This window comes from Thunnus maccoyii, chromosome 22 (assembly GCF_910596095.1).
Source record: "Thunnus maccoyii chromosome 22, fThuMac1.1, whole genome shotgun sequence".
NCBI lineage: Eukaryota > Metazoa > Chordata > Actinopteri > Scombriformes > Scombridae > Thunnus > Thunnus maccoyii.
In genome coordinates this window covers 590,218-653,213 of record NC_056554.1, presented here as the reverse complement: position 1 = coordinate 653,213, position 62,996 = coordinate 590,218, and the positions used below count along the sequence as shown (strand labels likewise).

Below are 62,996 nucleotides of genomic sequence, written 5' to 3'. Positions count from 1 at the left end.
CTGAAGGAGGAAAGTTTCTCTGTGCTCATCTTAAAACACATTTTTAAATGGAGGGTGTACTTAAACTTGATTTATGCCACACAAATCAAGTTATTGTTACTAATATTATTTAATTACAGCTGTTTCATGAATAAACTGTTTGAGACATCAGTGCCATCTGTGGCTCTGGGGGAGTAGCAGATCCAGTATGAAAAAAAGAATATCTGATATCTGCTGTACAGTTTTAATCTGTATCTCTCAAGTCTTTATGTAAGGGCAGGACTAAAACAGTAGATAAACCTTGTAGGGTATCCAAGAAAAACTGTCAAATCCTGTCACTGACACCTGAATCACTGTCAAATCAATTAGACCAAATGTTTGTGCAGTATTAGAGAGACACACCACACGTGTTCAGTATAATGATCATCAGTTATACATAGAAAAAACACTAGGTGGCAGCATGAAACCTTTATAAGTCTGTGACTGAACACTTCTCACACTTCTTTCCTCTGGAAACACGAGACTGTCTCACCTTCCTCTCTGTGTTTGTCCTGCACAGTCTCCAAAACTTTATTATGTCTGATTTAAAGCAATATAGTTCTTTTTCCCATGTGTATATGTGCTGAAGCTTTATTCTGTGTGTGTGTGATCCTTTGGGGATTTCAGCCACAGGATGCTTTGGAGGAACCCTGTCATTAGAAGAATTGGACCAGTTCATCCAGGTTTAACCTGCCTCTCAGCTCCAGCCCTGATTCACTCACCACAGCAAAGCTGAGGTTTTAGTAAACTAGACAGCTGCTGCCACAGGGAGGCCCAAAAATGAATTTCAAATGCAAAATCTCTGTGGTCATATTTAAGATAGGCTCCTTGATTTTGTTAAATTACTTTGGTTTTTAATGTACAAAACTCTTACAGAAAAGAGTCAAACTGTTAAATTCTTAGGTGTAAACACAAAACACTGTCCTTACATACAAAATGCAAAACAGTAAATTACAAGTTTTCAAATACAGCCAATTCATATAAGCACAAGTTCATGCTCAAGTGAGTTTTGCTTTCCAGTTTTATTATGCTTTACTGTATTTTCAGTGATTAAGTTAAATTTTACCTTATTTCATGTCTTTGCCCTTTATGAAAGTAGGAATTACTATAACATAAAGCCATAATCTACAGGAACACAGTATTGAAAATAAATTTTAAAAATAAATTTTCCAAAAGGGATTCATCATTTCACATATTATTTTGTGAAAGTTGCATTCTTCTCATTGCCATTTGTATAGCGTTGATGAAATGACCACTGCAGTCTGTTTTGAGGAACTTGTTACAGCATTATATGATTATGACTATTTTATTTTACAGTACAATAATGATTATAATTCAGTGATGAATATATACAATGTGGTGATGCTCTAATAAACTTGATTAATGATTATTTGATAGATATATTTTCATATTGCATGCTATGTAAGATGTGAAAATTGAGCGTAAGCAATCGTAAATTACAGCAAGAGTGTAGTCTATGTGCTGTCCTGTTATGTCTCTTTGTACATTGAGACAGATTCCTATCAGGCTTGATTCATATGATAAAAAATCTTGGAGGTGCTGATGGTGCATGCTGAGACTCAATAAAAGCTTGAGGTGGACAGAAGCAGCAGGGTGTCTTTATTTCTGTTGCTATAGCTTAACCAAGTCAGCATTCATGATACACAGAGACATACTGGGAAGCTACAGAAGCCTTCAACATTTACAGTACTAGTGACCGGAACAAACAACGATGAGGCAGAGGACTGGAAACAAAGTCAAACAAACAGAACAATACAAGAAAAAAGATTTATGGCACTCATTTTTAGTTAATACTCAGAATAATATTGCTTTTAAAATACAACCTCTATCCATCATCATTGCTGTTTTATCACGTTATATTTTCACTGCATTTAAATATCAAATATATTCCTTTACTGATGTATTTATGTTATTGCTAACATCAAACGTACCTAACATTAGAGATATATTACTTACTTTGATAATAGTTTTGTTCAAAAGTACAAATTTTACAGAAAATAACAGTCCGAGTTTGGTAAGGGGGACTGGGGACGGGTGGAGTTCAGGACATGCACAAGGATTTGATAGGAGGGCAAGGGAAGGAGTGGGGCTTAAGCGGGGTCTCCCATTGCATGAGAGGAGCTGGAGGAGCTGTCACTCACACAGCCATTCACACATGCATTCCTCACTGGTATTTTTTAAACATCAGGTATAATTATTTATTCATATTTAGTTCTTTTTAAAGCTAGACTACCACTACTCTAGTCCATAAACAGGAGCTTCACATGCCAACACAGATGCTTCCCCTGGGACAGCCATCAACCAATCAGAGTGCTGATGCAGTTCTCTCCCAGTGTTCAAATAAAAATAAATGGCAGAGGTTGACAGATGAGTACAGTCAGTGAATACACACACACATGCACGCGCACATACACACACACACACACACACACACACACACACACACACGCACACACACACACACACACACACACACGAAGTGAGAAGGCAGCCAAAGTCAAAAGTCCCATTTAGCAAGTGACAATGTAACAAGTCAGAAATGTTTCCTTGAGAGGCCTTTGAAGATTTGTTATCTTGTACACACCAGATAATGACTCAACGTATGGGTATTGTGTTCACTAAGTTATCTTGTTGGAACAAGATCAGTTACTTGTTAGCTTGTACGTACAAGATCCAAATGCTTTGTGCACTACATAATAACTAAAAACATATGGATCTTCTGAATCTTGTTCCCATTAGATAGTAACTTGTGCACACAGTATATACAACTGTATATAATTGTAGATACAACAAAGTTATTATATCTAGTGCACACAAAATATAAAATGTCATTCTCTGAGACTTTTCTATGAAATAGTTAAAATATTAAGTACATTTTTTGTGCAAATTTTGACTCAAGTATTTAATTTGTCTAGTTTTATATTTTGTAATTCACCATATGGATTTCCATTATTTAAATTTCAACTGGTTAATTTTTTCAGTTTGAGTTGATTTTCACTCTTTCTGTAATTTAAAGGTAAGTGATTGTTTTCAAATAAATGCTTTCAGTACATATAACTAAATATAAATGGATTAATGGAAAGCATGTCTATATACAATAAATACTATTTACTCTTCAGTTGATGTATTAATGAGTCAAGTTTAGGAGTAAACCTGATCTAACAGTCAGCCACTTGTGTTCCAGGGTGAAAAAAACTAACTAAGCAGTTTGTGTAACAGCTAGCTTAAAGGTCTTATGGTTTTGTTGTGTTACTTTTCAGTACACCACACTCCTAAAGTCACTAGTGTCAGTGTCACTTCTGATAACATTAAACAACACTGCACCAGCTACTGTATATTTTGGCGAGGGCTGGTGGCCAATAAAATTGTTGGGTGCAGCCCTGCATGTAAGGAAACCAAATCTGAGGTGGATATCAGAATTAATTATTAAGTGAACTCATAATGTGTGTCAATTTAAGTTTAGAATGTTTATTACATTTTAAAGATTTATGATGTCAACAGTGCGATGTGTGTGATATGTGTGAGCTGCAGTTAAACATGATGACATCCAGCATGAACACACACATACAGTTTTTCTATGGACAAGAGTTATGTAATGATGTATTTCTTTACTGTCTTGTCATTTTTCCATCAGATCTCGCCTCTCCTTCTGCCTCCTCCATCCCTCTCTCCCAGCCTCATCTCTCTACCTCCACCTCCTTTTTCTTTCCATCCATCCATCCATCCATAAATCCATCGTGTCCTGTTAGCTGGCAGGCCAGAGGCTGAGCCAGCGCTCTGTCACATTATCCTGCTGCTGAGTGAATTACTCTGCCTCCATTAGACTAACGAAAATGCAGGAGGACAGAGAGAGATGGGAGAGGGGGCAGGGACAGAGAGCAGGATGGTGGGGGGTGGGGGGGTGGAGGAAAGGGAAGAGCGATGCAACTGAGAGATGGATGAAGAAGGAGAGATGAGGAAGATGATGAAGGGGAGAAAAGTTAGATGAGGTGGAAGGAGAAAGAGATGGGGGAGGGGCAAATAAAGGAGTGGTCTGACACAAAAGTGAGAGGAGGAAGGGAGAGGAGGGAGCGAAGGATGAAAGGAAGAGAGTAGGAAAGACAGGAGGGTGGGTGGAGGTTGATTAGAGATGAAGATGACAGCCGGAGTAGAGAGGAAGATTAAAGAGGAGGAAGACGGAGAGGCGGAAAGCAGGGCAACAGAGAGGAGATGGAGGGAGAGGAACAGATGCAGGAGGAGAAGGACAGAGGAGATGGAGGATGGGTTAGAGACAGGGGGAAGGAGAGGATAGTGGTGGGCAGTGGTGGGCAATGAAGGAAAGGAAAGAAACAGGGAGATGTGAGGACATGGAAGGATAAGAAGAGAAAGATAAATGACAGGACAGACAGATAAAGCAGTGAAGTGAACAGAGAGGAAGGGGTGTCACACACACACACACACACACACACAGACATGTTAATGAAATACATTACAGCTGTACACGACACTGAGTGGAAGCACACACATCATTTAGTGCAGTTATTCAGTAGACTAATGGCTCCCATACAGAGCCAGGACCAAAATTTCAGAAGGACTGAGGTCATGAGTCCATGATTCTTACATCTCACCAAAGGTTTCGGATTGAAAGACACACACACAGACCTGTACAGACAACATGTAGACGTTATATATTTAAAGGGTTACCTTAATTATGTCGACATGAAGAACAAAGGAGTCTGAAGAGAAAGTTGACAGAATTCAAGGTATCCCTTCGATCAGAAGTTTGCGTTTATCGTTTGCAGAGATATTTTATGACATTTTGACAGTTTTTACATTATCAGCAGCCACATTCCTTTCACATTTACACTTCTTCCTCTGCTCACCGTCTGCATGCTATTCTGTCTATCTGTGCTGATATGGAAAAAAGCAAGGGACAAATATAAACTGCAGACAGCGGCATACCTGAGGAGGACCATAAACATAAACAGGAATTGTTTCTGTTTCTATTCAACCATCAAGCTGATTTAACATGAACTTTTGAAATGTTATAAAAATCAGTGCATCTGAACATCAAACACCATCTATATTAGAAATGGAAGGATCTAACTTTTGTCAGCAATCATGCCAAACCTACATGTAACATCAAGCTAGCATAAAGTGGTTTTCCCAGTACAGAAGAAAAGCTTAGGGAGTCTTTTTTCACACAAAAACACTTGGATCTAACCCGGTTTATGGCTTTACCACATGAGAAATACACAAGACAAAGTCAGGCAAATTACGAGAAGTAATGGGAATAGTGGTCATAACAGTAATTAATTAACAAGAACAAGACTAAAAGGCTTCAACAGAAACATAAGACACAAATGAACAGTACTGTTGAGTCAAAAAAACAAAAACAAAACCCTGATATGTTGAAAAGAAGGAATCCTCAGAAAACAAAAGTTGACGGTATGAGATTAACACAAAGACAAGTGAGTCAGCAGTAAACCAGCAGTGTCATGGGCCTGTCGAGATCTGAGTTCAACTGGGGGCTTCCAAGCCACACACACACACACACACACACACACACACACACACACACACACACACACACATACACACACACACACACATACACACACGCACGCACACACACACGCACACACCCGAGGTAATGACACGTCTTTGACATTTCAAATATTCCTCCATATTGATGACGAGTTCCCTCCATAGCCCTTAATTTCCACAGACACACACAATGTCAGAAGAAACAAAAACACATAAATAAATAGTATAAATAATATAAATAAGAATCATCAGTGCCTGTGTTTGTGTGTGTATTGAAATAGAAAACAAAACAAAAAAAGTTTGAAATGAAGTTAGAATTCACTGAGGGGCTATGGAGGGAAATGGCCATAGCTTGTTCTCTCTGCCTCCCCCCTCCCCATCATTCTCTCATCTCTCAGCTGAGGTTCTCAGAGGTCAGTGCAGCGCTCCTGCTTGCTGTAGTGGTCAAACTGGCTCTTCCAGTGCATCATGTAGGAGGACCAGCGGTGGAACTCCACCTTCCACTGACGCTCTGCCTCATCTATGTTATCTGACGGGAGAAAAACAGGGACATAAAGATAATGTTGGTTTAAGCACTAATTCAGTCCTGTTACCAGTAAAGTTAATAAGAACATTTAGTGTAAATTCTCTATCTTGGCTCGTTACTATATTAACCTCAACTGTAGAGAATCTGCGGCTTCATTTATCAGTTTTGTACTTAAACCATATATACACAAATTTCTATGCATAGAATCCAATTTGTCAATTTCTTCTTGTGTTTGAGAATGTGCGCACATTCAGAACTTCCTTACTAAGTGTACTGACAACAGTGGTAGAAGAAGGACTCAGATCCAAGTACTTAAGTAGAACCAATACAGTAATGTAAAAATACTCCATTACAAGTAAAAGTCCTGTTTGCAAAATCCGTGGTTTGGTCCCTCTGACTGATATACTATTATATATGACATCATTAGATTATTAATAGTGAAGCATCAGTGTTAGAGCAGCATGTTACTGTTGTAGCTGCTGGAGGTGGAGCTAGTTTCAACTACTTTATATACAGTTAGCTAGTTTAGTCCAGTGGTTCCCAACCTAGGGGTCGAGCCAAAGTTCTGATACACTAATCTGTTTTCAGTTTTTGACTTTTTCTCTAATCTTGGATTTTTGGTGAAATATTGGATCATTTGAACATTTATTGAAATGAAAGCATGTGAGAAGTTTAGAGGGAAAAATCACTATTTGGTGGAGCTGTTAACAACTCATAGACATGTGAAATGTGACCCCGACTACACACTGCTGTTTGTAAGACGTCAAAAGCCAAAAAGGTTGGAAACCACTGGTTTCATCTTTAACAATGTGTTGTATTTTAAGAGCTTGTTATATTATCCATTGTGTCAAATCTTCATCTGAAAAGTAACTAAAGCTGTCAAATAAATGTAGTGGAGTAGAAAGTACAATTTTCCCTCTGAAATGTAGTGGAGTGGAAGTATAAAGTAGCATCAAATTGAAATACTCACAGGGTTGTAAAACATGTTACAGGTTACATTACTTGACACCTGCTACACAAAACAGTATATAAAATTATGAGATTTCAGCACCATTCCACACATAACCATGGTCTCTAATGCTGCCATCAAGTTTAAATACTCTAGACCAATAGTCCTTTAAGGGAAGAAGACGCTTTTGAACTGTTGAGCTTTTCTAGTGCCAGTTTTCTTTTTTGTCATTTCAATGCCATTTTCAATCTATAAAATGAAACTGATATTTTTTCTTTTTCTGCAAACTCTTTCAAATAATCAACCATCTACATAACCTTTCAGTACATATGTTTTTATCTTTCTTATTAATTAATTATTACTATACACATAAGATTAAGGGAAGACAACACATCTGAAATTGCTATATTTGTTCTGACTTATTTCATGAGTTTGCGTAATTTGCATAATTTCATGATAAAGAATAAAGGTTATAATACAGAAATATATTGTATGTGGGTCTATATTAATGAGTTTCAGTCTGATAGAAGAACAAAATTATTTTGCTCCTATTCAACTGTGGTGCCTGGCTTTAAAACACATCAACCCCCACCCATGTTTAGGTTATTAAGAAATTTCACATAGCTTAGTTATGTTCCTTCACACTTAAGCCTACTAGTACAGAGAAAAAAGATGATATAAAGTACGGAGGTCAATGATCAGTTGATTATCGGTTATTTTCTGTTAATAATTCAACTGATTAAAAATATATTAACCAATAATGAATAAGGCGAGGGATGTGCAGTGTAACTGTCTGAAAATGTTCTGTAGATTTGCCACAACTGGGTCATGCTAATCCTAAACTAGTATCTTGAACAGAGGAAGCTACTCGGTTAATGCAGGCTGAGAGCTGAGTGTCAGACAGCAGGACTCTAATTACACATACTTCCAACAAAATCAACGCAAAAGTGATGAACTGTAAGAGCGACACTCCCCTGCTCTGAAAATAAATGCATTTTAGCGGTGGCAGTAAATGGACAGATAAAGTTGGAGTGACAGTATTTTTTGCATCTGTTTAGCCGGGCAGCTGTTTCCAGCAGCTGGACTACAGTTAAACATTAGGGGTGTCGCGATTCTCCAAATCGATGATTCAATTTAAGTTTTGATTTTAAGGTCACGATTCGACTTGATTTTTGATCGAAGCATTTCTTTTCCAGCACTGATGGCTATACCATTGTTAGACTATCAAGTCTTGATTTGTAAAGATCAACAGATCATTGGTTTTATGCCCTGACAACTGTCATTTACATTTTCAAATTCTTCTTTAAAAAGAGGCTACATGGTATTAAGTGTGATATAACGGTGTGAATGGGTACCTTCGGTATACCATAGGTGTACCGTAGGCAGAGCCTGCACACCACTGAACAGTTATTGTAGTGGGCAGATATGCTGGTTCCGCTGCCAAATTTCAGCGGCGATAGCAGCGTTTACGTCACCATGACTACATGACCCATACAAACACAAACAAGTCAAGGAAGACTGATAAGACAGAGAACTGATAAATGTCATTCAGGCTTACATGAAATCATATTGTGAACATTACTGTCCATACTGGCAAGTATTTGTCAGCTAGGAAAGCTAACACGGCTTTTGCCCTGTAGGCTGACACTGTTGTTTGTTTTGTCAGCTGACAATTACATGGTTGCTGCTGCTGGCTGACAGATTACACTCCATTTAAACAGTGTTCCCAGCCTTTGCTGTTATGTGTTAAGCAGTGCACTGGCGCACTGAAATTGAGCGGTCACAATCAAGCGAGAAAAAAACAGAAAACAAGCCGGGAGTAACCATGGCTAGTGAGGATTAACCATGCCTTTTTCAATAGGGGTGCGCAAAAAAATCAATTCACATAGAATTATGATTCTATCTCTGCCGATTCAGAATCATTCAGAAATTCCAAGAATTGACGCTGTTTTCCATTTTTTTCCTGACATGAGTTAGCTTGCTAAATCCCATAGATGGCACAGTGACACCACACCGGTTTTCGCCCGGACCCAACTCCGGGGGCAAGAAGGAAGTGAAGTGTGTGTCATGGAGAGGCCGCGAGCAATGGAGTACTTGACAGAAAAACAAATGCAACCTGCCCCATCGGCAATGACGGCAATCATTTGGACATATTTTGGATTTTCTTATCTCGAAGGAAAGAAGTAGCTTGACAAGACTGTTATCAGGCGTTGCAGCTCACCTCCGCAGGTTTGTGTGGATGTGGGCTTATTTATTTGTAACCGCTGTGAAACAGTCAGAAAATAACATTTTATTCCTCTCATTCAAAGGATTTCTCACTACCACAGCTGCAGGGTTGAGCGGAGGTGTATGGGGATGTTTGTGCTTTAGAACGTAGCCGCTGTGAAACAGTCAGATAAAAATGGTTATTAATCTGATTCACCAGCTTCCTCACTAACGTTACCAGCCCTTCCTCTCCTCATCCATCTCCTCTTTAGCTCGACCACTACTCTCTCTCTCTCGTCTTTTTGAAATGAGTCGGGAAACTGTCAGCAAAGCCTAACTTTACTTTTCACGTTATCAAACAAAGAGAAATGTCCTCCCCTCTTCCTAGTAATGTTTTTGTCATATGGCAGGTTGTACAGCGTTACAGGTTGTGTTTCTCCAAAAGTTGATTCTGGTTCAACTTTCTTGCTGCGGCCCCTGCAGCCCCTACCCCCGCAGCCTAAACGCACAACACACAACCCGTCAGCCTGCCAGCTGGTTACCTGAGGACGAGAATGAGAGTCATTTTATCTCAATGAAAAACGTAGTCTCCTTGAAGCTTATGACAAACTGCCAAAAGCAGCTGTTCTGTATTTTGACACAGTCAATAAAATTCAGTAAATAGCGAAGCTGCCCGTTTCATTACATTATATTCATGTAATAAGTATACAAATGTCAATTAGATGGTAATCTGTATGAGAAATTAAGAAAAAGAAACAAAATCGGTTATAATAATCATCTGCTTATAGTGATCAATTTGACCAATTTGATCAATTTTCTTGTTTGCACTTTGCAGCTAAATGTAGCAGGCAGCTATTGTTTGTTTGATTTTGTTATTTGAAGTATGAATTTAAGTTATTATTGAATTTTTGCACTTAGCAGTTCATCTTTGCAGTCAATTTTATTTTTGTATTAAGTATTCATTTGACTCTGTCTCAGGGCTGCCTTGGTTTCCTATTGACTGAGTGAACTAAAGGAACATAAATCTTACTCAGGGTTGACATTGAGTAGCAAATGTTTACATTTGATTCAGCGTGATCTTTTTTATTTGAGACCTATAAAAGTGTCTACCTCAGTCAAATGGAAAGAATAACTCAAAACATCAATCTACAATCAAATCTATGAATGTATTGAATTGAGTATTGATTTTGAATCAAAATCAAATCGATTTTAAATTGTGAATCGTTTTGAATTGCGAATCGATTGTGAATCGAATCATGACCCCAAGAATCGGAATCGGAATCGAAACAAATCGTGAGATTTCCTGAATTGTGCTCCCCTATTTTTCAAGATTAACTTTTAATGAAAAATTGGAGTTAATCAGCAAAGGAAAACCTACACCAGAGCTTTTTTCAACCCCAGGATTTTGTTTTCAAGTAACTTTCGTTAATGTGATCATCAAAGGGTAAGTTTTTAAAATCTAATAACTGATATTATTCTGGCCACTGCTGCCACTGTTGTGTGTGTTACGGTTTATTTGGGAAAACGGTCATTACTATGCACGTCACATATCACTAATGTTGGCTGTGTGTGTGCTGTGGTGTGTGTGTGTGTGTGTGTGATGTGTAGGCTTATTAAATGTTGGTTTTGTGTGGTAGGAGGGGTGGCTGTCATGCACACATATTCTGCTGAAGTACACATACAGGTTTGTTTTGGTGATAAGTCTCACTCCCTCCATGCTGTTTGCTCATTAAACTGGTTGGACTAAGTTAGTGTCTTATTTTTGTTTCAGAGCTGGGCTTGTCATAGGTAACTTTTACAGTAACTTGCTATAGGAGAGGACACAGTAAAATGGGCTGGTAGTTTGCTTTTTTCCCCGATGAGGGAAGGGGGGTCAGAGGACCAAGCTTTAAGAGTCACGGTTTGTTATTAAACATAATGGTTGGAAATGGTCAGCCTTTGCTTTTTATTTCCTCCAATACTACCTACCTTTGGTATGAATATAATAAAATGTGGTTATTTAGGTGGAGGGAGGGTCAAGATAAAAAAACAGAAGACAAAAAAAACAGAGTCATACCCCAGCCACCCTCCTCTCTCTGATAAATAACGAACAGTCCCTAACAATAACTTATTTCACCAGTCAGTTGGGAACAAACTGTTAAACACAGTAACAAAAAGGAGAACCACTAGATGGCAGAAGGGTACTTTACAACAACAGCTTGAGTTTCCCAACCTGCAAAAAGTAACCAGGAAACTAAGTTTATGTGTGTTGCACTTTGTAAACGGTCCCTGTGCACCTGTCTCACAGCTGTACAAAAAGACCAACGGTGTTAGTTCAGCTCGGCTCGTTGTGGACGGCTCGTTGTGGTGAAAATGAGGTTTTAGCTTGTTGTCTACCTTACTATGGTAGGAAAGAGGCGTTGTTTGTGTTTTAACAGTGTTTCGCTTACGAGTTATTGATCCAGGAATTTCTGAATCTGTCATTATATTTTCAACTTTACTGTGTGTAGCATATCTTACAAATTGCATTTTTTCTGTCAACTACACATTCGTTTTTTACACAACTCATGGGGAAGGCAAAATGTTGCCACACCCTTCACTTCAGGGAAGCAGGAGGATTCTCCCGTCCTGCTGTGTCTCCATCATCTCCGACTCTGGCAGTAGCAATGGTGAAATGCAGCTGCAGACTACTGGTATCCTACGCTGTGTCATCTTTGAAATGTTTTTTTCTCATTGGATGTGTGGAAGTAGGCGGGGTGGAGAGGAAAAAAACTACAGGGAGAATCGCTGATCCTACTTTTGATTTGAAGGTTGAAATCAAATGCTCATTTAATTCGATTTAGAATCGAAATTGTGAAACCCCTAGTAAACTCACACATTACTCCCTCATGTAGATCAGATCTGCAGATTATTTTATATAAAACCAGTCAGTCAGCTCTGGTGAGACTGGGGTGGTGCATGGGCTAACAGTTAGGCCTACAGCCTATGGGACACAATTAAATGTCTATCTGCATGTTATTTTCTTTAATAATAACGTGTTATTTACTTTCAATTGGTAAGTTAAATGTAAACTTGCCAAGCACAAGGCTAATGTTAGCTGGCCAGCTACCACCAGTAGCAAACCGTTATCTATCTGTCCATCGTTTATGTTAACTCGTTTTCACTCATTGAACATTCAACAACAATAATACATATCTTACTGTTGTTATTCCGTCATGTGGATTTCTGATGTTTGATCTGTCACTAGGAGCTAAAGTTGAGTGATGCTCTGTGTTTAGATATTCTGCGCTGGTCTGCAAAAAACAACATCTGGTTGGATGATGCAGCTCTCACTGTTTTTTACAACATCGAAGCCCACAAACAAGATGAAAGGGAACTTAACTCTCTCTCTCTCTCTCTCGATCATTGCAGCTCACAGGAATAAGGTATATCAGTCTTTGGATACACACAAAATACTTGCTAGTATTGTAAGAGTTCATTGTTGGTTTGGCTTGGCACATGAGATTTGTTGACAATAAGAGAAATATAGAAAATTGCCAGCCTTATCCTTTAAACTTTCATTTGTATCAATATTTTAAGTTGATCAGCTTATTAATTATGAATCAGGACCTTCAGTATTTAGAGCATGTAGCTTGTAAAAAATAAAGTGTGCTAAGTCAGCAGATTACAGCTGTAATTTCAATGTGTCAGATACATATTTAATCAATATTTCATATCTTCTGCTGCTCAGCTCATTTTCATGTTTTATGAATAATGATCTAATGATCTAAGAGAAGTTATAATTGTCGTCAAATACTGTTACAGTACCGTTATTTTCTACTTCTGTTACAAATGTCTAAAGTTGAAGACAAATTAATTCAATAACAGATTCAGATGTAATAAAATTGCATATCAAACCCCAACAAGAGTGCCAAGAACTGTTATAAATGTTTTAAATACAAATTTCAAAAAGCATTTATTATTTATGTGAATTCAATGTACAGCTGTGATACTTTTCGGACTACTAAGTCTAGGACTTGGACTTGATTTGAGACATGTTGGTCTTGACTTGTGATGAATGTGGAGTTTCAATGACAATAGCGACAATAACACCAAATGAAAGAAATGCAAAGTGTTGTGGAAATTTAAATGAAGCTGCATTTACCATGAAATAAAATGTCCCTTCAAATACATAACTTCACAGTTCTTCAACCAAATAAGAGATAATCATCAAAAGGTTTTGTTTTTGTGTTAGCTGTCAGATATTTAAACTCTCAAATACTGATATCGATTGGGCTATACATTATAATTTTAGTTCTGATATTTTCATCTCTCCACAGTGTTTTTTACCTGGCCTTTTTTAGAGACTGGTCTTTATTGGATTGAGCCACTCATGCCAGCTGTAATTAGAGACTCAGCTATTGTTTGAATATCAGCTTTTATGTGAGAATTTACGATAAGACCTTTTAGGGACACCTTCAGACCTATAATGTTGCAGACCTATAATGCATTGTTTCCTGATGTGACCATGCCATGAGTTTAACAGGGAGGAAAATGACTAGTGAAGAATAGTTTCCTGTACAGATGTCATGTGCTGAGTAGTGATGAATGTGGAGTTTCAATGACAATAGCATGTGACCATGCCATGAGTTTAACTGGGAGGAAAATGACTAGTGAAGAATAGTTTCCTGTACAGATGTCATGTGCTGAGTAGTGATGAATGTGGAGTTTCAATGACAATAGCAAAAATAACACCAAATGAAAGAAATGCAAAGTGTTGTGGAAATTTAAATGAAGCTGCATTTACCATGAAATAAAATGTCCCTTCAAATACATAACTTCACAGTTCTTCAACCAAATAAGAGATAATCATCAAAAGGTTTTGTTTTTGTGTTAGCTGTCAGATATTTAAACTCTCAAATACTGATATCGATTGGGCTATACATTATAATTTTAGTTCTGATATTTTCATCTCTCCACAGTGTTTTTTACCTGGCCTTTTTTAGAGACTGGTCTTTATTGGATTGAGCCACTCATGCCAGCTGTAATTAGAGACTCAGCTATTGTTTGAATATCAGCTTTTATGTGAGAATTTACAATAAGACCTTTTAGGGACACCTTCAGACCTATAATGTTGCAGACTTATAATGCATTGTTTCCTGATGTGACCATGCCATGAGTTTAACTGGGAGGAAAATGACTAGTGAAGAATAGTTTCCTGTACAGATGTCATGTGCTGAGTAGTTTACCAGTGATGTTGAGGAGTCGTGGCAAGAAGCGGTTCCAGAAAGCACACATCTGATTCCTGAGACCCTTGTGGACCTTCAGTGGTTCAGTGTTGAGTCCAGCGTGTTTCTGCTCGCTGACAGTGAACAGAGGCCAGCGCCTCTTGTTTTCCACAGAGCTGTCATGGTTCACATTGGGATTTCTGACAGGGAGGAGGAGAGGGGTAAGAAGAAGGAAGGATACAGGAAGAAGGAAGGTTATTATAATTTCCTATTTTTTTCTGAATGTTTGTGCCTATATTTTCTTCTATGATAAAACTTAATTTTAGATGTTATTGTTTTTTTTCCCTTTTTGGTGAGGTGTCTCAATAAGCCATTTAACTCATTATTTTTTGTGTCTTACTATTTGTGCAAATAAATAAAACATCACATAATAAAAAGTTAACTAAAACTAAAAAGAAGACAATACCATATACAAACTTTGAACATGATCTCTACAATAATTTGCCTGTTTCAAGGTTCCAGGTTCAAGGTTATCTTTATTTTCCCACTAGGGGAAATTTGTTTTGCAGCCAGGGTTCACATTAAGACAGAATACAAAAAGACAACATCAACAACACATTAACACAATGAAACACAGAGCTAGAGCAGGGAAATGGAAATTCATACCAAGTACAAATGTGCAAGAGTGCAGATGTGCAAGTGTGCAAGGGAAGTTCAAAGAATGCAGCCAGATTGCTATTTGCCATTAAACATATCAATAACACTTGGGATGAGGGAGACTCTTCTAGTCCTCAAAATGGGTGCCCTGAAATGATGTCCTGAGAGCAATAGCTTAAAGTTGCAATAAACGACATTTAGTGCCACTGGGGTCTGCAAACAACTATTTTCTATGTAAAGATATCATGGAATAATGACGTCCTAGGCAGAGAATTAAGTCATACTCCCTCTGTGTGTGTCAATCATCACTTTTCCACCTTCAACTATCATGCTTGTTCAATAAATATCATTTACTTCATAAGAAGTTGAGTCTCTCCTTATTGAAATGGATTTGCATGAAACCAAGTTACAATGACGTAAGTATGACGTAAATTTTCATGGGGGCTGTAGTTTTTTTTTTTGTGTTAAAAAACTGAATATAAATTGTGAACATTTTAACTTCTAATAGCAGCTGCTGTAGTGGAGCCAGTTTGTCTTAGAATATGGAAAGTAAACTCCTGGAACATTCTTTCTTAAAGATGAATGAAAGAAGTGCTGGATGAGAAACTTGTATTGAGTTACAGAACCTAGTGGAACAGAGGCTAAATGGGAAGTGAAATGTCTGGCAGTGGCAGTGTAATTCAGCCACCTGTCTTTTTCCAAAGTTTAACTAAATTAAAATTTTACTACAAACCTCTCCATAACCTCCAAAGTCCAGAGAGATCTTTTTCTATGTTGCGTGAACAAGTTCAGAGCTCCTATCAGCGCTTTCACTACAAAGACTTTGTGGTAATTTTATGTAGCATCCAGTTAAACTCACAGTACAATCTGGACTTTATTGGCAAAACCCCCCACTTATTTGTATATTCCACACATTATGATGCAAACCAATTCTGGATAGCAGCCTGTAATTAAATAATCATATTACACCTGAAAGTGTTACAGAGCTGATTTCTAGTCGATAAATCTGCTGAGCTGATAAGTAATAAGAAATGTCAGCGATATCAACATATATTTGAGCAACTTTCAGTCACAGTGTATCAGTTTAGAAGTTGAATGATCATTTATTGCTTTTAGGTCAGACAATGGGGTGGAGTACGATGATTTGACAGAGGAAAAATCATCTGGACAACTTGATTTGTGTTGCTCAGATGAGCTGTGGAAAGTTTTGGATGGATGGAGATCAGATCAGAAGACTCTGTATCTTCTGATCTGGTCTGATCTGTAACTGACAGCAACTCAGTAATGAAGCAAACTAATCAAGATGTGTCTGTCCCCTCTGGTGTAATCTATACTATCTGCTGATTATTATAGTTAAAAAGTACATAGCAGATTCACTCTTTGCAGTCTGTGATGTCTCACCCAGTCCGTGCAAAGTTGGCCCAGTATCTCATCATGCGTCGGCTCAGTTTCTCCTCTTCTAGGGTGTAGTTGAGTCTCTTCTCCAGTGGCAGGCCAAAGACAAACTCGATCTCGTAGCCGTGGATCACACCCATCCACTCTGGCCACACCAGATTAGATGCTCGGTGGTCAAACAGGTAAAGGTAGACCCCTCCTTGAGGAGCAGGTAGATGAAAGGGTGAGAGGTTATTTTTTGTCTACAGTAATGCTGTGAAATCACCAGCCTTCGCAGATGATGGTAGAATGTTTTTTGATGGATAATTCACTGTCATGATGGATAATTCACTGTCAATGCGGGGAGATACATCCTGATCTTTTTCTTAAGTGATTGAATAAGTTTTAAACTAGAATGTTTAATACGATATCTGATTGTCCACACAATATATTGATTCTAAATGGTTATGATAGGTCTAGCAATTTCTTTCATTCATCGAATTATCAGGATATAAAACCAAGGATTTGGTGACCTTTACAAATCAAGACTCCATAGTCTTATCAATGGCATAGCAAGCAGTTTAAATCAAAAATCAAATCAAATTGTTACCTTACCTAAAAATCGAAAGTTGAAAATCGAACCATGGATTTGGAAAATTGTGACACCCCTAGTAAATATAACCTGCATCACAGTTTTTATGTTCCTGTCCAACACTAACTACATTAGTGTAGTTCAATCATTCAGTTCATGTCATCAGTAGAAACATATACCCATATAACCACTGGTTAACTGTGACCATTTAAGGTCATCTATCTATCTTCTGAGCAAAAATCACAAACAAACTGCACTGTACTGTACTGTACACACTGCATTTTTATTACATTTGGAAACATAATCAAGCCATCTGATGCTAGAATACCAAGACATACAGTGTTTTTTGGTGCACCAAGAGAATGGAGAATGGAGAAATCAAACATGACATGTACACTATCATCCAGTCTTTAATATTCAATATTTTAGCTGTATAGGCAAGACTATTTACAAGATTATACAAGAACCACCAATCAGAAAGCTCCCTCACATGTTTTTTTACCTAATAACTAGCCAAAGTAAGGTCCTGATAAGGCAGGACCAGGACATGGGTATTTATTTCCATTTCTGTACTTGATTTAAATTGTGGTGGTGTTGTGAAGGTTAATCGAGGCAATGTAGATATTATGGTTAATTATTTTGAGAGTATAAAAAATATAAAATGAGAAATAATACTTTTCACAAAAGTATTCACAAAGTATGGCAGTAAGTGAGCTCAGAAGTAGCTCTGCAAAATGCACTGGACATTTACAACATACTGTTTAAGTAGTTAACTTTATCATTCATCTTTGTTTCAACCTCTAAATAATAATAATAATAATAACAATAATAATGATAAGAAAAATAATAGTATGGTTAAACTGTGGACTTGATAAAGTTGTGTCTAATGAAGATGTTGTGTCCCCAGATCACAGACATGAAGCAGGGGAGTAAAATGTTGTAGGTAGCAGATTGCAACACACACACACACACACACACCTTACCTTGTGAGTTTCCTCCGCTGTTCATCACCCCAGAGCCAGCTCCCCCCATGTTGGCTTTGAGGGCGTTGTGCTGGGCGTAGGAGCGAGCAAAGTGGGCCAGAGGGCAGATGACATTGTGGTCGCCCACAATATCGTCCATGGCATCCCGGTTCTTCACCCCGTTATTCTCATCCATCCAGTCAGTGTACTGCAACACCACTGCCTCCAGGCCGATATCATTTGCATGTGGTACACTCAGCTTTACACCTGCCAGGGTGAGGTTTAAAGTTTTAGGTGCCTTTTTAATTGACTTAGGGGTATAACTGTGGCTGTGATGAACAATATGTGGTAAAGTTCAATGGCTGCAAAGGTTTTGACTGAATTTGATAATGGTGATTCCCACATTATTCTCACTAGTTAGATTATCAGAATGGTTATGCAGAAGTGTCAGTGTATGTAAATATAGAAAAAGTTTAGACTATTGCTTCACTTTCTGTTTTGTGGTGACATTAATGTTTCATCACAACACTAGCCACATCTATTTATACCTTATTCATTATATACAGCAGGTAACTGCACAGATAATAATTGTACAGATCATTCAACCATGTGTCATTACTCATGGAAAGTAATGGGATTGAGCTTTCAGCAGAAACTGTGCTGGTTGTTGTAACTGCAGTCCAGTTTAAATAAGCTTTTCTTTATTCATGTAGAGCACATCTCAAATTCTACTTCAATCTAAGTCAGATTTGAGCTGGATTTGGTATTCTTTCTGTCTCTGTCCATTCTTGTCAGCTGAGTGAGCTTCACCTTCTAGGAAGTCCTCTCTGGAGATGAGGCTCTCGTTGTCCTTGCTGAAGCCTGGTGCACCGTACAGCAGGAAGTAGGAGCCCTCATCCTGGTTGACCCCGAGGAGGAGCTGAGTGTCTTTAAAGTTGCCTGAGTTGAGCATGGCATCAGGGGTGTCGGGCAGAACCTCGCCATCCACAACTGGGACGAATGAAAATCGGAAGAGGGCCGACCATGGCAACACCTGCTCAGAACAGAATGACAACCCCCAAGTGCACAACTGGGTTCATCTGAGTGACTGTGAAATATGCAAACATGTAAAATGAGAAATTAAATGTAACTGAATCCACTTCAACTTCCATTTTAAGACATAGGCGCAAAGTGCAAAGTGTTTTTGCGCAGCACCTAAGCCGAATGAAGCTGGAAGAAAAACTCTAAGAGTTCTGTGATGCTCTGGAGAGAAAGGTTTGACAGAATGGTGGGAAAACAAAACATTTTGTGTTCCATATAGAGTTCCTAGCACCCACTGCAGGGGTGGGAACACCGAGATAGATTGCTCTCAGTGGGCTGGAAACATAAAAGTTGTGTGAGAGAAGAATCGACTCGCTACAGTAACTCATTCAGCTGGCTAGTGGCTTCGTCTTGGCTATGGGAGGATGAGAAAATCACACATATAATCTACGTACTAAGAAAATGGCGTTGTGCAAATGTGCACTGTAGTTTTCATTAAGTTTGTAGCTGCAATCTGCATATATTCAGCATATGGCTAAAAATCATACCATAGCAAAACAACCACAGGGCGACACTGGCAGACTGTAGTTAAGACACCAAAGTTAAGTTCAAGACATGCTCGTTACCAAGACCAAGCTTGATTTAAGATATTAGCAGTGCACATTATTATCTGTTATTTCAGAGTTGCCTATGATATAACCTCAACATTCAATTATGACAATCCACTGAAATGTATATTAAAGTGACACAATGTCAGACCTGCCAACCCTGGACACATTTTTTGAGTATCACTTTGGTGACCTAGATACATGAGATGCAAATCACTGCTGTTTGCACAATTAATTATTATACATAATTTGCATACATACACATAACAGTACATCATTTGCATACATGCAGCAGTCAAACAGACAAAAAAGTGAGGGTGCCATTCTTGATACCAATAACAGATTGTTTATGAAAATATCTGCAGATCCAGAACTGTTAGTTGGTCATTTATGCCTATGTTCGTCCATTTGTCTTTCACTTGCCTAAACATAGCTTACCAAAGAACACAATTTCACTTAGGCTACACACTAACCTACTACTACTGCTGTATTTATATTGTTTACACCTCCACAATAATAAAACTTTAAGCCAATTTGATTTTTGAAAATATGCTTTTCAGATAATTTGAAAAGATAATAACAATGTATATGTAAAACCCAAACCAGCCTAAACAGAATATTTTGTGGCTATGGTGAAATAAATATTTTAGAGCTGGTTAATACAATTGCTCTCATTATAGGTAGGCTATTACTTAATGGTATGATGACTTAATAACAATACAGGCTGAATATGAACATGGCTGTTAAAACTGTGGAAGCAATCACATACCTCCTTACATATTGCACTTAATTTGCAATTGGGGTGTTTCCTTTCCTTGAAATTTTCCTAGAATAGGCAAAGTTATAGACTACAGAGCCAACACACACGCACAACATACAAAAACACACGCACACACACACACACACACACACGCACACACTGCTGGTAACTTTCTGGGTAACTTTCTGCAGCACGTGCACTCGCTTTTTTTCATTGTGCCATGATCTTCTTACCTTGCGAGGCAGCTTGATTTGCGAGATCATGACATCACAAGATCGTGCAAGAATCCATCTTTTCAGACTTAGTTATGTGCTTGTGTGGTTTGGACCAATCAGCGTTGCAAATCCAGCTACCTCGCAAGGTAAGACAGTAATAGACGGTGACAGACAGATGGTTCATCCAATCACCGGCCAAGTATTTTTTAAAAGTGCCTGCACTTTTCCAAACAGTTTCCATGGACGACTTCCAGGGATGTCACAAGACCAAGTTGATGCCAAAATTCTGAAAAAGTGGTGGTACTCGTTTTTCTACTGTACCGTAGGTACCGGGGATGCAATTCTTCCGGACCTGACGGCGACAGCACATAAGCCTACAAGTGATTTAGTCTGCCAGTAAATGCCAAAGTAAGAAACAGAGCGCCTACCTGCATGGAAGAACAACAACAAGTGGAAGATGGTGACAAGTGCAGCTGCAGCAACAGCTCTGTCTCGACTCATCGAAAAGCAAAATAGTAAGAGTTGTGTGTGGAAGTATGCACTGATATGGATCATCAGGGATTAATAATAAATTCGTAAAAACCAGTATGCAAACAGTGCCATCGAACTTTTCAGATGAAAGGAGAAAACTTAGCGAAGCACCTCAAAGACAGACATCCAGATTTATTCAAAGAATTCAAGGTGACTGAGTTTCAGCTCATGTTAACATTACATTAACAAAGTATCCAAAGTGTTATCCTTGTTATCCTTATCCTGAAATATACCTTACCATTATTTTTGTTTGAGACAGCTGGCACTGCTGTGTAGCAAACTATGTTTACATATGATGTAAACATAGTTTACATCATAGCTGGTCACCAGCCTGGTCACACACTGCTGTGGGATGGCATCCCATTCTTCAACCAGCATTTGTCGGTTTGTGGGGTTTATCAGAGACTACCTCCAGAATTTGGGAGTGGAGAGGATGGAATGGCCTGCCAGCAGTCCTGACCTCAACCCCACTGAACACTTGTGGGATCAGCTTGGGAGTGCTGTTTGTGCCAAAGTGACCAACACTACCACGTTGGCTGACTTGCGACAATTGCTGGTTGAAGAATGGGATGCCATCCCACAGCAGTGCGTGACCAGGCTGTTGACCAGCATGAGGAGGAGGTGCCAGGCTGTTGTGGCTGTGTATGGTTCTTCCACACACTACTGAGGCTCCTGTTTGTTAAATGAATAAATTGTTAAATTGCCAATATGTCTTGTTTCTTCAAACTTCAATCATCCAATCCACCAAACACCAAACAAGAGTCAATGGCAGAATAAGCTGTTAGGCATTGGCAGAGAAGATTTGGCATATTTTACATGGGCGCAACCCATATACTCAGCTCTGCTGCTCATCCCACAAATGCATGTTCCTCACAAATGTGGCACCATTTAAAAGGGAAATAAACTGGCTTTCCAACGGTGTAAGATTTATTGCGCTAAGTTTATATATATATATATATATATGTAAATGTTAAAAAAACATAATAAGCTAATTGTGTGCGAAAGTGACATATTCCCTCATGAAACTGCCATGTCTTGGCCTCAAGACAAGATGAAGTGAACTTCACTGAGTGTTCACTGATAGAGTTGTCAATACCTGCCACTCCTGGTCGATAAGCTCCTGCGGACTTTTACTGCGCAGACAATCCACCAGCTCTGTGTCATTCCCCCCATTGCAGCCCACCAATTTGCCCAGCAGCGTGGCCCGTCGGCGGGCCTCAGCAGGGCTGACTGAAGCCCAGGGGGAATTGGGGACGCCGCTCTGAAGAATGGCCCTGGTGAAGGTAGGCCGGCTGTCGGGAGACAAGAGGTGGAATCCTACTGAAGCACCACCAGCACTCTCACCAAAGATGGTCACCTGTTAAAAGACAGCAAATAGAAAGATCAGGATCAAAACAAGCTCACACCAATTTCCTAGTGTAGGAACAAAAGGATAGATGAATAAAACAGTGGGAAATTAACCTGTTTGGGGTTGCCACCAAAGGAATGGATGTTATCTTGTACCCACTGCAGTGCCATCCTCTGGTCAAGCAGGCCCATATTGCCAGGAGCCTCAGATGAACCATGCAGAGCAAGAAAACCGAAGGCACCAATTCGGTAGTTCATGGAAACCACGATGACTGTCTCACTGTGAGCTAGGTAACGGCCATCATACACGTCCAGTGAAGAAGAACCACTGTAGAACCCTGAAAATATTAGATATTACAGTGCAGTATTAAGCCATTATATCACATTCTCCCAAAACAGACAAAATATCCAGCACACCAGGGTGATTATCATTCAAGGATACAGTGGATTCAGCTGGTAGTTTGGCAGGGATGATACAAGTTCCAATTTACAGTATGAAGAAGCATGTCGTCTGCATATAATAAAACCTGGTGCTCCTTACCACCTCTCAATTCCTTTTATATGCAAGTCACTGCTAATTACCATGGGAATGTTGTGATCAAATCCAAAGATTTCAATCTGAACAGGTACTATGAGTCCACTCAATCTAATAATTCTAATAATAACTTGATTGTCTATTTACAGGGACACACGATGGACCGTTACCACCTGCAAGGAGAGGATCACTGCTGGGGGTAGTTGAGCTTGCACTACTGCTAGCAAGCTAATCCACTAGCGTGTTCACAACTGACTAACCACTGTGCGAGCTAGTACAATGTTATCTTACATACTCTTGGTTTGGTGGTTTTATAATGAACACATTCCAGTAGGAATTTATTCTTGAAAAATCACCAAGTTTTTGTGTTTTTACTACATTGGCATTGAGTTGTTTCCTCTTTATTGGCTGAAGAGACAATCTGAACAGAGTTGAAGAATTTCAGGGAAAATGCAGACCTATGATACAGAAATTGGAAAGTAATTAATGTGGTTTATTTGAAGGGAGGTCAGCTTATACAAGTGTTTAATTTGTTTCTCTCATGGTCAACATTTTTAGATTTCAAATGTTTACATTTTCAAATTTTACATTGTTCCAATCAAAATGTATTAAAACTAAAAAGATGAGTGAAAAAAGGCATCAAGTTTATTGACAGCTTTAATAATGATCAGTTTTACTCATTTTCTAATGACTGTTGTGTTTTGCTGTCTTCACTGTTTATCTTCTGTTACAGAACAATAACCTAGCATGGCTACCTAAAATTTGCCTACTGGCCGTCAGTCACATGACCCGACTTGCAGGTTGTAGTGGTCTACTGAGGGTCTCCCCTATTTACAGAGAGTGGAGGAGTGGACATTATACTAAACGGATGCCTAATATTCAACTTGTGGACTCCTGTTGTTAGACCACAAGCCATGCTAATTCCTGAAATACATGCTTACAACTCTGCCCAGGCTTTATTTCCTGTCTTGCCTGCTTTTTGCCTCAGCATGCCAGTCGAAATCTGGTCTGACCGTGTTCTCTTCATTTGAGCTGAATTGCAACAGATTGCCTGGTGCACTTTTGCACTATAAATTTTTAATTCAATTCAATTCAGTTTTATTTATATAGCGCAAATCACAACAGAAGTTATCTCAGGGCACTTTTCACATAGAGCGGGTGTAGAACGTACTCTTTATTTTACAGTGACCCAACATTCCCCCATAAGCAAGTACTTGGTGACAGTGGCAAGAAAAAACTCCCCTTAAACGGTAAGAAACCTCAAGCTTAATTTGAATTTGAATGGATGATTACAGATCAAATACTTATTTTTCCCACCTTCAAAACGCAGCTTGAATTTCGATAAAAAATTGACAGCCCTACCCTATACTGTGAACTGGACATATCAACATGCTGGAAAACAATATAATGAGAATATCTTCTGCTGTAATTTTGGTCAAGATAGTTGTAGGTACATGCCTACTACATTACATTACTGCTGACCATTTCAACACCATGCTAGTATTCTTTTGTGCTTTATATCCAACTTACTGTCATTATTAGCTGGCTTCTATTGAGCCATTTTATGTGTTCTGTTGTTTGCTATCCACTGCTGACCCACTGTAAGAATGACTCATGTCTGACCTATCTAAACTTAGCACAAAAAGTAAGGAAATTTGTTTCCCTTTTAAATGGTACATGCATTTGTGGGATGAGTAGCAGAGCTGAGTATGTGGATTGCACCCATGAAAAATTTGCCAAATCTTCTCTGCCAATGCCAAACAGCTTATTTTGCTGTTGCTATTGACTCTCGTTTTGAGCTTCTGTGAGCATGGGCCCTGCTACAGTGGTCAGTAGGTGTCTGCTCCAAGAATCAGCATGCCACGTTTGACTGATCTGGATGGGGCCCGTGAGATAGGGCAACTTTAAGCTGGTGTTCTGCAAAACCAAGTTGCGGCATTATTTGGAGAGAGCCCTAGCACCATCTCCAAAGTAAAGGCCAAGTTCCATATAATGGGGGATGTCAGAGACAGGCCGCAAAGTGGTCGTCCCAAGAAGACGACACCCCAAGAAGACTGTTTCCTCACCCTGTCAGCACTTAGGTACCGTAGGCTGTCTTCTACAGATTTGTAGTCAAGGTTTGCAGGACGATATGGCTGACGGCTCTCTGCCAAGACAAACTGGAACAGACTGCACGCAGCCGATCCCTGGTCTCATAGGGCTGGCAGGAGGCCTGCCATGACTGCCCTTCACCATCAGGCCTGCTTTTCGCTGGTGTCAGCAACACGTGCACTGGAACACGGCAGTTGGATGATAGGGTCAAAGTGTGGAGAAGGCTATGCTAATTGCTGCAATGATAGAGTAACATCTTTTGGTGGAGGCAGTGTGATGGTGTGGGGTGGCATCTCCCTCACTGGAAAAATGAGGCTTGTCATCATTGGAGGCAATCTCAATGCAGAGAGATATTGAGATGAGATTCTGCAACCAGTGGCAATCCCATATCTCCACAGTCTGGGACTGAACTCTATCCTCCAAGATGACAACGCTCGCCCCCACAAAGCAGGGTTTATCAGAGACTACCTCCAGAGTGTGGGAGTGGAGAGGATGGAATGGCCTGCCAGCAGTCCTGACCTCAACCCCATTGAACACTTGTGGGATCAGCTTGGGCGTGCTGTTTGTGCCAGAGTGACCAACACAACCACGTTGGCTGACTTGCACCAAATGCTGGTTGAAGAATGGGATGCCATCCCACAGCAGTGTGTGACCAGGCTGGTGACCAGCATGAGTGGGAGGTGCCAGGCTGTTGTGGCTGTGTATGGTTCTTCCACACGCACATGCACCAATGAATAAATTGTTAAATTGCCAATATGTCTTGTTTCTTCAAACTTCAATCATCCAATCCACCAAACACCAAACAAGAGTCAATGGCAGAATAAGCTGTTTGGCATTGGCAGAGAAGATTTGGCACATTTTTCATGGGCGCAACCCACATACTCAGCTCTGCTGCTCATCCCACAAATGTATGTTCCTTACAAATGTGGCACCATTTAAAAGGGAAATAAACTGGCTTTCCAATGATATAAGATCCATTGTCAAGAAGCATTGTTACAACAAAGAAATAATCTACCAAACACAAATTTCCTTACTTTTTGTGCTTTTTTTATATTTGACTCATTCTGAAGAAGTCATGACCAAGTACCTCCACCGTAGATCCACACCATGACAGTTAGATTGTGTGGTCTGATTGAGGAGGGCACCCAGACATTGAGGTACAGGCAGTCCTCGCTCATCTCTCTGTTGGGATTCCACATCTCACTACCCTGGAAGCCTGGGAACGTCGTGTCCACAAACTGGTAGCAGGCGTTAGGATAGGCGTTGGCCTCATATAGCCCTGCCCATGAATGCTTTGGCTCAGCATGACGGAAACGCCGCTTCCCTACCGGTGGCTCAGCGAAGGGGATTCCCAGAAAAGCGGTGACGTAGCTCCGGTCCGGCACCGGCATGCGGACACCGCGAACCCGGCCTGTACGTGTCTGAACGATGAGGTCTGCCTCACTCTGGGAGGAGCAGGTGGTGATGAGAAGAGAAAAGAGGAGGACTGGGGAGAGAAGGAGAGGGATGGAGGTCTGCATGATGGAGACAAAGATGGTCTGTGTGGCTGGAGCTGTGGTTGTGATTTTCTCTTCAATCAGGGAGGGCTGGGTCTGCTCTGCTTCCCCTCAGATCTATGGACAGAGAGAGAGAGAGAGAGAGAGAGAGAGAGAGAGAGAGAGAGAGAGAGAGAGAGAGAGAGAGAGAGAAATGTGATTACCGTAAAGGAGTGATGGAGAACAGATTGAATGAGAGAAGGATAAATCAGATGAGGAAAGGGATGAGAGGACAGAGGAAGAAGGAAGTCTGGATGTGTCATCAAGGTAGATTCAAAGATTCCTTCAAACAGGCAGACAACTAATCTAATTCTTATTTTTATTTTTACATGTGGAATATTGCTCACACATAACATTTTTGCAACTTGCCAAATACATTAATTAACATTTTTTCATTATGTTTGGATAAAATGTAATTCAGCAGCATTACATTTCTAGCAAAACACATTTGCTGTTGCACTTGAGTCATATATGAACATTATTTCTAGGAGACAGGGTTGAACAGGAGACAGGGCTGACAGTGCAACATCACCTGTAGTGACATTCACGATTTGACCACCTCCTGTTTCAGTCATGACCTGCTTTGCTTTAACAAGGCATCTTTATTTATGACAAGTTGCAGTTATGAGAGTTTGGTGAATCCGACTTAAACACTTGTATAAGCAAAACTGGTGGGAAAAAGTATGAGTTTCAGCATAAGAATTCAAAAATGTTCTTGCTCCAGGCAAATGTCTGGAGTCCATGAATATCCACAGCAAATTACATATCAATCTGGCCAGTAGTTGATGTATCTTGTTCTGTTCATGTTGGACAGACAGAGAAATCACCATCCTTAGGTACCACAGCTATTAACTAATCAGATATAAAATATAAACCAAACTATAAGCTAATTAATGCATTGCAAAATATGGAAATGCATTTCATTAACATAAGAATAAAACTAAAAAAAATATTCCTATGCTTCAGTGCTTTGGATGCTCCAAAAATCCCTAGCATGTGGATTTTGAGTCAAGATTACTTTATTAAACTAATATTTTCAAGGTCAAGAAGGAACTCTTCATTTAATATATTGTAAATCCATTATAATTTTGCCATCCTGTTTTCAATGTCTTTTCTGTACACACAACATCTATTGCATGTCTGTCTGTCCTGGGAGAGGGATCCCTCCTCTGTTGCTCTTCCTGAGGTTTCTTCCATTTTTTCCCTGTTTTTTCTTCCTTATTTGCATCAAGGATTTGTATTGCTGTACAGACTGTACAGCCCCCTGAGGCAAATTTGTGATTTGTGATAATGAGCTATACAAATAAATGAATTGAAAAAATAAATTGAACTCTTACACTCAAAATTAAATTGTTTTCTGTCAGATTCTTCAGTCAAGTCTGAATATTTTCGCCAATGTTGACTTAAAATACCATTTTTTTGTCTAAAAGTTGACAAAGACTACTATTATTTAAACTAACAAAATAAAACTAAAATGTATTTGTTTAGGTTCTAGCTATGGGTTGGAAGTTCAGATGAAAAAATTTACTTTTTAAATATTGTTTTTAATGCATTAAACTAAACTACAGGTACTTCACAAACCAAATATTCCAGATATATACAACAAATGCATTCAGATTTTTTATAATTACAAAGTACAGGGCAACATACACTGGCATCATCAAAACACATTGTTTTCTATGTAAGCCTAAACTGGCATATCTTGACATTGAGTTAGGATATGCAGAATATACTGTACTCGGACTACTTCTTCTGTCTGTCTTGTTCTGTCTGTGTGAACAATCCTGTGGTCCTCTTGTTCTACACTTAGTGAACAGCAATGATGTTTTTATCAACACTTTTTCTCTCATTATTATTACATCTTTAGTTGTGCCTGCACCTGCTATGAGAGAGACGAAGAGCGAATTGTAATACTGCAAAATGACGGATTTGGTGACAATGAAATGTCCCTTTGACTTTTGAAACGAACAAATAACTAATTAAAAAAAACCTTTTCCAGTGGTTGCTAATCTATGAAGGAGTGTAATGCAAATACTTTCCAGACACAGTTGGAAATAAAAGGTCTGAGTAATTTCACTGAGATAAATGTGAAAATTAAAAAACGAAGTGGCCCTATAGGGCTGGGTAATCAATCTATTTGAAAAATGTATACATAATCACACAAATAATGATGTTTACTGCAATGAATCCGTTACGCATTATATCCAACAAATCTCTACACATGTAAAATGCACATGCAACATGCCATTTGGCTTTGAATAATAATTTACTCAGGATTGTTGCTTAGGACAACAGAATATTGTAAAAACGATAAGATCATGTCATCAAATTAAATCCCATCTAAACTGAATTTAACTAAAGGCTAGATTGAACAGCATTCTTCAAGCCTTGAATTCAGGCAGCCAGTTGAGCACGTAGTATAGGGCTTATTCAGGATGTATAGACGTGGTGGTGCAGGTTATCAGTGGACAGTACTGTGAGTAGAGAAGTGTAGGTGGGCTCTGGCTTCCCAGAAAAGACTTATTAAATATTCAACACAACACCAAGACAACAGCAGAGTCCTGCTGCTCTACAGCACAGATGAACATGTCAGTGTTATAGTAGAATCAAACACCTTTCACTGTTTCTGCTTGTGTTCAGAAGTAGCTGCTGTTTGGTGGTCTGCAGGATACAGTGTTCCATTATATGGCTTTTTTATAAGTTGACTGTCAACATACTGATCTTGCCAGCTGGGATCTTCCAGTTAGGCTTTTTGGTGCAGATACTGATCACTGTTTAAATGTCATTAGAATCTGCTGATCTGATACCAATCAGTAAGTACTTCCTGTTCTTAAATATCTGTATAGATTTTATATCTCCTGCATAAGAGGCTGTAAAAGCAATTATACTGTCCAAGCTCAGGTGATGCTGAATCGTATTTAGTTTCTACAGTTGCTTCTTACAAATAAAAGGTGAATTTCCATAAATTCAGCAAAGCAAATAGAAATGAAAAAATGGAAATGTGTGCATTTGCATCAACTAGATCTGTGCTAATAATCTGAAGAGTTAGTAACAAGATTACATAATTGGCACAAAACAGTGGGTGGCAGCAGTACCTACATGTACCAACCGGGTACCTGCCCAAGACACGGGACCTTGAGGGAACCACTTAGGTTCACTGTGTTGTAGTTAGCTTGTGGTGGCTAATTAATTGCAAGTTTGCTTGTGAATAGGGTATGCACCACTAAAGCCACCACTTAGTTTGAAGGCCTTTATTATTTCAAATTAAATATTATTCTTTCATGATGCAGTTTAATAAATAGAATTGTAGAGTTTTGATAACTAGTTATTACAAGTGGATCCTCGTTTATTAGTACTATGCAATGCACACAAGGACACACATTATAATAAACCACCTCTGAGTTTTAGAGCCTGACCAATAAATTGTCTGGACGATGTGCTGGCTGATATTAACTCATTGCAGATATATCAATATCAGTATCAGCATATATGTCAGTTCAAGAAATTGAAGCAGAGAAATCACAAAGATTTGTTTTGAAACAATGTCAGCATTCTCTAGTCTGTCCACCACAGAGTAGTGTCAAGGTTATAAAACAACAGTAAAACATCCTGCCTAGTACATTTCTTGATCGCAATTGTTGAAAAAAATAATTTAGGGTAAAAAATGTTAAATCATGTTATAGATTGTGGAAAGAAAATTAATATTGTCTGCTATCATTATCAGATTTTTAATATTTTCAAATATGAATATTGGTATCTGCCTCATATATCCTGTAGAGGTTTGACTCCACTAAATATAATTTGCATTCCTGAAATCTCTCATTTCCAAGTTTCCACTATGAAGGAGGGACGGTTATTTTCTGTCAGCATGCAGACGTTTAAAGCCCCTCACTACCCAGCAACAAAGACTGAGACAGGTGTGTGGTCATAAGGGGTACTATAAAGAGGCATCAGAGTAAAACCCTAGTAAATGCCACATCGTTTGATGGATTAACATGGCACTTGGCAGAGTATGAAACTCAATAACTATAAGAGACTGTATGGACATTTTTGCGGGTGCTGGAGGAAGTATGGGGGAGGGGAATTTTTTTTTTACTTTGGTTTATAGGTGAGTGTAGTCAGAGGAACATGGTAACAGTGACTCCCATTGGGTCAAAGTCAACAACTGTGTCTCAAATAGAATGTTTCCCCGTTCTCCAAGAAAGTTTAACCTGCTAAACTGATTTTTATTGTTTTTTCATATGGTCAAGATGGAAAAAGTTAAGCAAGAACTTAAACCAAAAAGAAAGTACTGGTCTTTTCTTTCCTCTCCAGTTGCTGCAAATTATTGCTACACAATAGGTCTAACATTTTGCTTGTTGCCTTTCATTGGCTCTGAATGTGTTCCATACATCTTCTTGATAAGGATTCAACATTTGGCTGTAGCATAAAATATACGGTATATACATTGTGGTTGTTGATTGTGGGGTGGATAGCAGGAAATCATTATATTTGGTTCTTTAGCCTCTGGATCTCATGCAGGGCTGTTACTAATGATTATTTTTCTTTCTATTCAAATGAGTTCTACTCAAATTAATTTTCATTTAGTCAATAAAATTTCAGAAAATAAAGTAAAATACTCAGCTCCCCAAAACCCAACGTGACATCTCAAATTTATTTTTTTCAACTCACAGTCCAAAAATTATATCAAATGAGAGTATCACATCCAAAGAATGGAAGGTGTTTTTATTTGATAAATGACTTAAACAAATAAATTATCGGCATAGTTGGTGATTTTTGGAGTCAGTTAAACCAGATGTTTCGGCACAACTCTCGAGAGAAGGACAAATGATCGTAGATCTCAGTCCATGGGCTTAGCTCAGCTCAGGAAGAAACTGGAGCACTCTGCTGTCCTTGCACCTAATAAAAAGTAATTAAAGAAACAGCAGTGGGCTACAGTTCCAGCCTGGGCTCAACTATGACCTGAGATCTATGCTGTTGAGTATTATGCTTTCAACTAATCATAATTGAGGTTTCTATATGCCCTCATTACTTACTCAAGAGGACACAATGCATCTGCAGTGAAATCTCTACAAATAGCCATATTGTTGCTAAGTCTGAACTGTTAAGAAGACTTCAGACATGAATCAGATTCAAACTCAAACTCTTGACAGATGTAAATCCTTGGTTAAAGGGACCCTCCCATTGACTTAGATTTGCGTTTCCATAAAGTTGGAGGACTTATGAGAGACAAACTTTTAAAAGAAGGGACAAATGGAAACGGCAGAGGTGGACACATGCTTACTTTTAGTCCTTAGAATGGGAGAACTGATTATCCTCCAGGGGTTGATGGAGTTGGAGTCTGGTATGGCTGCAATTTATAGGGTCTTATTCCCCAAAATTCCCTCTTTGGTCAATGAAAATAATCCTTGAGATATCTAAATAATCATCTTCAGTTTGTTTGTGGTTTCTTCAATAATAGAGCTGACACACAAAAATATACTGGCCTTAAAAAGCAGCACAGTATAAACACACACACATAGTTTGATGCTGAAGGGGATATCAGCTGGATAATGTTTGCTGTGTATGTAAAGTGTTGTTAATATTGTAAGACAGTTGTTTAGATGAGACAATATGATGGACCGGCCAGGCTGGAACTTTTTACACAAGCATTTGGGAAGTCTCTGTGGAGCTCAGCAAACACAAAAAGAAAGAGGATCAGTCTCCTCTGTAGCTTCACTCACACTTTCCATGTTGAACATGTTGTGGTATTCAATTGATAATATCACCCTGTTTGTTTGTGTGAATATGTGTGTGAGGGACAGAGAAAAGTGACATCACCAAAATAGATTCTCTATACAACTGAGAGGGAGTGTGTTCAGAAATAGTATACGCACACACACACACAGAGTTGCCCCCTATCCCTTACTGCTCCTCCGAGCTAATCCTGTCACTATGACAACCATACATTGCAAAACATAAACAGAAGCCTCTAACCTGACAGGTGGGAGACAACTGTCTCCAGGCATTGTTGCACAATTGTAAGCAAATACAAAATGAGGTACAACACTGTGTTTGTGAGAGCTCATCACAGCAAGGTGGTATGCAGAGGACAAATTCAAACCCCCAGTCTGATAAAGTTTGAAGAAATTTATAGCTAACCCTGACCTCTGTATGTGAACATGTGAACACTATCACCTACCCAGACACACAAAGCAGTACAAACAGATAAAGTATAAATGCATGTGTTTGAGTATACAGCCCTTTATACACAACTATAAGTCTTGTGTGTGTCCTTCTGCAGATTAAGCTTCTGGTGTTTGGAGGTTCGGTGAACAAATGAAATGTAACAGGATGCATTATAGAGCTATTTGATCATGTTTTAGGAGTTCATAAGTTCACATCAGTTTCACATCATCTTTGGAGATATGAGATGGGAACCTCCAAACGTCAGAGAAACGTGAGACGGACTGGCTCTGGAATAGACTTGTGAACAGTGTCTCACTACTAAGATCATATTTTGCACGGACATGCCTACTAGTGAGATAAAATCTTCAGTTCCAAGTTCCAGTGTGTGCTCGAAGTGGTAGAGGTCTGGTACTCACTGGTACGCAGTACCAGACCTCTACATTTTACTCTTTGGAGTACCATGACTTCTTCTTGGGCACCAGCACTTCTCAAAGGCTGCTGGTACTCTCGCTCTTCTATCGGTTTCTGTCTCTGTTGTGTATCCTAGCAGCGGCAAAACTACCATATGCAGGTAATGCAGCTGCACTGGGGCCTGGAACCCCTCTTGCTACTATCGTATCAAAATATCGTGAACATCTCAAGCACTGAGTCTACAGTATACATGCAGCAACCAAAATTTTATTGTGAGCTGTAAGTATTTATAGTACTCAATGAGTCATCTACTCCATGGTGTCACATACTTGATGTCAGTCATTCACCAAATTAATAACAACACAATAACATAAAACAGTTTACATTTCCAAATTAAGTATCAATAAGGATTAAAGGGCGATTTGATGTTCAAAAATGTGAAAAGTGTGCCCACATGGAATTCTGGGTAATTATGGACATGCGAATTACTGGGTAGCAAAATCCACATAGTAAGTTAAGTGAAAAACAAGCAATGGAGTACAAACACAAAAGCAGGTTTCAGGAGCAAAAGTTGGAAAAAGCAGCCGAGAAAGAAAAAGCAAAGCTTCCAAAAATAGGCAGTTTCTTTAAATAAGAAAGACAAGATAGCAAGCACTAGTTGTTCCACTGAGGGAGAGCCAAATAAGACACCCGCTAATGCTAGCAGAGAGTCCGCCTATGATGTAGGTAGAATTTATTTATTATTTGACTAATAATCAACCTACACACTTGTGTTTTGTGTTTATAAGGCCTGTGTGCAGACATGAATAATGTCAATGTGTGGGCGCGCTGTCAACGATCATGTTTTCATCTGGTATGATGGTCCGACACCAGATTTTGTCAAGTAGGCTTGTCTATCACTATCTTGGCCTTGTTATCATGACTCCTCTTCCATAGCATGGTGGTCTGTTTTCCTTGTAATAATTTCATCTGGGTGTCAACATAGCAGTGCATTTTGCTGTTGCTGGTCATTTTAAAGCTGTGTGCTTTCACTTCTTTTATGTGCTGCTGATATTACATTATGTTACGTCTGGTTGTGCTGGGCAGGCCCGCACTGACCATCTTGCATTGGGGCCTGGTGCTGACTCGTTGCGTGCCTCCCCTCCTGCTTTAGGAGAAAGAAGGGGGGAAGTTCTCTTCTTTTCTGACAAATGTTTCACCACTGCAACAAATTATTTGGTGTCTTGTAAGTTTGTGGGCCCTATCTTACGCCCGGCGCAAAGTGGCGCCAAGCGCAACGCAAGTGTCTTTGATAGTTTAAGATCGATGCAGTTGTCATTTTCCCATCCAGTGCCCACGTTGTTTAAATAGCAAATGCACTTGTGCCCGTCTGAGCGCCCATGGGTGTGTTGGTCATAAAATGAGGTGTGGTCAGGCACATTGTTGGCGCATTGCTATTGAGGCAGCAGAGAGCGATTGCGTGATTGAACAAAAATCTAGTCTGAAGTGAATGGTGCAGTGTTTCACTGTTATTTTAAGGGCGCATTATCAAGACAGTAATATTCACCTACACAGGCGGGCGCACAACGCGCATACACTCTGCTTGTTACACACACACACGGACGGACAGCAGCGCACAGACATTCAAACGATGACAAATAAAAGGATTACAGTGTGAAAGATTATTATTGTGTACAAAAACATATTTAAAAAAATACATGTCATAATTGTTAGTCATAATATTTATCAGTTTGAACTAATGAACTAATCACAGTAATGACGGCTGAAGTTGTCTAATTATTTGACCAAATCGTGGCAATACACGTAGGTATTTAAACAGACCGACAGCAACGGATCAGACACAGATTGACTTTCCTGCTACATCAGTACATGAGGAACATACAAGGAAATAAATGAGGTGAAAACAATGATTAAAGAAAGAAATGAATCTGGACAGCTCCTAGCTGCTGCCAGCAGCAGGATCAGCACCTTGGAGAGCTGATCCAAGTCCTGACAATTGTGTTAATGATTCCTCACATGATTAAAATTAATGATTTAATTTTTATAACAGTATTTAAATATTCTTTAACATTTTTTGAGAGTACAGTGATCAGGTTTCTATACTTTCAGCAATTAACCTGACCTGACACTCCATGTCTGAACAACACAATTTTAAAGAAACAAAGCTGTAATTAAAAAAAAAACCTTTTCAAAAAACAAACGAAAATAAATTTGCAACAAATTAATGAACATGACCTTAAACTGGTGGTCTGGGGCTGACCACAGGAGGGCCCAGGAGCAGCAGGGGCCAGTGTGCTCGTTATGGATCGTGCGCTTTCACTTTGTGCAAGAGCAGATCCGTTTCCTCTGCAGAGAAGAGCTCCTTCTTTCTACTTGGCAAATGCGCCATTATAATAGCAATCCGCCAAGGTGCAAGTGGCCCTGGCTTTTAAAGGGAATGGGAGATGACAGTGTTTGCCCCCCCTGTTAAAACATAACTTAACTGTGGTTTATCACACCTGAGTTCAATTTCTCTAGCCACACCCAGGCCTGATGCCACACTGCCACACCTGTTCTCAATCAAGAAATCACTTAAATAGGACCTGTCTGACAAAGTGAAGTAGACCAAAAGATCTTCAAAAGCTAGACATCATGCCGAGATCCAAAGAAATTTAGGAACAAATGAGAAAGAAAATAAAGTAAGTAGTGAGATCTATCAGTCTGGAAAAGGTTATAAAGCCATTTCTAAAGCTTTGGGACTCCAACAGTAAAAACATGGAACAGTGGTGAACCTTCCCAGGAGTGGCTCGACCAAAATTACTCTTTTGGTCTTACAATAGCGCAGTGATGACTCATCCAAGAGGTCACAAAAGACCCCATAACAACATCCAAAGAACTGTAGGCCTCACTTGCCTCAGTTAAGGTCAGTGTTCATGACTCCACCATAAGAAAGAGACTGGGCAAAAATGGCCTGCATGGCAGAGTTCCAAGACGAAAACCACTGCTGAGCAAAAAGAACAGTAAGGCTTGTCTCATTTTTGCCAGAAAAAAATCTTGATGATCCAAGACTTTTGGGAAAATACTCTATGGACTGACAAGACAAAAGTTGAACTTTTTGGAAGGTGTGTGTCCCATTACATCTGGTGTAAAAGTAACACCGCATTTCAGAAAACGAACATCATACCAACAGTAAAATATGGTGGTGGTAGTGTGATGGTCTGGGGCTGTTTTGCTGCTTCAGGACCTAGAAGACTTGCTGTGATAAATGGAACCATGAATTCTGCTAGTCTACCAAAACTCCTGAAGGAGAATGTTCGGCCATCTGTTCGTGACCTCAAGCTGAAGCAAACTTGGGTTCTGCAGCAGGACAATGATCCAAAAAACACCAGCAAGTCCACCTCTGAATGGCTGAAGGAAAAACAAAATGAAGACTTTAGAGTGGCCTGGTCAAAGTCCTGACCTGAATCCTATTGAGATGCTGTGGCATGACCTTAAAAAGGCGGTTCATGCTCGAAAACCCTCCAATGTAGCTGAATTACAACAATTCTGCAAAGATGAGTGGGCCAAAATTCATCCACAGCGCTGTAAAAGACTCATTGCAAGTTATCGCAAACGCTTGATTGCAGTTGTTGCTGCTACGGGTGACCCAACCAGTTATTAGGTTTAGAGGGCAATCACTTTTTCACACAGGGCCATGTAGGTTTGGATTTAGTTTTCCCTTAATAAAAACCTTCATTTAAAAACTGCATTTTGTGTTGTCTTTGTCTTATATTTAAATTTGTGTGTTGGTCTGAAACATTTAGGTGTGACACACATGCAAAAAAAAAAAAAATCAGGAAGGGGGCAAACAATTATCCACACCACTGTATGTGTTCACCTCGAACATAGTGTGGAGTTAGCTGCTAGCTGTCAAATTGTGATAGCGTAACGCCCAGTTTAACTTGTGGCAACATCTGTAATGTTATGTACCATCGATCATGTTTCATATCGAAGGCTACAGGCATTTATCCCTCTCATCACATCGATATAGTTGTACGATTCAGCACGCTCATTCATCGATGTTACACATGACTGTTAACTCTTATTTAGCAAATAGTGACAGAAATTGGATAATGTTTACCCACAGGCGTAGAAACCAAAATCACCACGGGGGTACAATAGTCTATAAAAGTTCGGTGAACATGTCACAACTTATTTGGTTTTTGAAAGCCTGTCTGTGGATGTAACACTGACCAATGTTGTGCAGCTGTCCTGGGCGATTTCATGTGGATAATGCCTGCTGATATTGTATGCTGAAAGGCCAACTATTAGCCTAGTTCTCAATATAGAGATTAATTTGCATTAAACTATCCTTCATAATTTTAAAATGATGTTTGTCTGTTTAGATTGCTCATTGTCCAACACACCCAATATTAAAGAAAGGAGGCAGTAACTGCAAACGTCAAATCATTTACAAAATGTTCTTGTGTCATATTTGTATCAAATACCACTATGTATCTGATGTCAAATCAATGTGAGAACTGTTTATACTTTCATACAGCTTGGAACATACAGAGTATGTTCACACCCAGTTCGAACACGAGTGGAGTCAGCTGTGGAGATAGAGCGGGTCGTCCACTAATCGGAAGATCGGCGGTTCGATTCCCAGCTCGTCCAGTCCACATGTCGATGTGTCCTTGGGCAAGACACTTAACCCTGAATTGCTCCTGATGGCTGTGCCATCAGTGTGTGGATGTGTATGAATGATTAGATTTCCTCTGATGGGCAGGTTGGGACCTTGCATGGTAGCCCCTGTACCCATTCAGCGTATGAATTTGTGTGAATGGGTGAATGTGATTTGTAGTGTAAAAAGCGCTTTGAGTGGTCGGAAGACTAGAAAGGCGCTATACAAGTACAGTCCTTTTACCATTTACCAAATGAAATGACGAGGGGGGAGTGGAAGCTATATAAAGTCGATTAACATGCTACAACTTTGTGGGTTTGTTTGTTGGGCGTTTCGATAGAGCTTTTGCAGCGGCTAGACAGGATATTAGTGAGCGAGATATAGTGAGAGATAGAGAGACTCATAGTGCGTGATTGAGTGTCTGTGAGTGAAAGTGGCTGAGTAAGTGAGGTGTGTTTCTGAGAGAGGCTGTTTTGTGTCTGTGTGCGTACTTGTTTTGTTTGTGTATTTGTGTGCATTGTAATTGTTTGTGTGTGAAAAGGTAAGGGAGAGGAGGTAGGAGTAGGTAGGGTAAGTAAAATGGATCTCAATATTGTTAAGGAGGTACTGGATGTAAAAATCAATAACCAGTATCCAGCAGGATTAACCAATAAACAACAATATGTAATTAAGAGAAGAGCTGATAACTTCAGGATAAAGGGTGAGGATGCATGCCATGTGCTCCTAACAATACAATGATCAACTGCTATGGTACAACTCCCAATAATCTAATATCATGACAATGAAACACCAGAGGAAACAAGCTCAATCTTTTAACGTTAACATTTCACGTTACTTCCCAAGTAATGTTAAACCACGTTACTTCCTTTAAAAATGAAAAAAAAACTTCTAGCAGTGTATGTGCCACAACATAAAACATATGAAAGTATAATTTGTATGTATTAAACAACATTTTTATAAAATGCTGTTCGACTCCAGCATGGGTTGTTTTTACATGACCAGACAGCGAATGGTGTTTTCGTAATGGAGAGATCTACTATTTTCACTTTTTTTTTTTTTTGCCGACACCCAGCAACCTGTTTCTTATTATTCTATTATTGTTGTTGTTATTGTTGTTGCTGTGCTTCTCTGTGTTTCTCTTTCTCCTCTCCCCTCCCTCTTTCTCTCTCAACCCAACTGGTCAAGGAAGATGGCTGCCCACCTAAAGCCCGGTTCTGTTCAAGTTTCTTCCTCTTAAAGGGGAGTTCTCCTTGCCACTGTCGCCAAGTGCTTACTCATGGGGAAAATGTTGGGTCTCTGTAATTTAAAGAGTACAGTCTAGACCTGTTCTATGTGCCCTGAGATAACTTCTGCTGTGATTTGAGGCTATATAAATAAAACTGACTTGATTTGACATCACAGAAACCTGGTTCATGTTTCTGTACAGTTTATAGAATGCACTAAGTAATGCTATCTCAATAGAGGAGAACTGAAAATTAGTGGAAGACCTCATACACTGTAAGACAGAAGAGAGAGGGAAGGGGAGAGAATGCAGGAATGGCAGGAGGAAAGATGTTTTTTATGGGGGGTGTGCATCGCAATTATTAATAGCAGTGACAGCTGCATGGTGGGAACAACAAGGAGGTAGAAGAGAGGAGGGGGAGTGAGGCTGCAGGGAAGTAGGGGATAAGGATGCTGGAGAAGGAAAAGAGAGGGAAGGGTGGAATTGGTGATTACCAGTGGGTACCAAATTGGTCCTAAATGCCTAAAAGTGCAGTTCTCAAGGCCTTGGCATACTTTGAAGGAAATGCTTGTCTGATCGTCTAACAGTATCTTGAAACTGCCTTTGTGACAGTGGAATGCAAGTGCAAGTTTTTGCTACTAACCAAAAGAGACAGTTGCCAATTTCCCTCTCAAGATCTCCTTAATATTGCTTACACAAATACTTCCTCCACTTTTCGTGTGAACAGCTGAGTACAGAACCATGAATACCTTCAGAAAGCACAATTCTTCATGTCATGCCTACAAACACCACACAAAAGACTTTGTGAAGAGAGATTGGAGGCAGTGGGATGCAGCCAGTAGGACATTATGATGGCAGGCTTTGGGTCCAGCCAGTGGGAACATGTAGAACAGGTAGAATTACTTCTGACATGGTAGGACGACATGTCATGTAACCTTGTTCGTTTGAATCATACTGAGGCCTGAAGTCCCATTCCCTGAGAAATTCAGTGGGGTTTGTTTGGAATGAGAAGGTATACCCTGGTAGCAGTGTTTCATATTAGTTGTAGTCTTTGGGATGTTTCACCTACTTAGACCAAAATTAAGTGCACTGCAGTAGTCAGGTCGGGAGGATATAAAAGCATGGATGACCTTCTCTGGATCTGCAAATGAGAGGAATGACCTTATCTTGGTTACATGTCTCAGTTTGACAAAGCAGGACTGCACCACTTTAGTCACCTGAGCATCAAAAGACAACTGTGAATGAAAAGCTGTCAAAATCATCCATTGCTGTCTTAATCTTACACCTCCCACAGCTTGTTAAGACACTGCTAAATATAGTTATAATTAAAATCACAACAAATCGCTATTTCGTACTAAAATTATTAATTGTTCAACCCAACTTCCATGATCTATCTTTTGTGAATGATGATCATCATCAGTACTGCAGTCACAAATTTCAGCGCTTTTATACTGCTTCATTATGTAATTTTGTCAGAGGAAATGCACTAAATACTGAAAACACCGTTAGAATTTAAATAGTGTAGTGTGTAACTGGGCCACAGCTATTAAGATGTTAATTATGCACCATGCGGGTAATTTGCTTGAGTATATGCAAAATGAAACCCAAATGCTAGTAATTTATTTTATGCAGCAGTGTTAATTTAGTCAACAAAAAGTATGACAGACATTTTTTGTTTATGACGTTTCTTTCACAACAAAAATGCGACTAAAAGTAAATAAAAAGTGACCTTTGAAAATTCGAACTATGAAGAAATGTTTGATATCTTTCATCAACAAATAAAAAAAAACAATGTAAAAGATGGAAAAATGGACACATTAATTAATGACTTTTAATTGTCTTGTTCAGTGAGCTGCAGCATCGGTGGAATCACACACTGTAGCTCCTTATTAGTAAAACAGTCTCCTCCAGTAGCCAATCATATCTGTTGCTCAGAAGTTGATTTAGCTGTTTGAGCTGTTGCTCTAACTGTTAATAAGAAGCATCTTGCATTCAATAACGTTCTGTCTGTCAGTAATGTGATGTGACAAAGAAATAGATTTATGGACTAAATACATCCACAATCCATTGAGAATTAGAAAAGAAGTAGCAACAAAACAGCTGTGAAAACGTAGTGAGCTTGGCCACATTTATAAAAAGGTAAGATAATGTAATATTATCAAGTGTTGTGGATGTGGATTTCAAGTAATAAGTCAGTTATAGTCAGTCATAATGTTGGCAGTCAACCATCTAAATTTTTGATGCTCACCAAAGAAAAATCACTTTGTTATCCCTCTTCTCCTCTCCTCTCAAGATAAACCCAGACAGTGAACAGGATTTAGACTACATCTACATTAAGCCAGCTAAATTCTAAAATGCTGTTTTTGCGCAAAAATTACATCCAAAGAAGGAGTTTCACCTTGTTTCTGGAAATACCTGTCCACATTAAGACGCCATAACAGCTAATTCTCCTCCTAGTGGGCATACACAGAGGACAGACAAGCAAGTCAGCTACAGAAAACCAGCGAAGACAAAACGGTATACTACTTCTGTTGCCCCAGCAGCTTCCTGACATTTAGTTTATTGCAAGCAGATTGCAAATTAGTAATTGGCAGATTAATTTCAGCAGTGAAAGGTGGTAGACAGCTATATTTAACTATAAACAAGCTGTCAAAGTAGACAATAAAGAGAACAACACTCGCATGAAGCCATCCGCGATTGTTGTTATTGTGTTTCTTCTTTGTCCTCTTCTAATGAAATGCTGCACTACTGCCACCATCTGTTTTGTCACTGATATAACAGCGTTTCTACAAAGTTCCGTTTTCTCCATACACACAACGTCAAGCTGGCATTTTCACATTTACACACTCAGGAGGATGTTTTGGAAAAACTCTGTGTTCACAGCTTTAGTCTTGAGGGAGGATCAAAACGGAGAGAAATGGATGCAGTCTTAGTGAACAGGTGAGTGAACAGGTGAGTGATCAGCTGCTCTGCAGTGGAGAGCACAGGTAGCCTTGCTAATGTTCATGCTAATGGTGGGTGAACAGGAATACTCTGTTCAAACAGACAGTGTCACATGGATACTGTGTTTGTCAACAAGTAAACGCTAACCTTTAGCCATGGTAACTGTACACAACAAAGATGGTGAAAGTGGTGCCTCAAAATAAAAAATAAAAAGGCATGATGAAAACTAGACTAAAATGTTTTTAGTTTTTGTTGACTAAAACTAACAAAAATCAAATGAATAAAATGTGACTAAAGGTAACATCATTTTTTGTCAAAAGACAAAAAAAAATCAAAATCAGGTGCCACCGAAATGCTGCAGAAAATAGCACCAGTTTAAGTTGTGAAGACTTCTGAAGGTGATCTGTGAGAAGAGAGAACGAAAAGAGGAACAGATGAATACAAAACAGAGAGAGGAGATGGAAGGAGGAGGAGTTTGAGAGAGTGAGGAAATAAGAGAGGGGGGCACAGGGAGACACTCAGTGGAGGGGTCGTGGACAGGGTGGGGAGAAAGTGTGTCACTTCTCAAATTAGACTGAGGAATTTGTGTATGAAGTTCACAGGAGGATTGGTTTCACTGGGGGCGGGGGCATGTCATGTGTCTCTTAGGATAAAACATTGGACAGAGTATGGAAGACGCTGTCTATCTGTATACTGAATAACAAATCAGTCCTCTAAAAAAAAAACCATCCTGAAAAGTCACATAAATAGAGCACAGATCTTTGATCAGCCTGGTGTAGCTTCATTATAGATATTCACTGAAGAAGTGCATGTGGTTAAATAATAGCTATATATAGGAACAAAGCTCAAATCAAATGGAAAAGATAAAAGGAGCCCCAAGGCAAAAACTCCAACAACAAAATGGAAGAGTTAAAGGGTGTAAAAAGACTCAGTGATCAAATTGACTGTGGTACTTTTCAATACAACGATACAGATTTTTCGCATTACACTCGTCCCCATCATGCAGTATTTTTTTTCATAACATAGAACATTCTCTTATGGTAGAGTTAGATTCAGAAGCTAAAAAATAATCAAGAATTGTCTGACCTGCAAACAAAAAATCTATTTCAATAAATAAATGATGAATAACCAAAAATCTTCAATCTTGTCAGTTTGGATCACTGTATATAAAGATGGACGTAGCGAAGTGTGACCTCCTGTTGGTTTGCATTGGAGCAGGTTTGAAGCCCAGAGTTGCAGCTTACAGTTGGCACCATCTCTTCTGTTTGGAGCCAGGACCTTCCAGATAAGGAGTGTGGGGTGTTGCCTTTCACGCTCTGGAAACAAGCCCCGCTACCTTGGACCCAAACAAACGCTAGCTTACTGGGAACACCAAGCACTGCACAAGTGGGCTAATGTTAACTACTTTAGCTAAATTGCACTAACAGGGCAGGTATCGTAATCAAGTGACATTAAACTTAGTGAAATATTGCGACAATAGTCCGACTCAGTGCGAGTCCAGGAGCCAGGGAGAGCAGCAGGTGAGCCAACTGTCAATCACAGCTGTAAATCAACGGCCACTCGGCAGACATCAAAGCTACTGTAAGTCTTCAAATCTTATTAATGGAGCAGTAATTTCCAAAATGACCACCATCACACTTATTAGAGGGCCTGAATTTAGAGATTGAGACCATAACGACTTGAAAAAATTATTGATTTAGTATGTCGAGAGAAGTTGAGGATTTCTGAATGGGAGTCAGTTGGAGTCAGCATTTGGCGGCCGTCTGTGGCACTTTAAGGTACTTCCACATAGGCTACATCCTCAAGCCATGGTAGTTGCAGCTTGGTATAGATCCCACAGTGTGTTTACAGCCAGGGTTTATCAGTTAAAAGCTCTCATTTTCCACCATGCGTATTTCTTTTACCATTCAAAAAGCAACAGGATATGTGATGTGTCTATCAACACCAGGAAAGGCAGATAGTAATGTTGCAGTTTGTTGCTGGGTGTTTCTCTGCTTGTTTCAGGGGATGGGTTCTGACTGCAAATGCTTGTCTGCATGCTTTATTGGATGCAGATACTTTGGGTGAGAAACGTTTGTGGTATTCCTGTCTTTATGAATACTGCTTTTCAGCAGAGTTTACAATATACACTACCCATCTCTCTCTCTATATCATACTAAATAATCGGTTCATGTACCATTCATGTAAGGCGACATGACAATAAATATTGTGAGATGATAATTTATTGACCATCAGATATTTTGCCTTCTTGTTTATTTGTCAGGTATTTAGATAACTAAAAATGGTCATTCCCATTTACCTGTAAACTCTTTCTGAATTACATTTACAGAAAATGTACTATGTCACAAAATGGATCAATATTTTGATATACTGTGATAGAAGATTGTATTCATATTGTTCTCCCCACATGCTATGATAATTTGCAATTCTTTAAATTCCTGCCATGTTAGTAAAGCAAGAGAAGAACCTTCTCTAACAGAATCTAACACACAGAACCCAGTGCCACTGAAGCATCTCAGCCCTGTGATAGTTTGACTGGCAGCAGGGGAATCACTGGAATTTTCCATTTTGCAGTTTGGCTGTCTAATGTTTCACACAGCACCACGATTACAGGACATAACACACACACACAAACACACACACACACACACACACACACACACACACACACACACACACACACACACACACACACACACACCAACAAAAGCACACTAAGTCGTCGCAGCACAGCAGAACACCATGAGAAATTATAGGGTATTGAACAAAACTTAGAATATGTTAGACTACAATAGATCAGAATATAATAGCAAACAAAAACAAAGCCCTAAAGGGAGTCAAGCATCGCTCACACTTAAACTATCTCTCTATCTCTATCTCTATAAACTATTTCTAGTTACTCTGTAGTGAGTATACTCTATGCTGCATACATTTTACACTACACAAATTGTCAGTGATTCAGTGAACTGTCAGTGATCTAACCAGTCAGTGGTATAAGATTGAAAAGTTGTGGGAAAATTAAAAATAATGTGGTAACATTTATCTGCTATCATCAAGTACCATTAGATAATTGATGATAGCAGATGATAGATACCCAAACTCTTTTCTCTTTATTTTATTTGAAAGGGACCATGTACAGTTTTAAACATAAATGTTGCCTTTTAATGCACTGTACCAGAGTTAGCTCATAGCTAGTTTTCATCTGCAGTCCCTTGTCACAACTGAAACATATTACAGCACAATGACAAACTGTGTAAAAACTTAGTACTGGTCAAAAAACTTAATACAAAGGATAAAGAATAATAAAATACAAAGTACAAAGGATACAAAATAATACAGGATAGATAACATAAGGTTACACACAATAGCATAACACACATAGCCACAATTAAAATCAAGAATATTTGTGTTCATGTGAAGACCATAGGATAAAATGTCAAATCAGTAGTTACAAAGCTGAGTAGATTTTAGTAAACTTTTAATTTGGTTTTATAAGTATTGAAGGAGCTGCAGCTCTTCATGTCATCAGGTAGGGCATTCCACTGAGTTGTGGCTTTTACAGAAAATGCTGACTGCCCAAATGCTGTGCGATCACTGTGTGATGCTTTCCATTGAAAGTGTAAGTTTAGCAGCTGCTAACTCAGATGTTTTTAGATGTGTGTATACAACAGTGTCATCTGCATACATATGCAGTTCTACATCATGACACTGTTGAGGGAAGTCATTAATATATAGGCTAAATAATAGGGGGCCTAACACAGACCCTTGTGGAACACCCATTGTACACTTCATGTGCATCACCAACTTAAACACATTGCATCCTATTTGATAAATATGAAGACATCCATGCCAATGCTCTAAATGAAAAGTAAAATTTAGAGAGTTTTGAAATTAAAACATCATGATTGACTATGTCAAATGCTTTATGCAGATCTAAAAACACAGCACCAACTAGGGATGCACGATATTTTTGGCATGTCATCGGTATCGGCTGATATAAGCTCTAAAATGAAATATCGGCATCGGCCCGAAATGAACATTTTTTGCCGATTATGAGAGGCCAATTTGTTGCGTTCTCCTCCGCCGCCTGACTGTGCTTCCCTCCATGGACTGTTTCACCCTGATGATCCCAGTGCTTCCTCCGCAGGCTCCACTTCACTCAGCTGCCAGTCCGACCAGCTGCTTCTTCTAGCGGAGGCTAGCTGGCTGTGCTTCCCTCCGGCCATGCTGCTGCTAACGCTCTGCTAGCCTCTCAGCTAACGTTATCCCAGCTCTCCGTGTGGATCCAACCGGAGCACCGAGCCCCGGTTTCTTATTCAGGTTAAAGTGGGAAGAAGCAGCGGGTCTGACGGGCAGCTTGAGTGAAGTGGAGCCTGCGGAGGAAGCACCAGGACCATCAGGGTAAAATAGTCCGCGGAGGAGCTGCTATGTTCAGCTGCACAGATAGGAAACACATTGTCTGTCTAATAAACTCATCAAAAACTCTACTTCTCCACCCACTTGGCAAGTTCATTTAAGTTTTAATGCTGAGCTCATTAATCCAGTATTCCTAAGTTCTTCCTTCATATATTGTCTTTCTTGATCATACTTATTACAATCTATGATTGCATGTGTAATAGTCTCCTAAGCCAGCTGCAAAAAAATTATGTACGTATATTGGTGTCGGCATTGGCAATCGGCCACAATAAGTTGGAAATATCGGATAACAGCAAAAAATCCAATATTGTGCATCCCTAGCATCAACCACTCCTTGTCCATTAAGCCTAGATTTAATTTGCTCTATTAAGTGCAAGGTAGCAGTTTTAGTGGAATGATTTGCTATAAAGCCGAACTGCATGTAATGTAGACAAAAATTGCTTGTGTGAAGAAATGTTGTCAACTGTTCAACAGCAATTTTCTCTGCAACCTTTGAGAGTACTGCCAGTATACTTGTTGGTCTGTGGTTACTGATTTCAAGGCAGTCTCCAGATTTAAATATAGGTGTTACAATCAGGAAAGGAGCTGTGTTTAAAAACCAAATTGATTAAGTGAGCAATGGGAGGAGTTGAAGTATGTGTGATTTAACAAATATGGTGTCAAACTGGAAAGCATCTATACTTTTGGAACTTTTTAAGGAGTTGATGATTTTGTTTACTTGTGTCTCAGTGGTCTCTGTCAGCTTAAAACCTGGCCTGTAGCATCTGTAGGAACAATATCCAATTCCCTTTTTGTAAATGTTTTTCCTATCTATTTTTTTCCTCAACAGACTCCAGAGAAAAATTATTAAAGACAGAGGAAATAGAAAGATGATCTTCAATTAACTCTCTCTGTACTTTGAGCTGAAAACTTTAAGTCTGCCCTCGTGAGATTATCAGTATTTTTCCAGATCAGTTTACTGTTTCCTTTTGCCTCATTAATTAAGTAAAGATGAAAACGAGATTTAGCTAATGGAGTAACTCAGACCTTTAAAAATCTGCATATCAGTGTCTCTTCCAGTTTTCATTGCTTTCCTCAGTGCTGCATATCTTGAATTCATCAGTTTCCAGTTTTCATTAAACCAAGGTAGGTTATTTTTATTTTTAGATTTTTTCTGGACCCTCACAGTAAATCTTTCCCTAATAGGATTAATTGTACGAGTAAATGTGTTACAGCCTTCCGATACAGTTCTTCAGAAGATAGTAAATCAGCCCATTTCAAACTAGTAATTTCATTGTAAAATTTTGTGTAGCTTTAGGTATGCTGTGAAAGATGTTTGTCTTGGTGGTTGCAGTATTCCTAAATCTATTTTTTGTCAGTTTTCTCGCAAATAGAGTTAGACTGTGATCAGATAAACCAGTAATCATCAACTTTATTCATCATAACTTTTGGTTATTCTTTCTGGTTTGTTAGTAAATATCGGATCTAATTGTGTACTAGAGAGTTTTGCAGTCTTTGTTGAGCCTTTGACTAATTGTTGTAGGTGGAATTTCTCTGTAACCATTTTTAGCTTTTTTCTCTTTAACTTATCCTCCCAATTCACATTAAAAATCACCCTTAAGAAGTAGTTCTTTGTTGTGGTTGCACTCTTTCAGGATTTCAGCAAGTTGATCATAGAATATTGTTGTAATAAAGTCATTTGCTGAGGGGGGCCTGTTTACACCTATGACATTTGAGATTATTTTTTACCTGACATTCTAGAGTGTCAACCACTTTGAACAGAACATGTTGACATTTTATGCTATTTTTCACATATATAAGCACCCCCCCCTCCTCTTCCAGTTCTGTCCCATCTGAAACATCATATCCTGGTACCATAGATACACTAGCGGGATTTGATTCTTTCAGCCATGTCTCAGAAATACACAGAAAGTCCAGATTCGAGTTAGATTAAATTAATTACCTGATTGCTCTGATGTTTAAGTGTCCTCCAAATAGTCCCCTCAGTTTCGGTACTTTGGTATGATTGACAGTTTGAAATGTTTTGGACATCCTCTGCTTCCTCACTGCAGGGTTCCGGCACAAACGCTACCTGTAGGGGGTGTCAGAGGACAGGGTGGCTCTGGGCAGAGCGGAGGTGACCATATCAGGGTTAATCCTCACAGTGATGTTGGAGATAGATGATCCGAGCCCAGTAGATAGTGTGCTGGTGTGCGAGGTAGAACCATTGTTGTAGGGACTAGGATCGGGGGAACATCATCAGTTGACGCACCAGTCAGAAATGGTCTGATGAATGGTCACGTTGTAGTGACATGCAGGTGGACTGGGAGCATGTGGATGGCAAATGCTATACGCCAGGTTGGCAGAAACTACCCTTGCGCCAGCTCCATTCAAATGGAGACCATCTGCACCGAAAAGATGTCCCTGTTCCCTGAAGAGGTTGAAGCTGTCAACAAAGTGCACACCATAGATGTCACATACAGATGACAGCCAGCTCCTGAGGCTGAGAAGGCGACTAAAACACCCCCCTCCATGCCCGAAAGAGGGGGTTGGTCCAGAGACGTACACTCTGCTGTGGGACTGCGTGACGATGTTGAAGAGGTTTACAATGTCACGTTTCCAACAGTTCAGACTGTTGTTTTTTGATGTCATGTGTACCCATGTCATACCCATGACAATCCTGTCAACCTCAGGGTGGGAAATTTTAATTAGGTCAGTTACTTCCTCAGTGATGTCCTGCACTGCAGCACCAGGGAAAAGAGAGTATGAGCTCAGTCGACTCTCACATTTCTGACTTTTGAGTCACAAATGATGAACGTTAATGGCAGAGGAGACGGCACTGTCTGATGGTTGCGGTGGGAGCAGACAGCAGCTCTGCGGGTCACCAAGCTGGTATGGCGGTGGTGAGATGGAGTGTTACGCTGTGTCCTATGTCACTGGACATCTGCTGTTCCTGGATGAGTAGGTGAATGAGAGAGACCAGTCCAGCAGAAGCACGTCAGGCTGGACGGAGACAGAGCTGCAACTTTATTCACGTTGCGCAGCAGATGTGCAGTGAAGTTAGCCAGAGACCAAAACAAAGGTTTTATCATGGGAGGTGGACGAGGCCTTGGATTCCAAGCCAGTGCAGGGAATTCATGTGAATCAAGGATGTAAAATCAATTCACTAGCCGGATGTCTATTGCAGTCGCCTACCACAACCTAAGGCTGGTGATGATGTGGCTCTGGATGTGATGGAGTGGAGTTGATTGGGGCTTTAGGTTTAGTTCTGCGCTAAAGCCAGGGGTTCTCAGGGACAGTGACTGGAGCAGGAGAAGAAGCATAGACTGGAGAAGAAGCAGTGGCTGCAGCAGCAACAGGCAGAGTAGAGGCAGCTGCCGGAGAAGCAGCAGCATCAGCAGGATAGGGAGCAGTGACAGTCAGCTCTCAGAGTGTGGAAATTCTTTGTTCTAGCTCAGTGATCTTCTCACTGAGACAGATGCAGCTCTCTTTAGGCCTGTTTTGTGCTAGTGGAAATTAGCATTAGCATTAGTGTTATCACTGTTAACCATAGATTGTAAATGCACCATGCTAACCAAACTAGCAGCTAGCGCTATGGTCAGCCCGACCCTCTCGTCCAAATATGGTCACTTCTGGTTCCAAAAATCACACATGGTGACGGTCAAATCCAAGTTGGCGATGGTCATATTGCCAAACTCAAGGCTTCAAAACAGTAGTTCACAAACCAATAGGTGACGTCACGGTGACTATGTTCATATTTTTCCATTCCATGGTACCAAGTTTCATTTAATTAAAGACAACAGAAGTGTAGAAATATGATGTTATACTAAAAATATTTGCATTTTCTGAAGAAAATGTGTTTGAGAGCTACAAGCTGTTAGCTGCTGCTGCCACTGCAAGGCTCTGCTCCAGAAGCAATTTTTAAAAATTTTGTATCTCCACCTACAGGTGAAATTGTATCAAATGCTACAGACTTGTTCAGCATCTCAATCAAACTTTGCTGAATTTGGTTACCATGGAATGTTACATTTAAGAGATACAGTGGTTCGTAAGTATTATGGTGGTGTTTCACTAATGGCCACAAGATGGGGCTATTGGTGCCATGCTTCAATATCTTGTGCACATTCTCATGGAGAACTTGTGTATCAAATTTCATTATATTACAGACAAAAGAACTGTAGAAATATCATGTTATAATATTAAAGTATTCAGTATTGAGGAGTTATGGCCTGTTAAGTGCATCAGTCCATGCCCTCAAAAGGTTGGTAACCAATTACAGACAAATGGAAGGTGATACCCAAAAACAAACTAGGGGTTATCTAAATGTGATATGTACCAAACTTGGTGAAGATTAGTTGAAATATGTGCCAACAGAAGCAAAAAATGTGCTTACTTAAAAATCCAAAATGGGAGACAATTCTTTTAGGTGGAAATAGGCGTGGCTTATATCAGTCTAATCGTCATTATCCAACGAACACACTCCAACGAACACAAATACTGTTTTGATAGGCCTCACGGTTCATGAGTTATTAGCCAAAACTTTAAACACATAATAACTAACCACATGGTGGCACTATTGGCCATGAAGTATGAGCACTTTAAGTTTTCAGCCGGACCGGCCAACGGACCAGCCCAATAACCACGGTTGTCCGTGAGTGAGTGAGTGAGTGAGTGAGTGATGAAGTTACACCATTGGTAAGCCGGCCAAGTGTTGGAGTTTCTCCATTGGCCGTTGCTCTTTCAAAATGAATGATGGAGGCGGAGGACAGCAGCGCCATGCAGAGTAATGCTCTCAGCTCCTGTGTTAAATGCAGAGAAGTTGGCTAAACTTCTATTTAAACAGACACATAACATCGTCTCTATCATCTCCTCTCTACCATCCAGCGTGATTGACTCTCCAGCTCCGGTAACTCCACTTGACATTGTCCAATCTGCCCCAAATTTCTCATGTTTGATAAGAGTCCAGGCCTGAACACATCTACATGTCAATATTAAGTCATAGCACCACCTACTGTCAGCAGGAAGTCAGCCTTATGTAACAAACATCATCCAATTTTTGGTGTATACATGATATACAGCAACATGATGTATAATTAGTGGGTGTTCGCTAGTGCCAACATCCCCAACAGCTGTGCTATATGCAAAGAAATGCTGTACACAGCTGGGTAGGGCAAAGAAAAAAGATCTTCAATCAAAGAATATCGTTGAGTTGACCACAAAATGGGACTCCCTTTTGAGGCAGTTGTCAGAATGTAAGTATTAAATTTACAATAACATTATCAGTAACAAATATTTTTGCACAGTTTAGCTTGAACTCTGTCATAAGGCCAGCTCAGCCAGGGTTTACTTGCCTGTTTGTGACAGGTAGTAGTAGGTAGTGGGAAAAACATTGTTTTTCTGTACTGTTACAGCACACATAGGTGTTCAGGAACTAACTTGCAAACACAAAAAGGCACATTGAAACCATAGACTGTAAAAAATATGGATGTAGCCACTGTCATCCATTGGTTTCTGAAGAGTGGTTTTGAAGCTCAAAGTGGGCGGCTCCGGCCGTTGCCATCTTGGCAGTGCCTGAAAATGGGCAAAGAGGTGGAGTTGAGATGGGCTGAATGAAGCCTGGTTGCTGAAACAAGCCACTTAGCGGATAACGACCTGTCACTCAAAGGAGCCACGTCCTTAATTATGCATAACTTACAGGGTAAATAAAACTTAAACGGGTGAGTCATAAAAAAAATTCACTCCCCATAGAGTTGTCATGAAAGGGGAAATTAGCTATAGAGACTAAAACCATTTTTTGTGCCAGGCTGTAAACATGTTTATTTCTGCTCTAAATTTGGGCATTTTAATATAGGGGTCTTTGGGGATTGACTCACTTTTGGAGCCAGCCTCAAGAGGCCATTCGAGGAACTGCAGTTTTTGGCACTGCCGCATTGGCTTCATTTTTCAGCCCCGGAGGTTGCCGCTTCATTGAAACACACTTACTTACTTGAGCGGAGGCAGCGATCTAGCAAGAGGCTGTGTCTAAACTCAACGAGCCCTTTTCACATGACCTATTTTCCTTTCTACCGTGTACTTTTCTTTCTCTATTTATTGTTATGAGGTCTTAAATGTAATTTTGTTATCCATGTGTCAAAGTTCTACTATTTTTTCTTTCTCTGTATTAGACAAGAAGAAAAGCAGTGCTGGGACAGATCATGGCTTTTCAGCTGACCAAAGCGACATAGTTATCTGACTCATCAGAGACATTCAAGCCAGTCTCATCTTCCTCCTCAACATTGTCTTCCTTGTCTTCATCCTCCTCTACTTCATCATCTGAAGATGAGAGAAAGAAAGTCAGTGAGTGCAATAAGGACATGAAAAAGAAGAAAAAAGAAAAGAGCAAAATCACAGAAGGGTAAAAAAGAGAGGGAAAGAAAGATGCTTTGTAAGGAGAGGTAAGTAGGCTCTAAAAACCTGTTTATCCCCAGGACCAGTAATTGCAAAAACATACTATATGAGCATGTTAAACCTAAATCTATTCTTGATGTTTAACAATACACTATTATAATTTTATAATTAGCTAATAATGCACTATCACATGGTATATGACAAAGGTTTTACAAAATCAATTTTGAGTTCCTGATGGAAAACATAGTTTACGTTTGTCATAAATAAAGGTTACACTAACAAGAGAAGAGTCATACAAGGATTTGCAAGTTTTGGTTGGTTTTGGTTTTTAAAAAATTAAAAACTTAATGTATTGTTTTGTTTTTCTTTTCAATTGTAGCTTTTACTCCACAGCAGCTTGTGAAAAGATACAAGAAGGTCTTACGTGAGTTCAGAAGAAGGAAGAACTTGAGAGCTTCCTACGCAGCTGTCGGTGTGGACAGGAACACAGTGGTGGCCAGTGCTGCGATTGCAGAGCTTGCTAATGTGTCACAGGCAAAGTATGAGGAACTCCTACGAGGCCATCTCAGATGGCAAAAGCTGAAGATCTTTATTATGAAGTGTCGAGATGCTTTAAGTAATGACCCTGTACTGTTGTCCGAGGTTGAGCATTTAAAAAAAAAAAAAAAAAGGAAAGCTTCTCCCCATAGTTAAGAGAGAGTACAAGGTGGGGCAGGGTGCTGGTTTGGCATGGGTATGGGTTTTTCTTTTTCCTTAGCAGGAAGAAATTACACTGTGTCATAATGTTGCACAGATCCTAAAACAAAATACGAAAACATTCAGAGAGGGCCTGGAGCACCAAAAGGCCATTGGGAGGAGACTTAGTGTAATGAAAAAAAAAAAAATTTGTTTAGCAATGTGTTAATTATTGAAATATAGTTTCTGAACAGTTGTCACGAACAGTTGTGGAGATTGTTTATAAGAATACTGATGCTGCACAAAAGAAGGAGTCTCGTGTCTGGTTATGTTTTTTTTAAAATTGTTTAACTTTGCAGCATGTGAATGTTTTTGTTACACCATTGTTGCAATAAATCTAGTAGTAATTTATACATTTACATGTCTTTTGTAACAGGTGAGGAACAGTTAAAATGGTATGTTACTCCTTGGTAGATGAAAAAACATTGAAAAAAACATTGAAAAAAAAAGCCCTCTAATCGTAAGTTTCAATTTACGATTGTCTAAAAGTTTATAAATAACTTACACATAGATCATTTGTAACAGGTAAGGAAGAACTACAAATGACATGTAACACATTCTCTGGTGATGAATTGTTTACAATTTAGATTAGGGCGATGCAAAAATGTTTGTTAAAGCTTTGTGTACATGCATAGACCCTTGGTAACAGGTAAGAGTAATCTGAAAGTGATAGATTAGACATTTATGTTTAATTAATGGTTCACTTTAGGGAGATGCAAAAGCACTTGTAAATGACTTATAAATGATACACTAATATATTTACACATATTTTATAACAGATGAGGAACAGGCCTCATTCATAATATATCAACAAAGCATTAGGTAAACATTTACTAATGATTTGTTTATATCATCAATCATTTGTAGATAATTTACAACATATTTGTGATATGTTAACATAGAATTAACTAATCATTTACAAATGATTAATGTTTTGTTCATGATTTGTTCATCATTTACTAATGTCTGATAAATGACTTACTAATGGTCGCTATTATATAGTGTTACCCGAGTTCTCAGTGTCAAATGAAAAACAGACTCCTCATATTAAGAACATGCAAATGAAAACGAAAATGAGATTTACAATTTCAAAACAACTACATGACAAGTTGAATTAACAGATCTAAATCCACCAAAGAAAGACAAGGGTTTATACAACATGCAATATTTAGTCAAGATCATTTTGGTGTCATTACGTGTTTTCGCTCAGTTTTTAAGTTATATTTGTGCTCAGTGGCACATCAAGACCTTCATCATAGAGATCCATTTTCATCTATAGACTATTAAATACACATCAATGAGCCGCACTTTTGCACTGGGTGACATGTTCCTTCATCACCATGAATACACACGCTATAGTTTATTTTGACATAATCTCACACACACCATCATGCTGTGAGAAAACTAACTAGAACACCAAAGGTGGATTAATCAGCCACTGCAAATAGTACCCAACAATTTCCTCCTGCTTGAGTAACGCTTGTTAAACACTACAGTGGCCAGCTGTTTTAGGAAATTAGAATTGCCTCATAAACAATGTGTTTATGAAGCATTGTTTGTTTTCAGTAGGAACCAATGGCCTTGGAGCTAACAGACAAAGACAGGTAGTGAGAGATGGACTAACACATTCATGGGTTTGATCTGATTTGTGAGATTTGTTGACAATCAGAAAAATCTAGAATAACACCAGCCTTGTCCTGTTTTCCTCTAAGCTTGTAAGGCAAAGCAGTGTAACAGAACCACAGCGTGGAACAAGTCCCCAGAGATCAAAAATGCAGAGTCAGAATTCACTTAGAGAAATGATCCCTTACTCAAATACAACATTTTACAAATGAGTAAAAGCTGCAGCATTGATTACATTTTGGCAGTCGTTACACTAAGAATGCAGATAAGGAGGGTGCACTGCCAGCTGCCAAAACTGCATTTACTATTATGACTTACAGAAGCAATAAATTGAGACTACAGTGAAGTGCAGCAGCAGCAGGGAGGGAGGAGAGGAGAGGAGGATCACTTTGTTTTAACCATACACACACGCGCGCGCACACACACACACACACACACACACACACACACACACACACACACGCAAATATCATCAACTAATTCAGCCAACATGCAGCATCCCTGAAAGCACTGGCTGTTATGCAATATGCAACACAGGAGAGTGCCCTGGAGATCTGATCTGCCATCACACAGAGAGATATTTGAGTGTCTAAGGGATGAAACGCAGAATATGCAACCTGAGAGAACACAGCTTCTGTACTGAGATAATTGTCATCACAATATGCAGTGTTACTGTATGTTACTACAGACTGACCATACTTACAAATGCCCCTGCTTGGAAATAATGACATTATCACGCAACAACATTGCCACTGGTTGAAATATCATGTCATTATAATAATGGGCATGTAATAATGACAAATAAAGCACTGGTTAAGGATGCTGAGTAAGACAATAAGAAAAATTTACTGAGAAATACTGAACACTGGTAGGAATACGTGAGAAAGGCCTTAGTATAACAAACAGCCGCGATTAAAACATGTAACCACCAAAACCATGCAAATTTTCACGGGAGAGGTTCAATCTGAGCTCTCTGCAAACCAAGACCTATGCAGATATAATACTGTGTGTGCGTGTGTGTGTGTGAGAGAGAGAGAGAAAGAGAGAGAGAGAGAGAGAGAGAGCGAGACATGGGAACAGACAGAGAGAACGTGTGTAACGAAAGAAGACACCAACAACACACAGCAGCCACATGCGTCTGCCATAGAGGCGCGTCACACATCGATTTCTCCGAACTGTCTCCTCCAGCTATATCACATAGCCAACCGTGTTCATTAATTTCACAATGTCTCACAATTAGATTAATTAATTGACCCTGTTAAACTAAATGCAATCTTTCCAGGACGTTCACTTGCTGTTCCTACAACCTTGTGGGCAGCATAAGGCGAATTGTTAATACATTTTACAAAAACACATTATTCCTCACGTGATATATGTATGCCGAAATGACACACCGCTCTTGCAGATTCAGAGTGTATATCCAGATTTATTCCATTAGTTATGTATATTTGCTGATTAACAATCTAACCATAAATTGCCAGTATATTAAATGGAGTTTTGCGTGAGAACTACACGTACGGTGACAGGGCTCCAGTAAAAGCCCAGTCTGACCTGCTGTCGGTTCTGTGGAGAAATGGTTAGTAACCATGGCTACCGACGATAAAGCAAAGATTAAAGGGCATCACATCAGTCATGTACAGTGTTATAACGACAGTGTGCACAGTGTAAGTGAACGTTGTTCATTACTGCACGAGACAGATAGGTTTGCAGCTCTCGCGGTGCAAAGGCTGATACGGGCACGTACAGATCGAGTGAAGAAATTCATTCCACAATAACTGTATCGTGTAATAACTGTCATTTCATATCAGCTGTCAGACGGGTTATCGAGTAACATTAGCTGGTCGGCACCAGTTTTCTGTCTTACCTGGCTACTCCTGCGGAGCAAATCGAAGCCGACGACTTGCGAGCAGATTTCTTCCTCTCCTTGCTCTGCTTAGACAGAAAACAACGACAGGGGTTCGGGGCAAATGAAAATGTTTCCCGACGGAGAGGTGTCTCCGGCCGGCTGTCAAAGACGAAATGTCGGTAATGCCTCCTCCCTGCAGCAGCGCGCTGACTGCACATTCACACAGCCGGAGCGTACAGCACTGACGGTAGGGGGAGACTGCTGCAAATAAATACCGCTTGTAAACATTGGACAGACATCTCTTCTCGCGAGAACAGGTACATCTGCGTTGCTTCTGTCAAACAGTATGGACATGCCTATGGTGCCAAATTTGCCTAAGCCAGAGGTTTGTCAACCAGTGTTTATAATTCACTGATTGTGAGAAAAAAAAGAATTAAATGAAATGAGAAGAAGATATTGCATTGTGTCACTACCAGTGCAGCTGTTTTAAATGAAGATTAAATTACAAATAGGCCTATTGATTAGGCTACTGGCTACAAACACTCAGTGGCAATTTTACAGCTCTGTAGGTAACAGTTCAACCAGCAGATCAAGACAGCCTGGTAAATTAAAAGAGAGTTTATGGAAAAAAGACAATTTATCAACTTGGAAGAATGCTGTAATGCTTCATGTGCAATTCTAAATACCAAACATGCTGTATAACCATTGCCACCATGACTGTCTCACAAAAGGTCATACAAAACAGCTTTTAATTAATTAATTAATTCACTTAAATATCACAATTATTATGCTATATTACTTCTCCAGTTGTGAGAAACATATACAGTACGTGAATTCAGTATATGTGTTAGGAAATTCAATGTCTGGCAGCATTTCACAGTCCACAGACCACTAACCATCTGAGTACAGGTCAGTACAGTACAGGTCAGTGTCGATTCAAATAATCTATTTGTAAAGTTTTTGTTTTTCCTCCTGATATCACAGCTCTACTCATAGCAGCCACCTTTGGTTTGTTTGACCTCTCAGTGGTTTCAGGGAGGTGGTATCACATGAAAAATTGACATCAGTGCTCACCCTCTATGGTGGTTCGGCATAGGCATCACCACCTTGCCCCTCTTGCTAAATTGAAGGGTATAAGAAATGCACTGGCACCTATAAACTTCAAGCTATATCACTGTTTTTGAGCTTGTGACACAGTTGTTTCATTTGTTGATCACCTGTCTCACCTTAGCTCTAAGAAGATAGAGACATACAATGGAACAATAAGGTAATTACTGTGTATGTGTGGAACTCTGTACTTCGTCAGCTTAGTTGTTCCCTTGACTAAAATCTTTGTATTCCTGACTCTATGATAATCCAATAAAAATCCAATGAAATGAAAACAAAGTGTGGCTACTGATTTGTGGGCAGCTCTCATCAATATTGACAGGCTCTCCCTTGAGTGGCAACAAAAGGATGCCTGTTTGTTTGTTAATTAGTGTGTCTATGGCAAACACCACATCCCTCTAGAGCCTTCATGGTGTAAAGGGCTACCACAGCAATTTGATATAGAACTTCCATAAAGTCGGGAGACTCACAAAAGACAGACTGAAGCAACAGAGGTCCTGATATCCTGACTTTCAGTCCCTAGTGTGGGTCAAGCATTTTTTGTGAGAAATTTGTAGTCTCTGAAGTTGAGAGAAAACATTAGGGCAGCAACTAACAATTCTTTTTATTATCGATTAATTACTAAACATGACCAGTAATGATCTTCATGTACAAAAATAGTTTTTCCCTTATTGGAGTTTTCCTTCAAGGTATAAAGGCAGTGGCCAAATCCATTGCAGATATCAGACCACTCTCTGTGCTATAAACCTTAACTGGTTGTATTTATTGTAATTTGTAAGGTTACAGAAAAAAGTCCAAATGCCTCTTTCCTCTTTCCACTCTTCTTTGATGATGGCACAAACAGATCTGCCCTCACACAACCATTACCCATGGGTTCTGTCGATGTCCCATCTGCTTCAGTAGTGTTGGTATGCCCTAACTTCAACCATGGGCCTGATTCTTGGCATCTCACATAAAGCTTAGCTGGATAGGTAGAGCTTACTGGATGTCCTGGGAGTGTGGAAGCAAAAACATTTACCTCAAACAACTCTTTAGCGTGGAGGCTTTAATGAATTGATGCACAGGGATAGACTATCTATTCTAGCTAGGTTATATATTGGCTGTCCTCTTAAACACACACACACACACACACACACACACACACACACACACACACACACACACACACACAGGGTCATGGTCCCTGCCTTAACCAAGCCGTAAAGGGACAACTGTTGGCTTTTATTGGCACTGGAGACAACAACTGTTCCCACAAGTGTATACAACAGAGGTCATGCTCAGAATTGTAGGAATGTTTTGTATGTGTGTGTGTGTCTGCATGTCTCTGTAGAAGTCTTCAAATAACCACAACAAATAATGATTCCTGACATTGTCAAATAACATCACATAATGAAAACATCAAATAATGAATATCCACCTCAAACAATAAAAGGCCAATCTTCTTGTAATGAATACACTGGAAAAAGCTAGTAGCCATGAATCTGCAGATGAAATGGCATGTGGTCTGGTGCAGTCGGCATGAGTTTGTAAAGACTGACCCATGGGCAGGGTTGAAAAGCTCATCCTTAATTGTTAAAACAGGAGAAAAATGAATTGTAAGATTGACTATGACAGACATAGTAAACGGAATGACAATTCATCATTTAAAAAGAGAGAAGGGACATTAAATCAACAACACATCATATATTCTGGGCATTTAATGACTAATGGGATGCAGGTGATCAGCAGAAGAAGGAAACTCACTGAGGGTAAGTAGTGGACAAGTGAGGGCTGAAATGATTACAACACGCTCAAACCAAACAGCAACTACAACAGTTTGGGGGTGAAGCCAATGCGAAAGTGCCTTAAAGTGCCACAGATGGCTGCTAGATGTTCCAACTGACTCCCATTCAAAAAGCCTGAATTTCTCTCTAGAAATACAAAGTCATTTTTTTCAGTGACTCATTGTGGTCTAATTGCTAAATTCAGGCCCTTTAACAAGTGTGCTAGTGGTCATCTCGGAAATTATTACTCTGTTAATAAGATTTGAAGACTTATAGTAGCTTTAATGTCTTCCGTGTGGGCGTTTATTGACAGCTGTGATTGACAACTGGCTCACCTGCTGCTCTCCCTGGCTCCAGGACTTGCACTGAGTTGGACTATTATTGCAGTATTTCACTAAGTTTGATGTTACTTGATTATGATGCCTGCCCTGTTAGCACAATTTAGCGAAAGACGAGGTAGCAGGGTGTGTTTCCAGAGCATGAAAGGCAACACCCCATACTCCTTATTTGAAAGGTCCTGACTCCAAATGGAAAAGATGGCACTGACAATAAGCAGCAACTGTGATGTCACACCTTGCTATGTCCATCTTTATATACAATCTATGATACAAACCCAACATGAAGGTGAACTAGAGACAGGAAGAGAGGACAAAGGGATAAAAATCACTACGACATCTTAAGTGTTGACTCCACAGCTATCCCAGTGGTCCCTCTCAGGGGAGCTATAGACAGGGCCTTAACAGTAGAGGTGCTGTGATGGTGGAAGGCCAGCACAGTGTATGCTGCAATGATAGTAAAGCAGATAAACAACAGTGGAGCAGGTAAACAAGTTTAAATGATATTCAGGTTTATCCACCGGCATGTTTACTTGTTCTACTCGTCAGATTTCTATAATGCTGCAGGTGCACATCACAATTTGGTTCATCCATCATTTTGGCCATTATTCCTTTGGTAACATCGTAGCTATCCAGTAAATTGCTAAGATCTGGCAACAAACCCAAAGGTTAGTCAAACTTGCTTGGTAGAACAAAGAAGCTGAACAGTGAAATTATCATTCAAATTTTCTGTTGTAAACATCTATCACAATTTTTATATCCTCTTCCTGCTTTAACTTTTTTCCTACTGTTCTTATTGTAGTTTTGCACACAGTTTTCCTGTGCAATTAGCAGCAAGCTACTCTGAAACACTTTTGTATGCAGTAAGTAGTTATGATGCAGCAGCACTATATTTTTTGTTAATGGTAGCAAGCTACACTGACAGCATATTATTGGAAAATGTAGCTAAACTGTGCATTGCTATATTTAGCAACACTACTCCAACATTAGCAATGACAAATTGTAAGTGTAATTTCCGGTGCGCCCACTTTCAGTTTTGACCTACAAATGATTAGATAATCAACCTGTCTCATCATATGACTGCTTCTGTCTCTTGCCCTGCTGGACTTCTTTGTAGCAATATTGTACCAATAAAGAAGCATTCATTGATTCTTGGCCACTTGGGGACATCAGAATAAGATAAGAACATAACATTGACAGATTATCGCCTTATAAACTTGTTAAACATTATAGCAAACATTTGCAGTTCACAAACAGGAGACACAAAGCAACATTCTGAGACTGAAAACCAAAACAATGAGCTGAAAGAGGCTAAAAAAAGGAGACCTGCTGAGTTGGTGATAATTCTCTGAGTTCATCGCTATGAGCAACACCTTTCACATTATCATCTGACCCATTGTTAATACACTGCCTGGCCAAAAAATAAGTCGCAACATTGTGTGCCCAAAGAATGAGGGTTCGATGGATTTTTTCTTCCCTGATGGCACAGGCATATTCCAAGATGACAATGCCAGTATTCATCGGGCTCAAATTGTGAAAGAGTGGTTCAGGGAGCATGAGACATCATTTTCACACATGGATTGGCCTCCACAGAGTCCAGACCTTAACCCCATTGAGAATCTTTGGGATGTGCTGGAGAAGGCTTTGCGCAGTGGTCCGACTCTCCCATCATCCATACAAGATCTTGGTGAAAAATTAATGCAACACTGGACGGAAATAAATCTTGTGACATTGCAGAATCTTATCGAAACAATGCCACAGCGATTGAGTGCCGTAATCAAAGCTAAAGGCAGTCCAACAAAATATTAGTGTGTGACCTTTTTTTTTTTAAGTGACGACTTTTTTTTGGCCAGGCAGTGTATAAAGGAATGATTAGTTTTGCTTTAAAGTATAAATTGATACTCTTATACTCTTCAGCTAGTCTGATCAGTTTTTGACAGAGAAGTGTGTGAACTGAAAAAAGCCAATAGAAATCAATTCTTTGGGTAAAAATAGAGAAGTGAAGACCCACTGTGATGAGGAAATTCTCCAGCATAAACTTACAATAAAGATTCATATGTGAGCTTGAAGGAACCTGGCTACTTTCCTCCTGCCTTTGGTTAATAAGGTTGGTGTATTGCAGCAGTCTCTGAAAAGGAGAGGGGGAGAGGATAGTACAAAGAAGGAGAAGAGTAAAGGAAAGTGTAAATGAGTGGAGCAGGAGAGAGAAGGCATGGAGGACAGGAGGTACTGCAGTAGAGAGAGATTTTAATCAACTTAAGTGCCTTGAAGCTGACCTGTCCCACCTATCTCCTCTCCTCAGGGTACATTAAAACACACACACACACACACACACACACACACACACACACACACACACACACACACACACACACACACACACACACACACACACACACACACACTTACTTAGGTCACTTTTGGGGACATTACATAGACTTACATTCATTTCCATGAGACTTACCCTAACCCTAACTAACCATAACCACTATTTGCCTAAGCCTAACCCTTACCCTAACCTTAACCACTGATCCAAAAAAATCTGCTGTCATACCACCAGACTACAGAGCAGCTTCTTTCCTCAGATTGTGAGACTACTCAATTCATCCTATGCACTCCAACATAAAAAATAGTTTTATCTTTATGACTTATTATTTATTAATCAATTTATATAATTTCTGGTTTTGTGAGTAGCATATAGGGACTACAAACTATATTTTGTCATACAACCTTGTGTTGTAAAATGATAATAATAAATTAA

At 39.5% G+C, this 62,996-nt stretch overlaps 1 protein-coding gene across 2 annotated transcripts; it reads right to left on the bottom strand.

Annotated features, from left to right (window-relative positions):
• Positions 1 to 4,775: 4,775 nt before the first annotated feature.
• On the bottom strand, positions 4,776 to 57,295 carry ache (acetylcholinesterase). 2 transcript variants are annotated; one of them, XM_042400900.1, is made up of 9 exons: positions 57,049 to 57,295; positions 26,211 to 26,736; positions 22,612 to 22,835; positions 22,247 to 22,507; positions 18,827 to 19,049; positions 18,038 to 18,283; positions 16,490 to 16,682; positions 14,453 to 14,631; positions 4,776 to 6,094 (listed from the first exon to the last, which is right to left on the bottom strand). In XM_042400900.1, the coding sequence occupies exons 2-9, from the start codon at positions 26,641 to 26,643 to the stop codon at positions 5,973 to 5,975; spliced, it is 1,881 nt and encodes a 626-aa protein (XP_042256834.1). In that variant the 5' UTR covers positions 26,644 to 26,736; positions 57,049 to 57,295; the 3' UTR covers positions 4,776 to 5,972. The 2 variants fall into 2 exon arrangements, with proteins under 2 accessions (XP_042256834.1, XP_042256835.1); XM_042400901.1 differs by lacking the exon at positions 57,049 to 57,295 and having other exon boundaries at positions 26,158 to 26,221.
• Between the last annotated feature and the right edge of the window lie 5,701 nt (positions 57,296 to 62,996).

Coding starts and splice junctions, on each gene's coding strand:
- ache (XM_042400900.1), bottom strand. CDS start 26,643: ATGCAGACCTCCATCCCTCTCCTTCTCTCCCCAGTCCTCCTCTTTTCT. Junction 18,284..18,826: donor CAGAGAGGACTTCCTAGAAG/GTGAAGCTCACT, acceptor TCACCCTGGCAG/GTGTAAAGCTGAGTGTACCA. Junction 14,632..16,489: donor GCCAACTTTGCACGGACTGG/GTGAGACATCAC, acceptor CCTCCCTGTCAG/AAATCCCAATGTGAACCATG.